The sequence below is a fragment of the Anolis sagrei genome, chromosome 4, assembly GCF_037176765.1.
Source record: "Anolis sagrei isolate rAnoSag1 chromosome 4, rAnoSag1.mat, whole genome shotgun sequence".
NCBI lineage: Eukaryota > Metazoa > Chordata > Lepidosauria > Squamata > Dactyloidae > Anolis > Anolis sagrei.
In genome coordinates, this window is record NC_090024.1 from 69,038,349 (window position 1) to 69,110,437 (window position 72,089).

Below are 72,089 nucleotides of genomic sequence, written 5' to 3' on the forward strand. Positions count from 1 at the left end.
TAAAGTTGGGGGTTTCTTTTCTGCTGCATAGTGGGTAAATTTTCATTGTTTTCTGGTTGCATTTATCATCTAAAAACAATTGGAAATGTCTATGGTTTGCTTTTATGATTATTTTCAGTATGCGGTGCTATGAGTGCTCTATTTCCTTTGCCTGAAGTTTGTTCTGAACTCCTTGAGTCGGTCCCTTTCCCAAAGTTTGTTATATAGAGACATCTAGTGGCTTACAGGATCATGTTCTGTAATTCTTGTATTCTTTTTCCCTGCCTTTCTTCCAAATGTCATGTTTCATTTATGAGGCTCACAAGTAGTGTAGCAGTGCAGAGTGATAGGGAAATTCTACAGCCTTTCAGTGATTCTAAAATGGCCTGGAAATGAAATATGCTGCTATCTGCAAATACCGCACCACTGAACTACCCTCAGCAGGTAGGAAACATGAAAGAGCTGTTAAACCGCCTATTTGTGGGAGAGTTTCTTTCAAATCTATGTGAAGGAAAATATGTATGGTGGCAAAAGAGATAGGCTATCTTCCTCCTCCAGCTGTAATATAGTTTCATACACTGATGGAGATAAATATGCTGAAGATGCATTTTCCTTTCCCTGATTATGTTACACCAAGACCAAAATCATGTAGGACCAATGCTCTGTACATCAGATAGGGATGTGTATTCCAAACTCACAAAGAAAAAGGTTTGTACAGAAAATACATCAATTGTTATTTTTTGTACTAATTTAGAACTAATATTAATTGAAAACAGTTCTTCATAAGTGGAAATGTCCTTCCCTTTTTTCTTTTAGTTTTTTTGCAAGTTAATTGATTATTTTCTCTTTGTTTGTAGCCTGCAATTAAGAGTCTTGGGTTTATTGAGACTAGAGTTAGAGCAAGTTATTATTTGGACAACAAGTACAGGAAGCTCCTATTTGGCATTTCAGAATAAACAGAAATCAACCAACCTCCCTGCCTGTTTGCCTTCCTCTTATTCCTACCCACCTTGTTTTTTTGTACCTTTGCTACTTTTTTCACAAGTTCTAACTCACACAATGTCATCAACTTAAAATAAGAACACTAGAAAGAAATTTGTGTGAATCTTGTTGAGTGGATGAATCCTTTGTAGCGTGGGTGCACCAAGCGACTTAGTTTACTTTGGTATTGGCACATCAATTAATGTTTGATTCAAAGGGTCTGTTCAGTTCAGGAACAATAGGATATGTGTCATAGTGTGCTATAACTTCTTCCAATGTTTTGTGTCACCAACTATAACCAAATTCACCATCATTTTGGCCGTCATGATTGTCTGTGGTTTGCTTGAATCTTCAGATGCTATAAGAATTTGGCCCAAAAGTTTGAGAAAACCATATTCTCTCACATAAACCTTCTCCACAATTTAAATCATCCCTCACTTACTTAAATGTACACTTCTGTGGGCATGGAAGCTCCCTGGACTTGTGACCAACATCTAGTCTAGGGAACCATTTCAGAGGGTCAGCCTGAAGTGTTCTAGAGCCTGTTGTATCTCTGGCCTAGAACCCCTAAGATCACAGAACCACAAAAGAGTCCAGAGTATAAGCAAACAGTTTATTGTAAAATACATCAAAAGTATAGAAAAATGCCCAAATAGAGAAAGAAAAGGTATATGCAGAAAGGTTTAGCAACCAGCAATAATCCAATAGGAATCCAAAAGTCTCAAACAGATTCAAAGATAATATAGTCCAGGAATAGCCAAAAATCACAGGAAACAGCTAAAGCCCACAAGCAAAAAAGTATCTGTAGTAAAACTTGATCAGAAATATAAAACAGGAACACAGAAACTTCCAAAAAGCTTGACTTGAAACATGGATCAGGAACTCAGGCCTTGCGTTTTTCTCCATAAGCTACATTGCCTGAACTAAATGGAAGAGTAAACACCTTGCTAATTAAAGCTGGTCATGAAAGCAATCCGCTCTCCTTGAAATCTCTCCTTCACTTTTCCACACAGCCATTCCACCCAACTTTGTCTATTGTCTGTTCTGATTTGCAAACTGAGGTCTGTGTTGATTTCTGTATCTCCTGATGCGTTTTCCTAGGAACCATTTGTATAACTTAATTTCTCACTTGCCTGCTCCTTATCTAATGTCTCTGGTTGCTCTGCCTGACCTTGGAAGCTTGCACTTTCATTTCCCCAGTCAACTTTCTCACTCACAGAAACATCATTCCCTGGAAATCTGCATCACCTTGTGCCACAGGCAGAGGCGGCCCTAGGTAATTTTCAATGGCAAGCAAACAGTATTTGGGTGCCCCCCCCCCAACCAATCATATATATATATATATATATATATATATATATATATATACACACACACACACACACACACACACACACACACACACACACACCGCAGATCATTTCATGCAGTTTCAAAGTGGTTTCGCTGTGTGTGCGGATGGAAAATCAGCTTGAAGCTGGAATGGGGTTTACACAAACAGCAGAGCACTGATGCTCACGGAGGAGTTGACTTTGTGGAAATTTTGTTGCCTGGCTTTGAAGTCCATATAACGCTCAGTGTGGATTGAGGGCCCTTCTACCACACTGCCATATCAAATACTGATGGTCTGATTATATGGCAGTCTAGACTAACATAATCAGGTTCAAATGAGATAATGTGGCTTATCTGATTTAATAATCTGGATAATGTGGCAGTGTAGAAGGGACGTGGGAGACCTGGGACCTCAGTGACATTACCATATAAAATCTGGATTTATCTGCTTTGAACTGGATTATATGTATCTACACTGTCACAAATTCCAGCTCAAAGCAATTTTTTGGATTTTATATGGCAGTATATAGATGGGGACTAAAGCCCCTTCCACACAGCCATATAACTCAGAATATCAAGGCAGATCATACACAATACCTGCTTTGAACTGGATTATATGTGTCTACTGTCTACACTGTCACAAATTCCAGCTCAAAGTAAATTGTTTGGATTTTATATGGCAGCATATACCTGCTTTGAACTGGATTTTTTTTTGTCGAGTCAGGAGTGACTTAAGAATCTGCAAGTCGCTTCTGGTGTGAGAGAATTGGCCGTCTGCAAGGACATTGCCCAGGGAACGCCCGGATGATTTGATGTTTTTATCATCCTTGTGGGAGGCTTCTCTCATGTCCCCACATGAGGAGCTGGAGCTGATAGAGGGAGCTCATCCGCCTCTCCCCGGATTCGAACCTGCTCCCTGTCAGTCTTCAATCTTGCCAGCACAGGGGTTTAACCCACTGCACCACTGGGATCTCCTTTGAACTGGATTATGTGTGTCTACACTGTCAAAAATTCCAGCTCAAAGCAAATCATTTGGATTTTATATGGCAATATATAGATGGGGATTAAGGCCCCTTCCACACAGCCATATAACCCAGAATATCAAGGCAGATCATGCAAAATACCTGCTTTGAACTGGATTATATGTGTCTATACTGTCACAAATTCCAGCTCAAAGCAAATTTTTTGGATTTTATATGGCAGTATACAGATGGGGACTAAGGCCCTTTCCACACAGCCATATAACCCAGAATAGACATTAAATTTGCCAACCTGCTCTTCTTCCTCCTGGCAAACTTCATCTCTCAGCACATGCAGCTTCATGCTCTCTCACTGAGAGCTGCATGTGCAGGCGCAATATTTCCCAGGCAACTTCGGCTGCCATGCCGGCTCCCCAGGGTCTCTGCGCCCTATGCATTTGCATAAACCGCTTACCGGGTTGGGCCGCCTCTGGCCACAGGCAATCCCACAATCCTCTCTAAAATGTCAGTGAACCCATCAGTTTCAGGCTGAGCTACAACAGAGCCTGAGCATCCTTGAGGAGATACACTAGTAGATGTTTGTGAGATTTTTCATCTTCTGAAGAACACTAAAATGCCAGGACCACCCTTAAAATATTCAAACTCTATATGTCTTAGACTCAGGCTTTCTGGAAGTCCACGCTTCCTCATATGAGTCTACCTCCATTTCAAATCTCTGGAGGCAGCTATGTTGTCAATCCCACCATCTCCATAGGCATGTTTGATGAGTTGCTAAAGGATGTTTCTCCTGGTGGATGTACTTAGGCTATGCAATTCTCTAGAAAGAGAGGCCAGACTGTTTCTATTCCAGCAAAACCTCTTTCTTTCAGATAGATCTATTGAAATTAAGCTATTCTATTTTCTTTCTTTTACTGATGCCCTTTTATTATTGTGTTGTACTGTCTTTTTTCTTAATTTTTCAAAAGTTGGACTTTACTTAGCCATCTGAGTTTCTTTCTTGGCTATAAGAATGATAAAATAAAATAATGCCTTGGTAAGTTTGAGGGAGTAATATTCATTTTATAGATACAAAAGTCTTGTCTTACTATGTTTGTTTTGCAACCTTGACTGCTAAGTTGCTAATGCAATATTTGCTTATGATAAAGAGATTCATATTCAATTTTACCTGTTTAATGTTCCGTTATCTAATCATCCTTCTTTCTCACTCGTAAGTCAATTGTGTTGTCTTTTGCGCTTATGAGATATTCACAGATGCAGAAGGTAGTTGTGATCTTGCCATGCAACCAAACAGCTATTTGTGTGATCTGAAATTTGATACAATCATAGAATAAAATAAGCACATAGTAAAACTATGACATGAAACTCTATTTGATCTGAAATTCAATACGATGGTAGAATAAAATGAGCATATTGTAAACCTAAGATACTTGCCTAAATATCCTGAAGACACCAAATCTGTCTGGTCTAGGAAGTTAAAGGGGGTTAGCTTTGGTTAGTATTTCTATGGGAAACCATCAGCAAATACCAGATTCTGTAGGCATTTTTTTTAAAAAAAATTAACAACTTCTGAGAATTGCCTATGACAATCAAGGGGTTACCATAAATTACAGACAACTTCAAGTCGTACAAACACATACATAAAATAAGACTGTCTACTATGAAAATCCACTCTTTGTATGCTCTAATGCAGTGGTTCTCAACCTGGGGTCCCCAGATGTTTTTGGCCTACAACTCCCAGAAATCCCAGCCAGTTTACCAGCTATTAGGATTTCTGGGAGTTGAAGGCCAAAAACATCTGGGGACCCCAGGCTGAGAACCACTGCTCTAATGGATTTTATGCAGTGGAGTAGGTCAAATCATATTGATAGAGTTTATATGAAAATTTCCATCTTGTTTGCCCACTCTTTCTGTGAGCTATACAATAATAAGAACATTTGTTTGGTAGACATTATGAATTGAAAAAAACCTATTTAGACCTGACACAAACCAGACTCACAATGCTGTTGGGGAAACAAGGCCACAATTTGTTTATTGGTTACAACTCAAAACAGGGTTGGCAGCCATACATGGGTCCTGGATCACAAATTCGACAGCCTACCTTTTGATCTGATGAACCGCAAGGTGGAAAATCCAGACAGACTGAAAGGTTAAGCTTGGACATACTGACCTCTGGTCAATGGGGTATGTGGGGGCACAGTGCAGGTTCCTGTCTAATGCCGCTCTGGGTTACCTGCCCCACCATGCCCCTTGCAGGAAAATAAGATAACCCTTTGCAAAGAGGGAGAACAATTCCAAACCAGATCTAGGGCCAATGCCAACTGTCTTCAAGTCATGACAGAGAAACAAAACACACACACACACACACACACACACACAAAACATAATAGCCGATGGTGGGAGAGTGGGAAGAGCTCAAAGGCAACTGAACTGGAGGAGCCTGCATGCTGACTTAAATAGTCAGCAGGTGGACCAGAGGGTATTTGTCTTCCCTCTGGTTCCTTCCACTCCAGCCAATCACAGAGAGGTGAAATTCTTGCTGCTGCTTGACTGGCTCAAAAACAGTGAGTAGGGCATGTGAGGGACACAGGGTTCCCTCAGAAGAGGGAGCTCTGGAAAATGGCAGGTGGAGGGAGTGCTCCCCCCCACTGCAACTTCTTTGACCAGTAAATGGGGCATGATATTTATTATGATCTTTGTTGCCACACTGGCAACAAAGATCCGCCTAGTCAAAGCCATGGTATTCCCTGTGGTAACCTACGGATGTGAGAGCTGGACCTTAGGAAAGGCTGAGCGAAGGAAGATCGATGCTTTTGAACTGTAGTGTTGGAGGAAAGTTCTGAGAGTGCCTTGGACTGCGAGAAGATCCAACCAGTCCATCCTCCAGGAAACAAAGCCCGACTGCTCATTGGAGGGAAGGATACTAGAGACAAAGTTGAAGTACTTTGGCCACATCATGAGGAGACAGGAAAGCCTAGAGAAGACAATTATGCTGGGGAAAGTGAAAGGTAAAAGGAAGAGGGGCCGACCAAGGGCAAGATGGATGGATGGCATCCTTGAAGTGACTGGACTGACCTTGAAGGAGCTGGAGGTGGTGACGGCCGACAGGGAGCTCTGGCGTGGGCTGGTCCATGAGGTCATGAAGAGCCGGAGACAACTGAACGAATGAACAACAACATGTATTATGAGTTGTCTGTAAAGACAGAAGGAAAACAGGGTCATTTCCTTAACTGCTGAAAGACAGGCTCCATTTAATATTCTGTTATTTTCTCAGGCTCTCTGTCTCTCCTCACAATTTTTGCCTTTTGTTCATTGCCTTTTAGAGTCTAAGCCTGACAGCATTGTATCTTAGAATTGATTTTCTATAACTTGCTCTGTTGAAGGTGTTCCAATGAGACATTATGATAAAAGGTTATTCATAGTAGAGGTGAAATAATAATAATAATTTGAATTCTATATGATGTGTTACATTGAGTAACTTATACTTACCTATGTAAGAGAGGAACTTTACTGAATTGTGAAAATGTGTAATGGGGCACCATAAAGAGTGCCCAATGCAAACAGAAATCAATGTGTATCAGTACACAATACACTGCAGTATACAATACACATTGTTGTATGATATTCGTTAGTGTCCATTGTGCACTGTGAAGTGCCTTGGATACCAATGTGCACTGTATATGATGCCAGCCCTGCTATGTACTAATGTAACAAAAGTCCCTATTAGATTTGGACATTACACAATGCAAAACTCTAATTCCCACTGGTGAAAGTGTACTTATGACCCCAACAGGATTCCAGTGAATAATCATAATCTAGATCTAACATCTTCTAGATTCTGCCATGTTTATAAGTGTAGCCATAGATTAACCAAGTAATCTCCATTGTCTAGATCAGTGGTTTTCAACCTGGGGTCCCCAGATGTTTTTGGCCTACAACTCCCAGAAATCCCAGCCAGTTTACTAGCTGTTAGGATTTCTGGGAGTTGAATGCCAAAAACACCTGGGGACCCCAGGTTGAGAACCACTGGTCTAGATAGTATGATCGGAAATGTGAGGGTTCACAGTACAGTTTTACTTAACTTGAAATAAACCAGAATTTCACAATTTTCGTCAGCAAAAAAAATGCATTGTATCAGTGCTCTCTGTTTTGAAAAAGTTGTCTTATTATTAAAAATATTCGCTTAATATAAGAAGTTTCATAAGTTTCTATGCAATTTTGATATATTTAAAAGTAACATAAGTATAAATAATAAGGATTAATTTTAATAACTGAAACTAATATTTATAGTTTAAAATATTTTGTATTATTTTTATACCTAGAACAGAGGTTTGTTATCTCACTTGACTTTTATGATATAAAGTACTGTGGCACCTCCTTTCCATGCTTTCTAGTTCATTCACCATGCTGATCGCAACTTTACTCTGATGAAAGTCTCCACTAATCGCATGGAGTAGAATTAGAATAAAAATGTCAAGATGTAATTTCAATGATGATCAAAAAGTTAATATTAATGCAGAATCTTGAAAACACCATTTGGATTTTGAAAAATTGTCAGAAGAAAAAGGAGAGGCATGGTTTCTTTCATCTATAATGAGCTTGAGAAGAAGAGCTTCAATACACACAGAGAAATAGTTCAAGTTCAAAGAAATTAAACCCTAAACCTTTGTAGGACTGGGGGTTAATGAGAGTGAGTAAGAAAGCTCTTTTAACATTCAAAATTATGCTAAACCAACATACATTTTCTTGTCTTTTTCCAGTACTATCTTATTGCCATTGTACTTCCAATTTAGAGAACCATTAACAAATGCCATACATAATATGAACTGTTTCAATTGGCAAATATATATACTGATAGATCTAAAAGGTGGCTTGAAATTTATGGCTACTTTGTTTTAAATTAAGGTTTTTTAAAGTTTCACATTGAGGAATTTGAATTTCTCCCAGTAACTTTCTCATTCTATCGTCATTAAATGTAGAAACACTATCTTCCCATTCATTTGCTAGATACCATATTTTTCTTATCCACTTTTCTACTCCTATTTTGGGACAGGAACAGGAATTCAAATTCATCTAGTGAAGTTTTGGAAGAGATTCTATCTCACAGAACTGGGAGGAAACATAGTTATTGCTGGTTATTTTTCATTATTTGAAAAGCTACCCTGTGAAATTTGAGCAGCAAAAATGGAATGTTCTTCTCATGCCAGAGGATGGAAGAAAATGCAGCAACAGAATTAGAAATAGAAAGAGGCTGACAATATATGGACACTGTAAATACAGAAAGTGGATATGGGAGACCAGAGTTGAAGAATATTTTACAGATTACAACACCCAGATTTTCTTAACTAGCATGATGATTTTGGAAGTTGTAGTAGCCCCAAAAGCTAACTTCCATGCTCTGCATTTTTGGTGGATGGTATCTTTTAACCTTGAAACCCTGCTCATGCCAACCTCTGTTTGTCCGCCTTGAAAGTGTCCCAGAATGTTTGTTACTGGATTGAGACACCTGACTATGTGCTTACATACATATGCCAGGGAACTAGAAAATAACAAAGAGAAGTTATGGGTTAGGAAACATGAAAGGTTATTTTCAAAGCTCATAAAATGTCTGAATTTTCACTGCTGTCTTTTCTATCTAAGACGGAATGTGAGGAAAGAATCAAAATATCGGACTTAACTTATGCTGCTATCATAGGACCCTTCCACACAGCCCTGTATCCCAGAATATGAAGGCAGGAAATCCCACAATATCTACTTTGAACTGGATTATCTGAGTCCACACTCAGATGATGTCGGATTTTCTGCCTTGATATTCTGGGATCTAGGGTTGTGTGGGTGGGCCCATAGATTCTCTCCTCCATGTATGTGTGACTTGTATATGTGACTGTCTCTGTATAAGTGTGTAAAGTGTTTGAAATTAATGCTTACATCTTTGAACCACAGACACCGCCCCCCCCCCCCCGAGACTTAAAAATAAATTGACATTAAGTCTCATGCCTATTTTTAAAATACTGCCAACTTAGTTGATGCTACATATTTATTTAGGCTTGGTCTAATCAAGGCCAGCATAACCTGTGGTCCTCCAGGTGTTTGGGACTCCAACTCCCTAGCCAGCTTGTTCAGTGGTTGGGATTTCTGGTAGATAAAGGCCAAATACACCTGAAGGGCCACAAGTTGTGAAGCCTGGTTTCATATAAGGCATGTTCAACATTTTTACTATTATGCTAGCAGTTTGCTATAGGCATGTGGGAGAAAAAAAACACCCCTCCATTTGAGGAAACAAAACTTTTTCTAAAATCACACTCCTATCCCACTGCATTGTGCATATACAAATGACATGGCATGACCTCCCATATCATGATTCAGGTGAATGAGAGGAATGTTTCAGAATTTCCTTATCTTTATCTTCTTAATCTTACAATCTATTTAGATTTTGCATGTGATGGTAAAGAGCATGTAGTTGGGTTTTTTTAAAAAAAAATTACAAGCAATCCCCAAGTTACAAGCAAGTTAGGTTCTGTAGGATTGTTCTTAAGTTGAATTTCTTTATAAGTCGGAACAGGTACATTTTAAAGTGTAATTCCAGCTGTATGTGTGTGTGTGTTATGTATATGTATGTGATAGATGATAGATAGATAGATAGATAGATAGATAGATAGATAGATAGAAGGCCTGGGTAACAACGGAAAAATTTGTTTCTAAAATCGATTTGTATTTGGGGTTTTCTTTTGTTTCGATATTTAAAATAATTACAAAATTTTCCCTTAAAAAAGTTCGGTATTTACGAAATTTCATAAATGTGAAAAAAATTACAAAACATTAACGAATCGATTTCCGAAACAATAACGAATCGATTCGTTAATGGCGGACGCGACCGCCAAATACGCTAAAAAACCTCCAGAAACTTCTGAAGCTTCCCTCTCCCTCTGTTGTTGAGTGTTGGTGTGATATTATAATTTTTTTTCACTAATTAAACAAAAAACTTGCCCCAGACATGCGGAAATAATAGCGAAACGACCTCAGAACAATAACAAAACGAATACAATAACGAAATACGAAGCATTTACAAAACGTGTTTAAAAAATCGTTTTTTTAAAAAATTGCTCCAGAATGGTTCGTTATCGTTTTGTAATTGAAAAAAATAACGAATTATTAACGAATTACGAATTTATGAAATGAAACCACCCAGCCCTAATAGATAGATAGATAGATAGATAGATAGATAGATAGATAGCATAGGGAAGGGTTACCACCCCTATGGAGGGTTTTTTTTTTGCTGTCTGTGCCCGTTCCAAAGATTTCATCTCACTTTCTGTCCCTGTAATTAAAAAATGGCTTGTTATGAGAACAAGGTTTGATACACTTTCTCCCCATGACAACTCTTTCAGGAGTGGTTTTCTTTTGAAGGTGTAGATTTATCTCACTTCCTGTTCTCTCACCTCCTGTTCTTAACTATAAGCCATTTGTAAGTTGGATATTTATAACTCGGGGAGTGCCTGTATATGTCACCACAAGGTATATGCCACCACAAGGTGGCATATACAGGTGCTGGATCCTATGTCTGTGGGGTGGTGAATATTGTCTGGATTTTGATCCAAATACTTATCCAAGGAGCTAAAACTCTTTACCTCATTGAAAATTTAACCCCAGAGTTGATTAATCAGTAGAAGGCTCAATTAAACGCAAAGGGGAAAAAAAAAACAAAGTCTAAATTTTGTTGAAACATGGGAGTGGGGAAAAAGCCTGAGGAAGAGTTGAGAAATGTCTCTCCATGCAGTTTTCCCAGCTAGGAAGAGTCTGGATGGGCTTTTGGATGCACTTCACCTTCTGAATTCATACTTATGACCTTATCAGATCGGATGAATTTAGCATCCTAGGACACTTTTACCCCAACTAATGGATGAAGCCCATGATGTACATCACACAACATCATGTGACTTCCAGTGGAAGCCCCACCTGCAACTGGGGTGAAAGTATTGCAGGATGCTTTCCTCCCAACATGGGAGGCTTCCCATGTTGAGCTGGCTCTAATGGAGTCAGCATGGAGCCTCACTGTGAGGGTGAGGGCAACGCTTTGCCCATGTGATGGACCAAGCTTGGCAGAGAGGGAACTGCGCATGGGGTGACAGATTTGCCTTATTGCCCCTTTCTTTTCTCCCAGATGCCAGGTGAAGCAGGATGCTTCCCCTGACCTTTATTATTATGTCCTTAGGGTTACATAGCCTCAAGGCTGAAAGTTTTAGTATTCCATCTCAGCTCAAATACTGGCATCATACATAAAGGTAATTTATAAAGATAAATAATCATTGATATATCAAGCTGGGAGAGAAAACAAAGATAGTGAAAAGCAACAAATTCTATATGAATTTTAACTTTTAGATATAGATCTGAGCATACCAGCTAATGAAAAAGCCAGATTGAAGTTAATGGAGCAAAGAGAAAAGGTCAATTTGTTCTATCCAACTGATATTGCCTCGATAACCATCAAAGAGTAACATATCTAATCAGGAAAATATAACAATTTTGGAGTTCATTTGTTAGCCTTGGCTCAATATTGACTACCTAGAAAGTGCACACATTCTCATATTTACCACATTTTAAAACTTCTTTTTGAGTCATCATTTTACATGGGAACTATTTTACAACAGAAACTATTTAACTTCCATCCCTTATCTAATGCCATTCCAGTTCCCTCCTAAGTATTTAGCTGACTCTCTGCAAAAGAGAGTTGACCTTTTCTGTGGAGACTCTCCCCCAAATGTTAGCGGGTTCTCATGGACAAAGGAAACTGGGATAACAATCAAGGAAAGAGCTAGCACACTAATCAATATTCTTCCCATATAGTGCCTCTCATTTCCCATATAGTGACAATCATTTCATGTGCTCAAAGAAGCCCATCATGCATTCAGTGAAACCACAGAGGGAATCCATCTACCAGCTACACTAATTCATGAGAATGTTACCACTAGTCTGTTAGCCACATCTTCATAAGAAGTATTGTGTACTCAGCACTACTGTGAACAAGATCTATAAAAATACATGTACTGTACTGACCTTGAGGGAGCTGGGGGTGGTAACGGCCGACAGGGAGCTCTGGCGTGGGCTGGTCCATGAGGTCACGAAGAGTCGGAGACGACTGAACGAATGAACAACAACAACTGGGACCAGAGTCTGTCCCACATATATAGAAATGGGATTTGGCCAGTTTTGTAAAACTTTTATATGTATCTCTGCTTGAACAAGTCATTACATATATAGCTAATAATGACTGCTCAAATGATAAAAAGTGTCATATTCAAAGTTGATTTCAAAAGTTCAGAAATCTTTGTCACAAGAAAGGGAGATGAAAGGGAAGAGAGAGACAAAATAAGAAATTTGGAATCAAGTGGAATTTGTTGTCCAAAGCAACTGCAAGCCATTACTTCATCCAGTAGAATTTTGTCCAGTCTATTAAGCTTAGAACACATGCATTCTTTATACTTAGCCTCTGGAATGTGATGATAATTACACTGTTGGGTATTAATATTATTCCCTGCATTAAAAAAATGCAATAATGGGACATTTCCCTTTTCTTCAAAACACACTTGTCAACCCTCAAATATTATTATTTGCACCAGCAAGCCTACTATCTACTCTCAAAGTACAAGAAATTCTGAGTAGCAAATATGTATAGTTTATAGGACATCAAAATTAATGAGGTGATGTTGAAACTTTAAGATCCAAGCATTTTAATGTTTATTCATACCTTTATACTATCATTAATGCAGTATAGCACAATCAGAGGGAAGCAAAGCTTCAAAGATTGAAGTCATGCACAAAGATTAAGAAAGCTGGACTTATTCTCACTGGAAAAGATGAAACTTCACAGTGTCCTAATTAAAGCTTTTAAGATTTCAAAAATGATGAACAACATTCTGATCCAGGCAAAGTTTCTCTCTTGAAACACACACACACAGACACACACAGTCCAATTGAAAAGTGGAAGCTTGGGGAAAAACAAACTTCTTTGCAGTCCCATATGTTTCCAAATAAAAAGAAGCATGTAAATATCATTGTTCCTGAAAGCAAGGTATAAAAAAAAGATCAGAGAAGCATTTTCAGGGAGAAATGGAACAGAAAGATTTTATAATAAAGACATGGAGGAATAAAGTAGAAGAAACTTAAAGTCCATGGACAATAACTACAGTTATTGTCAAAAGATGTGGCAGTTAGGCAGTTACTGGTGTCTAAAGAAGATGTGACATGTACATTCAAACTGTTGTCCATAGAAATTTGAATGTGGGCCCACAATGTGGTCCCATGGAACAATTGTGGGTAAATAATAAGCGGATCATGTTCAATGGCAAGTAGCAACAGGCAATAAATTTAGATAAAGCTTCAATTATGAATTGAAGCAGGTTGCTTTGAGGTGGTTTGATGTGTCTCAGGGCCTGTCCAGACAGCTCCTTTATTGCGGAAACTTACACAATAAAAAGAGGGCTGTCCAGACGATGTTCTAGCCAGTCCCGCATTAATTTGGCACAAACCAGGAAAACCCTGGTTTGTGCCAAATTTATTTGTTAGTGGAATTATTCCACAATACTTGGAAGGCGTGGGATAAATCCAGTACTTTTGGGTCTGGACTGCAGAATACTGCAGTCCAGACACCATTCCCAGAGTTTACTGGGCTAAATAAGCCCAATAAACTGTGGGAATACCTACCCCCTACCCCCCCCCCAGCCCCCAGACCTCTTAGAAAAGTAGTAAAATCTTACCTTTCATCCATTAGAAGCCTTGGAAATCTCTCTCAGCATGTAGAAATGGTGTGCCAGGAGAGCGGGGGGTGGAATCGCCCCCCCCCCCACTCTCTTGATGCATCATTTCTATGCGCCAAGACAGCCATCTGAGGCTTTTAATGGACAATAGGTAAGATTTTACTACTTTTCTAAGGGGTCTGGGGGTTTGTGGGGAGGAGGTAGGTTCTCCAGATGTTCTCTCAGGCTAGTCTGCTTTCTGGCATGGGTGTGGACAGGCCTCTGGGAAAATCCATGTTTTTCAGATGTGGGTTCTCCTGGGATTAGGGCCTGTCTGGATCCAGCCTCAGAGTGAAGTGGAGTTCCCATCAAAGCGAACTTAAATTTACCTCCATCAAGTTTCATTTGGATTGTGAACTTGGGATTTGGTGGCATAAGGGAAGTAACAGATGAAAATATACATAAATAGAAGAATAGCACTTTGGTGAGTTTCATGGAAGGAGGAAAAATGGACCTGGATGAAGACTAGGATCAAGTGTATGGAGATACACCTGCACATTTTACAAAGAGATAATATGTACCAGACTCACTAATGAAGGACAAGGAGTTTTGCAGAAGAAACAAACTGAACTAGAAAAGTCACTAGATGCAGGAAGAAAGAAGGATGCATCATTAAAGAAAAGAGGGGAAGAAGGCAAAGGGACAGGGGCTAGAGATGAAGGGAAAAAAGAAAAGTAAAAAAAATGGATAGTGAAAGTTTTTGGAATGAGGGATATGGATAAATTGGCTATCATGAGAAATAGAGAAGAATTTTGATACGGAATGGGAATTATCTCTGAATTTTGTGGGAAGAAGAGAAAGCACTTTAGAATAGGCTCCATAATTTCGGCTTTGTTAGAATTTTGCTGGTAATTTTTAGGTGATGTTTCTTGAGCTAGAGGGAGGAATGGGTGAATGTTCTACTGGGAAGGAAAGGTAAGGTTGTATATATGAATGTCTTCAACCTAAAGGACAGAACATTATTCCAACAGAAGGGAGGATATAGTGTAATGGGGAAAAATTATTATAGGCACAGTTTTGAAGTATATGTGTTTTATGTATACGCATGGGCATTTGGGATTGGGAGGCAGGTGAAGCAATCATACCAATGATTTGTATTGGATTTTGATTAAATAGATAATTTCCGGAGTGTGAGTGTTAAAAATAAAAACAAATGGTATGTTATATTTTGAACTTTGGAAACACAGAAATATTCTACACCATATTTTAGACCATATTTCTGTGAAAATGTCAAAATAGTAAGATAAAGGGAGGACAGGAATTAGTGAGGGACTCAGGACCTGTCTACACTGACCATATAATTCCGTTCAAAATCAACCTGAGGGCTTGGTGGCTACAAAAGTCACACTGACAATGTGCATTGTAGCGTGCATCTAAGAGTATAAGATACATTTTAGAAAGTCTGAGTTCATAAAAATTCACTGCAGCAGATGTCAATGTATCTCAGATCTAGGCTGAAATTGGTTCTGTAAAATGTGAGCACATTGTTGACACTTATCTCTGTAGACACCCATGTCTGCTGAAGCACCCATGTCTCTGAAGCACCCATGTCTCTGTTGACACCCATGTCTGCTGAAGAATGGGGATAACCAAAAAGTGCCCCTAGGAAATAGCTGGGAAGCATGGGGCTAATTGATCCCCTGGGAAGGACAATTGATTATCTCCACTATTAACTGGCACTTTCTCTTTGCTGTTGTAACTTTTCCTTTTTTCCCCACCCTGAATGCTTCCAGTACACTGATGTGCATCTCTCTGCGAAATGGGGAAAAAACATGCAAAGTGGTTTGAAGTGGGTTCTGTGGTAAATGTCATCATCTTCCTCATCTCATACTGGTCCAAGGCATGGCAATATGATCACTCATACAGTGAAAATGGTTCCTCCTAAAATGGTTCCAAGCTGGATTATCATGCCAGTGTAAAAGCACCCTCAGAGTTCCACCTATTAATTGTGGGCTTTGTTTGATTATGGCTTTGATACATCGCATTAGTTCAAAGTCCTTCTAATTTCAATTTTCTCTCTAGTGAAAAAAATACTGGGAAGAGAGAAAAAGAGAATGAAAGAAAGACAGAACTTTAATTTTCTTTAAGATAAAATGGTGTGGATCAAGAAAAGGCCATGGTGTTACTACTGAATACTACCATAATTGTTATTACAAAACCCGTAGCTGGTTTTCAAACATGATAGCTCCCTAACTAGAATTCTCAGGTCCCAGAAATCGTCAAAATTCCAGAAGGGTAGTAGCAGGGTTCTGCTGCCTGACTAGAAAAGGACAATTACTCCTTTGGTCTCTATGAACCAATTTTTCATTACCTGTTGAAGATTATATCAGATTTTCTGGAATTTGGCTTGAGACAATAAAGGCATATTGTCTTTGTACCTGCTGTATTTTACCTTGTTTTTGATTTCCTGGTTTACATTATATTATTTTGCTCTGTCACTTTCTCTTATGTTTCTGTTAACTAATTGTAAGTTTTTCAGAAATGTATGTGTGTATTCATTTTTCCTATAAATATTGATTGGTCAATATCATATCAAATTAATGAAAGCATCACTTTGAATCTGTCTATCAATAGGGGAGAATCTGATTGAAGAATAATTTCAAATCTTGATGTGTCAGATATTATAAACAGAGCTCTATTGCTAGACTCTGAGAATGACTGATAAGGGAGCAGAAGACTGTATGATAAAAGAGATAACTGCTTTGTATGAAACTGAGCATAATTGTTTCATCAATAACTTCTTTTAAAGATTTAGATCAGATTTCATTACCCACAGATATCTAGTGATATCCCGATGGAAAACAAAGCAAAGCTGTGATAGATCGGGAAGGAAGAAGATATTATTTTCCCTCTCTCCCTGTAATATCAATATATTTTTGGATTACTAAAATTCTATCCTTGATCCTTGCAATGTTGACAGAGGAATTACACTTTGTACTTGCTAATATTGATGTTAAATAAACTTTGGATATTGAAAATCTCTACATTTGACATGATGATTATGGGACCAGGATGGAATCCCCGCTCAACCATGGAAACCCATTTAGTGACCTTTAGCATACCACACTCTTTCAGCCTTAGTGAAGGAAAAGGCATATCTTCTTGGAAGTAATGTTGCCATGAAAACCCCATGATAGTTCCACTTGAGTATCACCATAAGTCAGAAATAGCTTGAAAGCACATGACAACAAATAGTTGACACTAGTTGATATTTCATTTCAGTGGATGAAATAATGCCGTCCTAACACAGGAAGGCATTATACCAGTATATGACCGTTACAGAAAAAGATATCCAGTAACCTTCATGCAACAACCCCACCCCCCTAAAAAATCCAAGATATCTTGCAAAATAAGCTCTACACTATTATAAGTGATCACTCATAGCCAAGAATGATTGTCTTCCAAGGATCGAGGTTTGGTGGTAACTGTGGAGACCTATTCTGAATCTGGATGGTCTGTCACAATGTGGACAGAGATTTCCAGGTGAAAGGCAATCCTGACAAGAGTTTGCTTGACGTGACTTCCTCTTGGTAAATTTATCCCTTTATTTGTGCCTCTTCAAAATCCATAGCACCACTGGTAACAGCCGATCTCCAATTAGAACACTCCAATACCAAGTCTTCCCAATTCTCAATGTTTGTTCCACATTTGTAAAGTTAACTTTAAACACATCTTTAAATCTATTTTGCTATCCATTGACATTCTATTTTCTGTTCTTGAGCAGAGAATAAAATAGCTACTTTGGAAGACAGTGATCAGGCATTCAAATAATGCAGCCAGTCCAGCAAAGTTTTTGGCAGAGAATAATTGCTTCAGTGCTGGTGGTCTTTCCTTTTTTCCAAAGCACTGATTTTTGTCCACCTGTCTTCCCAGGAGATTTGATTTGACAGCTCTCACAGTCTATCTATCATTTTCCAGAATAGTATAGATGCTGCTATCTTTAGGCATCCAGCTATTCTCAAACAGATGTTACCTGGCCAGATTCATACTTCCCTGGTCATTACATTATTAGGATGGTAGACTAGCAGCTCCCAAATAGATTGCACATATGTGGAAAAGAAAGATTTTTATGTCCCACCCAACTGACTTAGGGTCTCAGCCAATTATTTGATTTCTCGCTGTGGAGCTGTGTAATGTTTTTAGGTGCTTGTCACTGTTCCTGTGGCACATACAAAACTATCTAGAATTGACAGTTGATGGATAGTGAGGAATCATGATTTTCAAACATTTGAAAACTGTACATTTCTCACATCAGCATTGGTCACAGAACATTTATACATCCTCTAGGCATTGTGAGTTATTGCAGGGAATTTTTGGTTTCAAACTCACTCACTGTAATCTAAAAATACCTCATAGAAATGGTCTCACATTCCTCATAGATGCACATTATGAACAAAGAGTTTCCATGGCAGGAAGGAAAAAAAGTATTATTTGTAATGTGGTGCTGAAAAAGAAATCCACAGATACCATGGACAGATAAAAAAGAAAAATGAATGAGTCTCAGAGCAAATTAAGTTTAAACTCTTATTAAAAGAAACAATGATTGAGGCTGTCATACTTCAGATATATAATGAGATGATCTAACTCCCTATCTGCTTGAGTAACAGTCATGAAGCAAGGCAGTGATATATAGATGGACTCATTCAAAAAATCTCTAATGCTTGACAAAACAAAAGGCAGTAAGTATATTGAGAGATTTTACTACAGGTAAATGTATTCAAATCAGCATCTGAGTTTGCAAGACCTCATTTTTTTTAAAATAGCAAGGTTTGTTCAACACCATGATGTGTGTGTGTGTGCAAATAATACATTTTTGCTCAGAAAACACATGTTTCTGAAAAGTAGAATTTGGTTTGGGTACAAAACACTTTTTGGGGGGAAATGTGTGTGTATTTACAAAATGTCCAAAAATGCAAAACAACAAAAAACATGCATTAAAAATTGCAATATCACTTTGAATCTGTCTATCATTTGTCCATGAAGACATATCACCCACTTATATATATGAAAAATGCAAGACATCTCAAAACACATCAATCACTGCTTATCATACTAAACTAACACAAAGTGATAATCAACAGTTATGGGGAAAGATCAAAAAGTTTGTGGGAGGGATAATGAAATCTAAGGTGTGCGGATTTGTTTTGGACATTTGTCTTTGGCTTGTTTGGACATCAGTAATGGCAAGAGCTCTGCTGCCATTTTTTAACCAAAACAGACCACATGGCTGCTTGTCATAGCTACCTTCTGTTCTATCCGGGATCATGTGGCATATGGAGAGGTTACCATGTGCTCTCACAGGGTTTCCCTCTGAGCCCTGTATTTTGGGCCAATCAGAAAAGAAGAAAGATATGACATGTCTTACACAGCTATGTCTATTTAATGGGGTTAGTGCCTCCATTGCTTAGTTGTGTCCTGACTCTTGAGAGACGTGTTTCAGTCGCTGCAGCCAGTAAGATTGCCTTGCCGCTCACTCGCAGCTTTAACTTTTGGCTTGGCTCATTGAATCTAATCTAATTTTTTGATTTTCCAAGATTTTCCTGGATTATTTTCTTGATCTTTTTATTTAGGGACTGGGAGTTGGGAAATATGGGTGGGTGGGTGTGTGGCATTTGGGGACTTGTGGGTGGGTGTGCTTTTCTTTTAGGATGGCTCTGAGCTTTCAGTCACCCTTTAGCCTTTACTAAAGCCTTTCAGCTTCTTCTCTTCTCTTTCCTCCCTCTTCTCTTTCAGAAAGTACTTTTATAACAATACCAGCAGACTGCAAAGCTTCCTTCTCAGAAAAACCTACCAACCTAAACCTGCCACCAATACCTAATAATTTCTTTCCTTTGCAATCTCATCACAAGTTCTCTCTGATGTTTTATTATATTTCTCCCTGTGCTCTCTGCCTTCTTAATTGCATTTAATAATAATAATTTGGCTGTTGCCTATAATAATAAAACTATTGGGCTTCTGTAGAAGCTTTGCCAAACAAACAGAACCTATACTCTCTAATGGAGGACATAATATTTTATGTCCTCCATCAGGACATAAAATATTATTGTTATTATTATTTGTACTATTCATAAGAATACCAGCAAAACACCACCAATTGCAGTTACGAACGGAGTTGCTCCTGGACTATAATTTGGATTGTGTGGTTATAATAATTGGTTTTAATGTTTAGATGTGCTTAACTTTATGGCTTTCAATGCATTTGTTTATTTTATTTGTATATCTGTTTTATGTGATACTGAATTTTTGCCTACTGTAAGCTGCTCTGAGTCCCCTTTGGAGTGAGAAGGGTGGGGTATAAATATAGCAAATAAATAAATAAACCCAAATTAGTGGGCTAACAGTGGTAGATGCATCTTCCAAGTGTGGCAATTTTCATCCGGATAGCCCTAAAAATGATGGGAAGGGCAGCTTGAAGGCGAGATGTTATTGCTGTGGACAGAAAGTGACTTATCGGTTGGCCACCCATTTTTGGGAGATGTGCAAAAATGGATCTACAAATCCTCCAAAATTCAGATAGCAGAAATAGATCACAGTTCAGATGAAATGCACAAACCTAGTTGCCACAGGGATTTTGTTGAAAATAAAAGTTTGATGGTAAGTCATTTTTACTACAGCCCCATTTACATTGTTATACAATGCACTTTGAAACTGCATTACATGTCAGTGTAGTCTCATATAATGCAGTTCAATGCAGTAAATCTGCATTATATGAGTCTACCCTGATGATATAATGCAGTTTTGAACTGCATTATATTGCAGTGTAAATGGGGCAATGAATTTGAGGTCCACCCGTTTTGTTTAGTCTTTTCCATATACACATGCACTTCACATATCTGGCACTCATAGAAATGGACATTAGGATGTCCATATAAATAATACACTGTCAATTATGACATTTTGGGGGTAAATTCAATGGGGAAGTTAAAGATTTGTAGTTATCATAAAATGCAAATATGCATTTCAAGATGAATAGCCAAACTTCCCTTTCCTTTCACCTTTAATAGCCTAATAGCATCCTTTCCCTGGTTCAACTTTCCTTCCCATCCCTGCCCCCTTTCTCATTCTTCCTTTTTTCCATGTTTCAGAGTAATGGTACCAGTGTTTTCCTAAGAATAGTGATGGGTAGTGAACAGAATTTTCCTTTCCACAAAACTTTTCATGTCATCAAGAGCTAGAAGCTGGATAAGAATTTAGGGCCACATAATACTCATATGTAAAGAATCATGGGTATGGATATGGATATTCTCATGTATACAGATTAAACTCAGAACCTTTGTACAGTGGTAATCTCAACTTCTTCTCTAACATGGCAGCTGAGGTACATAGTACAGCACTACAGAGAACATCATAGATCTCTCAGAGAATATTTTTCCAATCATCTTCTGAAAAATGCCTTGGCCTTTTCAAACTATCTTCCTATAGCAACAGCATTGGAATGAGATTATTGGTAGTGATGTGTGTGTGTAAGAGAGAGAGAGAGAGAGAGAGGAAGAAGAAGAAGAAAAAGAAAGTTGATAATTGGTGATGGAGACCAGAAGGACTGGAATGAATGGTGTCAAAAAAAGCCATAGTATACTTTATGATAGGCTGTGTATCCCATCCTAGAGTGGATGCTGGAAGTAGTGGCCTTAGGAAATCTGACTTGAAGTGTGTAGCTTGAACTTGAAGTGGTGACGCCAACAGGGAGCTCTGGCGTGGGCTGGTCCAGGACGTCATGAAGAGGCTGAAGTGATTGAATAATTGAATGACACAAAGTTGAACCTAGCAACAAAGTAAGAACTCTATTTGGTCGAATGTTGCTGGCAACACTTGGAGAAATATCTTGCATATGACATATGCAGATACAAACTAATTAAAGAGTTGGATATAACTGCCTTTAAATGGTCAGATTTTAAAAGTGACTGCAGAAAAATGAGGGAAATATTCTCTGTGAGTGTGTTCATCTCTTTGAGCTAACTGAAATACAGCCCAAACACACACACGCAGGTCTACCAAAACATGAGGAAAGAAGAATTTTTAAAACATATATGGGTTGGAAAGAAGAAAAAGATCTTTGTTAAGTTGAAGATTGTCTGGACATTTACTATTTGACTAGAATACAGATTAGTTGAAAAGGAGAATATTGAGCTCAGGTCAAATTCTGAAACCCTCCATTAAAAAAGTGCTAACTAAGGAAAGTGACTTTTATGTTAAAATTAGAAGAGATAATCCTGTTTGAGGTTGATAAGAGGCCAAATCCTTATCAACTGATAGAGGCACTGCAGTTGAGAGCTTTATGGCTGAGAGGATTAGCACAACAGCTTCACTTCATCCTAAACTTGCAAAGCATCCAGCAAAAAAAAAAAAATCTTCTTTCTAAAAGTTCTTGGTACATTTGTTTTTAGGAGCTGGACACAATATTAAGTGAGGACTTACACAGTTAAAAAGAAATGTGACAAACTGGCTAATTATATTCAGCTCTGGACAAGAGAATTCTCCACCAGCTTTCGAGGGATTTCTAGAGTTGAGAAGAGAAAGCCAATCATGAATACTTGCGCCAGTTTCATCAAATGAACCATGTCCCACTCTGCACTATCACGATGACTATTACTATTAGTAATAGTTCTCCTCCTCCTCAGGATGTAATTTTCTTCTAAAGTAGTTCACAAAGGAAGAAACCTTAGCATTTTTTTCATGTTCCAAGAGAACTGTGCAACTTTCAAAGACTATTTGTATAGAATAAAACTTATTCGCTGTGGGTCATGAGTCTAAATGGGATCACAAAAAGCAAAGGTGGGAGGTCAGGAAAAAACTGGCCACATGGTGGAGAAGTCACTGGAGGAATTCTAGTTCTCCACATCCTACGCAGCAGTGGGGACAGGCAATCAGCATAGCTCTTTCTCCAGTAAGAAAGGCAAGTGAGATATGTAAGGGTGAAGGAGGCAATGGAGGAGAGTAGAAGGGGGGGTGTGAATCAAGGAAAGGCAGGGGAGGTACATAACGGTGAAGGAAGTGGAGGAGGGAATCCCTGTGAACCACTCCAGACATTTAGTGCCCTTTCTTGTCCCCAACCATACCCCTTGCTTGAAGGAAATCTGATATGGGGAGGGGGCTATTTTAAGTACTACACATTAATCTTCCTGCAGAGCTTGACTTTAAATAGGGTGGGCCTCCATATCCACAGATTCAGCCACCCATAGTTTGGAAATGTTAACACATTCACACATACATATTTCCAAAAAGCAAACCTTGATTTTGCCATTTTATAAAAGGAACACCATAGGGCTCAATCACCCATGGTTTTGGTATCCAATAGTGTCCTAGATCTAAACCCCAGTGGACATCAAGGGCCCACTGTATTTTACTCAAAGGGTTTTGTTTTTATGTACTTGCTTAGACACGCAGTATTTTTTTTGTTTATTTATTTATTTCATATCAAAAGCATTGCATAAATTATTATAAAACTGATAAAAATAGAAAAGTGTGCAGGCAGTTAAATATCTTTTGACCAAAAAACGGGCAACAGCAACGGCATTGTCTGTAGCCTCCAACAATTCCTCCTCTATACATGAGGCAGGGTATAGTGGACAAGTATACAGATGCGGAGTTGTCTGTTATGCTCCACAGTCACACAAGGTTTGGGATTCTTTTAGGTAGTGTCATTTTGCCAGGTTGTCTTTTGATCTGCCCACTCCGCTTCTGAGTCTATTCAGGGACTTCCAAGTTGCCAATTCTTGGTTTGCCCCTAGAGGAAGATCCAGTTGGGATTTCCTGGTTCAGCTGCCAAGAGGGATACCCTTACTGTTGCTGGGGGGACGCTAAGAGAAATGGTAGTTCTCATAAAGCTTTTCCTTGAGTCTGCTGGGAGGAGGCTGGTAGCCATGTAGTGGGTGACTTTCACTGTGTTCAACCTTATTTCTCTCACATTTAGCAGCAACTTCTCATCGCACATCGGAGGGGGGGGGCAATGCCAACTAGCTTGTAGAGTTTATCATCAGGTGTAGGTTTAAGACAACCTGTGATTATTCTGCATGTTTCCTTCAACCTTTTAAAAAATCTATTTTGTATACTTATATACCTGGGGCTGCAAAAATATTTCTCAGACAAAAAGGGATAATGAATGGAAAAAGTGTAAGCAGCCCTGGCATAGAAGACAGGTTTTTTTTTTTTTTTGCCAATAAAACAGCATTTTCTGGACAAAAAAAAAATCCCTATACACACATTTTGGGCAAAAAAAAGTCTCCAGCTATATTATTCCTGTGCAGGAAACAAAAAAAATGCTTCTATTCAGAAATATTATTTTCTGTACAAAAGCAAGTCGCTCTGAACAAATCTTACCAAGAAAAGACAAAGGTTAATGCCTTCTGAGCAAATCTTGCTGTGATAACTTGCCTTAGGGTTATCAAAAGTCAGAAATGATTTGACGGCATGCAAAAAAGACAGCATACACTGTCTCATTTAGTATAAAATGCCTGTTGCTATTCACTTTTCAATAAAATGGAGTTTATTTCAAGGGAACAGCTAATAAATTGCAATATGAATGATATTTTCAGAGATTTCACTCTTTCTTAGGGGATTAGGTCATCCATGTGTTAGAATAGGAGCAGAGTGCTTTATAGACAAGCAGTTGTTGCAATTTGGAGCTGGGGCCTAGAAGGAGAAATTCCCATCTCCATAGGGTTGTTTGTTTTATGGACAAATGCTATGAACATATCTAGGGCATAAATTTACAAAAAAAACCTGTTAAATTTTAAAAATAATAATACCATTGGAACTTATGGGTTATGCCAACTATAGGTTTTCATTTAGGCCTAAGTTCAACAATTCATTAAATGTTGGATTTAATTTGAATTTATGCACAGGCTGACTCATTTAAGATAAAATGCCTGTTGCTATTCACTTTTCAATTTAATGGTGTTTATTTCAAGGGAACAGCTAATGAATTGCAAAAGGAATTATATTTTCAGAGATTTCACTCTATGAACATATCTAGGGTATAAATTTACCGGGAAACTGTTACATTTTAAAAGGGGAGGTATAAGGCTTTTTAAAGCAGGAAAAGTCAAAATAGTGTGAGCTATATTTGCTTTGCTTGATCACTCTTCACTCACATTGTGTTAGATTTTTTTAAAGATATATTTTAATAGAAATGCCATTGCAACAAATCTGCAGAATGTGAGAAGGGTAGGTGTCTTAGGATAGATAAAAATACAAGGTCCAGTCTTTATTTGGGATGTCACTCTGGCTAGCATTAAAAGAGAACCTTACAGCAGGGGTGGGATATTGTGTCAATTTCATACATAGTTTGAACTCTTGTAGAGGACACACATCCCTTCACAGACCATTGAGCATTTGAGATGCATCAGTGGAAGAATTAAGTCAATTTCAGTTAAAACAATGTACATGGGGAGCATTTCGATTGTTTTAAAGCAGAAGTGGACTTTCAGAAGGCTTCCTGGGGCACTGTACTATTTAAAACAAGAGGGCGTACTCCCCATAGACCTTGTTTTCAAAGAAAATTATAGCTGGTGGTGTGCCACATACATTTGCTGGAGTGCTGCAAAGTTATGATGATAGGAGTGATGCTACAGATAGCAGATTGGGAAGCTCTGATTTAAATAAATGTTGATAACTGAAAGAATTTGAAGAATGTTCAAAACATTTACAGAATATACAATTTTCAAAACTGGAGACATATTGTGTCTATTGGATGTTAATTTAATTTCTTTGGAATGGATAATCTTGAACTTAATATTTACTAGAAAATGGTTATTCACTAGACATCTATCCCCTGCTTTTTGTTGACTCACTCTTTCTACAGTAACCAGAATTACTTCTTTCCTCCGTGCCATCTATTTCATGCCTCTCAAAATCTCTCCCATTCAGAAATGCTTACAGAAAAGGGAGTGAATCATTGTTGTGAGCTTTGAATAGGTGTAATTACCCAATTGTATCCTTTGACTCCTCACCCATTCCTTTCTTCTGCTCTGCTCCCATACCATATCATCTAACCACGAGGTTCTTAAGCTCATAGCAGCCTTGCCATTGCCTTGAGAAGCCAGATCTGGCCACAGTGGAACATGGCTTAGTTACATCCCATCTGGATTAATGTAGCATGCTCTTTGTGGGGCTGCCTTTGAAGAGTACTTGGAAACTTCAGCTGGTTGAAAGAGCTACAGCCAGGTTGCTAACTGGGACTAGCTACAGGGAGTAGACAATACCCCTGTTGCAGCAGCTCCACTGTCTGCCACTTTGTTACCAGACACAATTCAAAGTACTGGTTATGACCACAAAAATCCTAGATGGCTAACATTCAGGCTATTTGGCCAACCACATCCCTTTGTATGAACCTGCCCAAGCCCTGAGATCTTCAGGAGGGGTCCTTCTCTTCGTCTCACCTTCATCTCAAGTTCATTTGGTAGGAATAAGAAAGCAAGCCTTCTCAGTGGCTGCTCCTCAACTCTGGAACTCCTGAGTTAGCCGGAATCGCCCCCCTCCCTGTTGTCCTTCAGGTGGCAGGATCAAAGCTTTTTATTCAGACAGGCTTCAAAAAAAAATCCCTATACACACATTTTGGGCAAAAAAAAAAGTCTCCAGCTATATTATTCCTGTGCAGGAAACAAAAAAACCGCTTCTATTCAGAAATATTATTTTCTGTACAAAAGCAAGATTTAATATGGAAAGGTCTCTCTCATGTTTTGTCATACATGAGCCTTAACATGTTTGTAATTTTCATCAGAAGCAAATATATAATCCTGAAATACTCTACAAATCTCTTTCATTGTTTACCTTCATTTTGGAGGTGTTGGTCTAGTTATGAAGATAATAGTTCTGATTTAGACAAATCCTTACTTATTAATCTTCTCTTAATGCAAGTTTTGTATCACCCACCAGATGGCAATCTTGGACTACTTTAGAAATAATCCAGCCTGAGATAAACTTCTGTTATACCACTTATATTGTTGAGAGATTTGATTTAAATTAGCAAGAGTGCAACCTTGGGATCTGTTAAAAGTTAAGGCATAAGCAATCTTTGTTATATAATTTTGACTATGCTGTTTTGATTCAGAACAATAAAAAGTTCTTGCCCAATATCTACGTAGTCTAGAATTCTGTGCAAGAATCTTTTTTTAAAATTCTAATAATTAGGAAACTACTGGACTAACTGAAATTAATACTTCGACTATTATGTCATATAAATGCCAAGAAAAAAAGATTTGTGCATGGAAAAAATATAGAGTTCCAACTTCCTTGATGTTGGGGTTTGATCCTTAGTTTCAGGGCCTGGCTTCTCTCTCCAGACACTGGCTGATGAGGAATCTCAAAATAAGATTACTCCCTTGAAAAGAAATACTTTTGAAAATTCATGCTGCTGGCTAGCAAACTGTTTTGAAATGTTTGCAATCGACTCTCAAAGAGATCTTCAGTTTTTCAGACTGGAGATAGCACTCGGACTCAGAAGAAAGTTAGTGTGGAAAAATACTTGCTGAAAATGGTAATACAGGATTGCCACTTTGTGGTTTTTTTTATCTTATTACTAACCTAGCTGCCTCTGTTCCCAGATTTCTCACTCTACCCTAATTGGCTGAATCTATGTTTCCATTTTTAATGTGTGGTTCATGTGTATTGTATTCCTGTTAGCAAAAACCTTTGTATAAATTATTTTCTTCATCAGCTCTGCTTAAGCAATTTATTAATTCCCCCTTTATTCTTTATTTCATTTTTACTCTCTTTTTCTTCCTGATTTTTTCTTCTTCTTTCCCACAAATTGTACTGAAAATATTTTCTCCTTTCTCCTTATTACCAGGCCACAATTTTTGTATACACATATCTTCTTCCTCATTTCTAAGTCCCCCTTTCTCGTTTCTTCTTGTTGTTGCTAATATTGTTGTTCTGTGCCTTCAAGTCATTTCTGACCTATGGTAACCCTCATTGGCAAGATATGTTTAGAGCATGTGTTCCTTTTCCAAGACTGAGAGAGTGTGCATTGCCCAAGGTCATCTCAAAGCTTCTTTGATAAATCAAAGATTTAACCTCTAGTTTCCCAGTTTCTTAATCTAGTGCTCAAAATGATACATCATGCCTGCTCTCTCTTGTCATTTCTTTTTCTCCCCAAACGTTTAGCATTCTATTTATCTCCTCTATCATTCTTTTCCTCTCCTCTTCTCTCTCACACTGTTTTTTTAATTTTCCCTTCATTCAAAACTTAGCAATAAATTTCCCCGCCCTCTCCTTCCTTTCCTGTCCTCATACTTTCATCTATATTTTCCTACCCTCATATCAAAGTTAGCTCCCCACCCAGCTTTTTCTTCTTCTCTTTTCCTCCTTGTCTTCCTGACAGGCATGCCCCCCCCCTCCCGAAATTCTCATGGTGGTTTGCAAAAAGGCCTTGCTGGTGCATTATTTAAACTTATGTTTATTCATATCATGATCTGATCACCATATTCAATATATCCCATATGCATGGCGGTATTGGGGTAACGATACAAAAGGTTTGCTAGGGTAGACCCTCTTTCACTCAGACTCAGCCCCCCCCAAAAAAAACTCAGCCCCCCGAACCCCCCTGAAAAAAACTCAGCCCCCCCCCCCCCGAATCGAAATCCTGGCTACAGGCCTGCTTCCTGACTATGCCTTTCTTCCTATTTCTTATATTTTCATTTCTATTTCATTCTTTTTTTCTTCTGTTGTATTTGGTAACAATTACACATATAATTTACTTTTCCTTTTTTGTCCTCTTTGTTTCTCAAACTCTTTTCCTTTGCTCCTCTAAAAACATTGAAATTCCTAATAACTGTATGTAACACATTATAAATTCCATTAAATTCAAATTAGATTTTGGTTGATCTACAATAGCCATACATTATAATCCATGCTTACAAAAATATTAAAAAGAAGAACTAGAACAGGTTTGGGAGATGAATATTACAAGTGCTCATTTGTTGGAGTCATGTTTTTGAAGCAGTTTTTATATGAGTTAAGACACACAGAGAGATTTTCCCCTGTTCAGTACAGAGCTTGAAAAATGCAATATCCAATTAGAGAAATGTGTTTTCATGTTAGATTGTGTGTGTGTTTATTTGAATTGCATCCTTAGAGTGATTGTATCTTATGTTTAGTACATCCTGGATAATAGCATCATGAAGGCTGCTCCTTTTGCCACCAACCAAGAGCAAACCAAGTGCTAACCTCAGGTCAAGAGCATCCTAATGCCAGTGGATAGAATGTTCTTGACCCACAACCCTAACATAACATTTGAACTATTGAACTAAGAATAGAATAACATTAACAAAAAAAGGAAGTGGGTGGAAATTTGCACAAAAAATACATTAAAAGCAAGATACAAAAGGGAAGCTCTCAAGCTGTAGCAATTTAAGATCCTTTTCTAGTTGATTACTGGATAGTCTACTTGACTCATATACTGCTAATCCCATCTCCCCATTCCACAGGAAAATTCTGTGATTGAATATATGTGTGTATGTGTACCAGTTGTGTGCACAGATGGGCATTTCTTTTGCTTGTTTTTACCTCTAACCTTACTTTTTGAAAAGGTCTTGTAGCACTTTCTGCTGCATTTCAGCTTCACTTCTCCTGCTCATACAAGTTTGTAATGACATTAGTTAATATGCCTTTTCATGAACATTGTTTTTCCATTTCTTTTTTTGAATTATTAACAATATGCAACAATAAATTTAAATAGTTTATTGTACAAGCCAAAGGCCATGACAAAATGGTACAGGTACAGGGTGAACAGAATATTCCCTCAGAATAAACAGGAAACAAAAGAAGCAAAGGCCACCAGCATGCTCACACAAAGAGCAAAACCAATGTAAATTATCGATAGTTGCAGATACATTATGGGGGAGGGTCAAATTAACCCTTCGAGTCTCCATGGCAATTGATGGCAATTTTATCTACCCCACTCTTTCTGATCTTTCTTTCAGACAAAGCAAAGAGGGCATTTTATATGTTACATAGCCATTTGAATTTCTCAGCAAAAACTGAACCATTTTTACAAGAAAGTTACCGTTTTTCTTTTATCAGTATGGGTTTCAAATATCTTTCTCTTGGGTCATTATACAAAGGGCAGTTAAACGTGTAGTGCACAATGTCTTCCCCCTGACATTGGCTACAGATACAAAGTCTGTTTTCTGGTTAGAGCATTAAGATCCTCTGGGGAGGCCCTGTTCTCTGTCCCACCTCCTTCGCAGGCATGACTGACTGGTGGAGACGAGAGACAGGGCATTCTCAGTAGTGCCCCTTCGGCTGTGGAACTCTCTCCCTAGTGAGATCAGATTGGCACCCTTCCTCCTGGTGTTTAGAAAAAAGGTGAAAACTTGGCTATGCAATCAGGCATTTGGGTAGTGCAATTTGGATTTGGCTTTATGTAGCAACACAAATGACAGCTACAGGACTAGGTATCATGTTTTAATTTTTTTGATATTTATATGTTTTAACTGTTTTATTGTTTATTAATGTATTGTTTTCTATATCACAGAATTGTTACATTGAATTGTGCCAAATTATGTAAGCCACTCTGAGTCCCCTTCAGGGTGAGAAGGGTGGGATACAAATGTAGTAAATAAATAAATGTTACATTATGGTAATGACTATCCAACACTGTGGTGGGTGTTATTTGGAATCCCAGTTCAGTGAAGGCAATTCTTAAGGAGGATAGCTTAAGCTTAATCTGATATCTGGCTCTAAAATATTCAGTTTTCAACAAGGGGAACCATGGCGAGAATTTGAGTTCCTGGTTGATTGCAGAGACCTTCTTGAATCTATCCAAACTACCCTGTGCCTTAATTGCCTCTTATCCATGTCCAAGGCAGAATTCTGATAGTTAATGGAGAATCAGAGTTGTGTAGAGTGAAAGGACCCCTGGGATGTGATGATTAACCTCCCTCTCTTTTTGATTTGCAGGTAAGCATTTGATTCTTATGCATCAATTTATCATATCAGAAAGGAAGGGATATTTTCCCCATATCTATGTCCCTCAATTTGTCCCTTCCCTATAAAATTTTGGAACCTCTGTGTGATTTAGTACTTAGGAGACCATCTTCTTGCCTGTATTACATACTATGTATACTAAGATCTCATTCACATCATGTCTAGGAACTTCAATTAACTCAATGTTGACTGTGAATTTATATCCATTAGTGTTCTTCTGTTTTTAAATGACATAGCTGATCATGCAAAATGGAACATCTGATTTTCAGTTCCTTTTGGTACCTAAAATTCAGTATCTGATACATTGCAGTAGGTAGTGTCAGTTTGGGAAAAAATCAAGGACCTTTCACACTACACAGTTATAGCGTTATGATTCCACAGTGGCATCCTAAGAAATTCTATGCTTCCAAAGTTTATAGACACTGGTTTTCTGTTTTTCCCAATAGCAAAAGTCAATGAAAACAGCTTTTCATTAGACTGAATGTCAGAACACCACAGCAAAACGCCACATGCAAACAATCTATTCATGCAGTTGTGGTTTAAAGAAGAACAATCTTAGCATTCTGAAAGGAGTGAATATTATTATAGCTGCAGGTATAAGCCTCTGATGTCAGTAGAATGGCAAAGAGCAATACAACTGAAGGCATATAGCCTACAGGGGAATCTACAGAGCTGTTTACTGCTGGCTGTGATAGCTAAGCAGAAGAATAAAGCAAGTATTCAAAGCCTTGAAGTTAGTGACTCAGGAGATGATGTGGTCAGCCACTGGGAACAAAATCAATAAAAAATTAATTACAGAGAGAGAAGAGAGAAAATTGATGGCAAAGATAACATTATTTCTTTTTAGCTGGGGACTATACCTTTTAAAGGATTAGACTATTAATGCTGCTGAAGACCTGTTGGTATAAACAATATTTCTTCATCTGCTATATCAATGTATACATACGATGAATTACATGTTATTAATGGATTATTTGCTCACATTTATGCTGTGTTATCCACTTCTTCTTTTTTATTTATATTTCTGTTGTTGTATCCTCTGCCAAAACTGTGAATCTAAACTACTCAAGGATTTTTTAAACAAAGTTTAGTAAAAATTCTTAAAGTGGAGGCCAGCAATGCAGACATATAATTAACACAGATTTTAAGTCTTCTGATAATAAGAAAGTTCAATAATTTCCATCTAGCATCAGCATGGAAATGACACCCACTATGTTATTCCTTTCCACTTTGATCCAAAGAAGCTGTTTCAGTACCAAACTGGTACCTGTCATCAATAATGACCTGAATGAGGGTGAACACATTAAAATTAAAGATCGAGATACTCTTGACCATCAAAAGGCAGATTAAAGAATAGGGATTCTCCCTGTGTTGTATAGGGTTACACTCCTTCTGAAGACATAGATCTGCAGGTGGATGTACTTCTGTATTCAACCCAGAACCTGAAAGGCCATGTCTTAGTGTCCAGGAGTGTCTTTGTCCTGTGCACTAGCTGTGCCTGTTCCTTGCAATGTCAGTCTTGGCCGGTGACACATCTTAGTTATATACTGTTTGGAATGCTGAAAGACACTATATGGCACTGCCTTTGATGAAGAGTTGCTGTCCAGAGTTGCAGCCATGTTGCTAATTTGGGATTGCCAAAGGGAGCACATACAAGTAATTTATTGCAACAGTTTCCTTGGTTGCCCATTTATTTCCAGGCAAAATTCAAAGTGCTTGTGTTAACCTACAAAGTTCTATATGGCCCAAAGTTATTTGAAGGACTTCTTTGTCTTACATGAACCTGCCTATGGTTTGAGATCCTTCTTTTTGTCCCACTGCTCTCACAGGTACATTTGCTAGGAATATGGGAAAAGGCCTACTCAGCAGCTGCTCTCCTTCATGGCTCTGGAACTCCTTTCCTAGAGAGGTAAACTGCCACCCTCCATACTATCTGCCCACAGGCAAGTAAAATCCTTTTGATTCTGACAGGGTGTTAGAGAATTCAGAAATAGGTCTTGAATAATATGCTTGTGTTTCCATTACTTCCAGTAATTATTTAATATCATCATTCTGGATGATCATTGTGCTTCACATACTGCAGATGGATGACCACTGTACTTCCTTACTTAGGTGACCCCTCGTAGTCCGAGGATGATAGTCCTCCAAGAGTGGTATCCTGGGGGTGGATCCATAGGTGGCTGTGGAGCCCTATTCTTGATCTGCATCTTCTCCTGCAGTGAGGGCATCAGTTTCCAGGTGGAAGGCGATCCCGGTCGGGGTTGGCTTGACATGCCTACCTCTCGGCATGTTTCTCTCTTTCACCCTCCATTTGTGCCTCTTCAAATTCTGCAGCACTGCTGGTCACAACTGACCACCAACTGGAGCGCTCAAGGACCAAGGCTTCCCAGTTCTCAGTGTCTATGCAAGAGTTTTTAAGGTTGGCTTTGAACCCATCTTTAAATCTCTTTTCCTGTCCTCCAACATTCCGTTTTCCGTTCTTGAGTTCGGAATAGAGCAATTGCTTTGGGAGACGATGGTCGGGCATCCGGACAACATGGACTGTCCAGCGGAGTTGATGGCAGAGGACCATCACTTCAGTGCTGGTGGTCTTTGCTTCTTCCAGCACGCTGATGTTTGTCCACCTGTCTTCCCAAGAGATTTGCAGGATTTTTCGAAGGCAGCAATGATGAAATCGTTCCAGGAGTTGCATGTGACCTCTGTAGACTGTCCATGTCTCGCAGGCATATAGCAGGGTTGGGAGGAGAATAGCTTTATAAACAAGCACCTTGGTATCTCTCCGGATGTCCCGGTCCTCAAACACTCTGTGCTTCATTTGGAAAAATGCTGCACTCGCAGAGCTCAGGGGATGCTGAATTTCGGTGTCAATGTTGACTTTTGTGGAGAGATGGCTGCCAAGGTAGTGGAAATGGTCAACATTTTCTAATGTTACACCATTAAGCTGTATTTCTGGCATTGGAGAGGGATTGGCTGGTGACTGCTGGAACAGCACTTTGGTTTTCTCGATGTTTAATGACAGGCCAAGATTCTCGTATGCTTCTGCAAAGGTGTTTAGAGTGGCTTGTAGGTCTTCTGAATGCACACAGATGATGTTGTCATCAGCATACTGGAGTTCTATAACAGATGTTGTTGTAACCTTGGTTTTGGCTTTCAGTCTGCTGAGGTTGAATAGCTTGCCATCTGTCTGATAGATGATTTCCACTCCGGTGGGAAGCTTTCCGTCATCAAGATGAAGTATCATAGCGATGAAGATTGAAAATAAAGTTGGGGCAATAACACATCCCTGTTTGACACCTGGTTCCATCTTAAATGGGTAACTTTGGGAGCCATTGCTGTCCAAGACTGTTGCCATCATGTCATCATGGAGGAGCTGCAGGATGTTCACAAATTTGTTTGGGCACCCAATTTTTTGGAGGATGGTCCAGAGAGCGCTGCGATTCACTGTGTCGAACGCCTTTGCAAGGTCAATGAATGCCATGTACAGAGGGTGATTTTATTCCCTGCATTTTTGTTGGAGCTGTTGTGCAGTGAAGATCATGTCCACAGTTCCTCTGGAGGGTCAAAAGCCATTCTGGAATTCTGGGAGGGTGTCTTCTGAGAGGGGTAGAAGGCGGTTTGCAAGGATTCTTGTGAGGATTTTCCCAGTGGAGGTTAGGAGAGAGATACCTTGATAGTTTCCCCAGTCTGTTCTTTCCCCTTTTTGAAAAGGGTGATGATGGTGGCGTCCTTGAAATCTGCTGGGATTTTCTTGATCACCCACACTTTTTCTATTAGCTGGTGGAATTGTTGTGTCAGCTCGGGTCCACCCTCTAAAGATTTCAGCAGGGATCCCATCAGGTCCACTGGCTTTGTTATTTTTTTGTTGGCTGATGGCATTGCTGATTTCTTCGAAACTAGGCAGTGCTGCAAGCTCATCCCTGGTTTGTTGTTGCGGGATTTGTGAGAGAATCTCTTCAGCCACATTGGAACTGCAATTCAGGAGGCTTTGGTAGTGTTCTTTTCTATGTAGTGCTATTGATTTTTTTGTCCTTCAGAAGTTTGGTTCCATCTGATGAGCGTAGAGGCTGTATGCCATGGTTTCTTGATCCATAGATGACATTTGTGGCTTTGAAAAATCCCTGCGGGCACAACAACTGGAGTCATGCACTCCCAGGAGTGGCCGCAGGGGAGGTTCCAAACCAAGCACAGTCTGAAGACCCAAAGACCTCAACGGCAGAACAGGCGGAGGATAACCTGGTACATGTTACAATGGCTGTGAAGGCAGAAGAAGGCTGCAACAGATTGAGAAGCCGTGGTCATCTTGGTAAACTATGCCACCTGAGGAACCTCACTCTGTGAAGACTGTGTGTTGATCAGTGTGCACAAACCTCCACACATTAAAAAAAAATTCACGCACAGGAGTCTTCCAAGGGGAAAAAACCCAATAAAAGTCCCATGGTGATTGGCGAGTGGTGATGGGGGCAGGACTGTGAAATCTGGAAGCCCCTAGTCACAGACTGGCACATGGGCAGTGGATATGGACTCAGTCATTCTACCTGAAGGTCCGAGGCATTTGAGTAGTTTGGCAGCTGTATCCATGACTGAGCAGCCCTTTTTAGGACCCACTCTGCTCACCCCACACGGAGAAGGGGCTAGAAAAGGTCCCTTAAACATAGTCTGCCTCTCTTATCCCTGACAGGACTGCCGTGTCCAGTGGGGTCACCACCCTGTGGCCAAAAAAAAGAAAAATGAACTTCAGTACATGGAACGTACTAACACTGATGGACAATACTGACAGTGAATGCCCCAAACGCAGAACTGACATCATTGCAAGGGAGTTGGGACATTTTAACATTGACATAGCAGCCCTTCAGGAGACCCAGAGAGCAGGAGACGGAGAGCTGAAGGAAGAAAAAGGAGGCTACACCTTCTTCTAGAAGGGACTGCCCGAAGAAGACCAAAGAATGCACGGAGTTGGTTTTGCTATCAGAAATGATCTGGTGAAACATCTGACCAAAGCACCCACTGGCATCAATGAACGACGCTCAACCCTCCGAATGGATCTTGCCAAAAACCAACAGGCAATCATCATAAGTGCCTATGCACCAACACTAGATGCTGATGAAGACATCAAGGAAAAATTTTACTGTCAGCTGGACACCGTCCTATCAGAGATATCTAAGGAGGACAAAATTATCCTCCTGGGGGACTTTAATACAAGAGTTGGACGAGACTTCGATCTGTGGCTAGGGACCATAGGAAAAGATAGGGTTGGAAACAGCAACTCAAATGTTATCCTGCTTCTCACCAAATGTGCAGAACACAACCTTGTCATCACCAACACGCTCTTCCGCCAGAAAAACAAGTTCAAGACATCATGCAAGCACCCCCGGTCAAAGCATTGGCACCTCTTAGATTACGTAATCACACGTGCCAGAGACTGCCGTGATGTGCTCCTCACAAGAGCCATGACAGGTGCTGACGACTGCTGGACAGACCACAGGCTAATTTGATCCACGATGGCTATCAAGATTGCCCCCAAGTGCAGACTCCAAGGAAGAAAGACAAGGCATAAAATGAACACCCAAGCACTTCAGGAGCCCTCCAGACAAGCCCTTCTCCAAACAGCATCCAAGGACCATCTACCCAGAGAACACCCCGAAAATGTTGAGGAACAATGGAACAAACTGAAGACCTCCATCATCAAAGCCTGCAAAGAAACTATTGGATATCAAACTAAGAAACATCAAGATTGGTTTGACGAAAATGACAACGAGATCCAACAGCTAATTGACAAGAAAAGGAAAGCCTTCCAAACATGTCAGAGAGACATCAACTGTGCTGCTAAGAAAAAGATCTAAGCCAGTGCAAAAGCTGGGGTCCAAAGAAGGACAAGAGAACTCAAGAACATCTGGTGGACAAAGAAGGCTGAAGAAATTCAACACCTGGCAGATACCCATGATGCTCAGGCGTCCACTGTACAACATACAATAGTAGTTAGAATAATAATAACTTTATTTTTATACTCCCACCTCTATTTCCCCAAAGGGACTCAAGGCGGCTTACAAAGGGACAAGCCCAGAGAGCACAGAGTTAAATACACAACATAATAAGATAAAATCAAAACAAAACCAAATAAAACATATCACAATAAAACATAACATCATAAAAACAGTACCATGCAGAGCAATAAAAGTGCTGAGTTCAGAGGGCTCTGAATTTGTTCAAATTCCTAGATATTCCTAGGTATTTATGTACATTTAATTATTTAATGTATACACAAACGTGTGCGCGTACACACACACAAATATATAATTTTGAACTATATTAAGAGAAAATATCATACAAGGGAGAACCATTCAACTAAGTGTTGTATGGTAAGTCAGCCTGTATGGCAATCTAATTGATTCAATGTCTCTGCTGTATTTGAGATTAAAAATCAGATTTGTGCCAATGTTCATGAAATAAGTCAAATTATCTAACATGTTACATATATGTTTTTATTATCAGACTTATGAAGCTCTCATTGTGAAAAATATATATTCTGGTAGGAAATTTTGCTCTCTGCAAAATTTTGTATTTGATTGTTTTGCTTGACACATTATATACATATATGCACAGAGAGACCTGACTCCGATTCATCAGTAAAATGGAAGAGATTAAATTGATATTTCTTCTGCGGCAAGTATGACATGCCACTTTCTTTTTATCTGAAAACTAAGAAATACAAATTGGAGGCTTGTGACAAAGAATCAACATACTACATTATTTAGAGTTATAGGGACTGCCAGTTTCTGTGTGAGAAAGATTTCATCTTGAATAAAATGGAGCCTGTTTTTGGCAGACATCTGTAACTTCTGTATTCATGCTCATATCTTGGAATATGCAAGTGCACTTAGTTCAAAAAGATATGTGTTACTTTTCTGGGAAAAGTGATTATTTTTCCCCTTGTATTACCTGAAAAATGTATCTTGATGAACTGATAAAACTGGCTTTGCATTGTGAAAAATCTCATTTCAATCAAGAAGTATTTGAAGTATTTCCCCTGCCCTCTATAGAATTATGGGAAGAAGCAGAGAGAAGAAAATTCAAATTTTATTTCACTGCTGGTTATACAGGTTTGTTTGGTTTTTTAAAAAAATAAAAAATAGCTAATCAAGAAACATGTTGGCTCAGAAACTCTTTAGAAATATTCAGAATTGTGAATCTTAATCATGACATTCAAAAAAAAAAGTTGAAAGAAGAGCTATTATTTCAGGATAGTCAGGAAAAGCCTAAAAGGAACATGCTGCAGGGTATAGACACACTAAGAAATTCATGAGAACAGAATGAGCAATCAACCTTAATTTTATCAAGATGTGAGTTGTGTATGTGTGTGTATGAAGAATACACTATTCTTTCTAAAAAGAGATACATATTGATATTTCAGATAAGGCCAGCCATAGTTTGATATATAATTTCATCACACTTACATTTCAATATGACTAACAGATTTAATTTAGTCACAATTATCATAACTTTTGAAATCTGCATTTCCATGACCACATACTTCACAATAATTCTGATTGAACTAAATGAGGCTTAATTCTTAAAGGATATGTATTTATTTACTACATTTATATACCGCTTTTCTCCCCTTAAGGAAACTCAAAGCGGTTTCCAACGTTATAAAGGCAAAATTCAATGCTACACATACATGTGAAAACCAAAAGATAATAGCAAGACAGTAATATATAACTATAAATTAACCTAACCAAATTGAAACATAAACATAAATTAACATAAAATAACATTTAGACATAAAGCATAAACATTGATAATACAATAACATTTATATTAAAATCCACCGATAACACAATTTAAAAACAGGTATTAAAATCATGTCATCCAAAATCAAGACCATAGTCATTCCATTGGTCCGTTCACTATTCCTTATATATCATATTGATATGACTATGATTACTATGAAAACTAATTTAAAACAAGCTATTTTGTAATTCTAAGATTTCCTTGACAGCAAAATCAAATAGTGGCTTAGCATAGAATCATAGAATCACAGAGTTGGAAGAGACCTCATGGGCCATCTGGTCCAACCCCCTGCCAAGAAGCAGGAACATTTTATCCAAAGCACCCCCGACAGATGGCCATCCAGCCCCTGTTTAAAAGCTTCCAAAGAAGGAGCCTCCACCACACTCTGGGGCAGAGAGTTCCATTGCCGAACAGCTCTCACAGTCAGGAATCTCCTTTCTTGTAGTTTGAAGCCATTGTTCCGCATCCTAGTCACCAGGGCAGCAGAAAACAAGCTTGCTCCCTCCCCCCCCCCCCCCCCTATGACTTCACATATTTATACATGGCTATCATGTCTCCTCTCAGCCTTCTCTTCTTCAGGTTAAACATGCCTAGCTCTTTAAGCTGCTCCTCATAGGGCTTGTTCTCCAGAGCCTTCATCATTTTAGTCGCCCTTCTCTGGATACATTCCAGCTTGTCAATATCTCTCTTCAATTGTGGTGTCCAGAATTGGACACAATATTCCAAGTGTGGTCTAACCAAGGCAGAATAGAGTGCTAGCATGATTTCCCTGGATCTAGACACGATACTCCTATGCAGGCCAAAATCCCATAGGCTTTTTTTGCCGCCACATCACATTGTTGGCTCATGTTTAACTTGTCCACGAGGACCCCAAGATCTTTTTCACACGTACTGCTCTTGAGCCATGTGTCACCCATTCTGTATCTTTGCATTTCATTTTTTCTGCCTATGTGGAGTATCTTGCATTTATCACTGTTGAACTTCATTTTGTTAGTTTTGGCCCATCTCTGTAATCTGTTAAGATCATTTTGAATTCTACTCCTGTCCTCTGGAGTATTGGCTATCCCTCCCAATTTGGTGTCATCTGCAAACTTGATGATCATGCCTTCTAACCCTTTGTCTAAGCAATTAATAAAGATGTGAACAGAACTGGGCCCAGGACAGAATCCTGCGGCACTCCGCTCATCACTTCTTACCAGGATGAAGAGGATAAAGAGGAAGCATTGGTGAGCACCCTCTGCATTCATCTGCTTAACCAATTACAGATCCACCTAACCATAGTTTTGACCAGCCCACATTGGACTAGTTTGTTTGCCAGAAGGTTATGGGGGACCTTATTGAAGGCCTTACTGAAATCCAGGTACGCTACATCCACGGCATTCCCCGCATCTCTATCAAACTCTATCAAAAAAAGAGATCAGATTAGTCTGGCATGACTTGTTTTTGATAAATTCGTGTTGACTATTAGTGATGACTGCATTTGTTTCTAAGCTTTTGCAGACCACTTCCTTAACAATCCTTTCCAAAATCTTGTCTGGTATCGATGTGAGGCTGACTGGATGGTAATTGTTTGGGTCATCCTTTTTTCCCTTCTTGAAGATTGGAACCACATTGGCCCTCCTCCAAATGAAATGCTTTTTTGACTTAACTCTGGCAGCCAAAGCCTCCTGGTTGTCAGAATTCTCTTGAAAACCAGGAATTACACTATAGATATGTTGGTTCATTGTGGCTCAATCCCCTATCCAGATTGACAGTGCCACCATCACCCTTTCTCTGTTGATTAGCACAGGAAAAGGTGGTGGCTCATGGTGAAGGAGCTCTCCCATCTGCACTGCCTTATAATGCAGTTTCATAATGCAGTTAAACTTCACTATGACGCTGCATTGTATAGGAGTGTAGATGGGGTCTGTGAATGCCTGGCTGTCACAGTTACATATGTGGAGGACAGAATAGGTCACTTGCATGACCAGTAAGAAGAAAAGGGTCAGTCTACTGTTTCCTTGCTGGTCACACAGGCACCCAGTTCCGATGTCAGGAGAAACAACAGGCAATGGTCAGGACCTTTCAGAGAGCTCTGTGACCAATGGGGAGAGGCAGTCTTGCCGTGAGGTGAAAGCATAATGAGGCCCATGAAATACTGACCTGTCTAGACATTGGCCCCAAATGTAGTACATATACGCTGCAGCTGAGGCTGTTCCAGGCCAGATTTACACCAGAGTAACCTTCATCCAATGTAAGTCAAATGAGAATTGCCATCTAAATGGAACTAATGCATTTTGCATATATTATTTTTTATCTTTCATAATTTTTAAACCTGTTCAAAAATAGTTTGGTTCTACAAACTGGAGCATACAAGGAAAGCATGCAAAGCTAATAATGAATATAAGGATGTGTTGCATCCTGATTCTGTTACATAATGATCTTTATTATAGATCATAGCTTCCACCACTACAAAATAAATAAGTATAAAAAGAACAAATTAGAAGTCTAGAGAGATTCCTCTGTATGTACATGCAATGGCATAAAATAAGGAGCTTTAGTAACAGACCTAGTAGGATCTCATGGATGATAAAGCTATCAATGATTTTACTCTGCTTATACTTTGTAGAAGATAGAACACAAAATGTTTCTGCTTTATGGCTAATTTTATGAAACAAAAAAAATACAATAATCTGGCAGGATCCAGTGTTATGTAGTAATTTGAGTGTTAGTCTATGATTCTCTAGATCAGCGATGGAATCCTCTTTCAGCCCATGAAAACTCATTAGGTAATGTTGGGCTCCTCCAGCCTCAACAATGGCAAACTCTCTCTGAACAAATATTGCCAAAATACTATTATTAGATTACTTTAAGACAGAGATAACTTGAAGTCACACAACAACAGCAGCAACAACAACAAATTTGACCAGAAAGGCATGTGAAATTAGGATAGTGCATAAAAAGTAAAAGTTTTTGTAGTATAGGAAGTAAATAAACATGTGGTCAACTTTTTCAAGAATGTCTGAATAGATCTGTTGTATTTAGAATATAGCAAAGTTGGACAATTAAGACTGTTCCATGAGTTGCACTTGGTGTCAAAAATTTCCTGCAAAGGAGGAAGTATCTAGACATCTACTGTTGGAGGCTTTCAGAAAAGGGCATTTATATTTTTAAATTTAATCTAATTTTTATTTTATTTTGGCTCCATAAAAATGGCAGTTTAGGGAGCCTGTAATTGAAGTTCACCTTAGCAGCTTTGCAGCATTGATCCCATGCTCCCTGCTCTTATAACCCTTTCATACCACACAATTTTAAAACTAAAATTCCACTTTAACTTCCGTGTCTACCTATTAGGAAATTCTGGTATTTGTAGTTTAGAGAGCAGTATTTAGAATATTCAGCCATAGAATGCTGTTATCTCACCAAAGAGCATAACTCTGGATTCCATAGGTTGTTGCACATCAGTTAAAATAAAATCAAAGTAGAATGCCTAGTATAAGAAAGTTACCAAAGGTCCTCAGTAATGGACAAAAAGAAATGTCAAACACAATTCTAAAGTACTTTACCAGTTGAAGTGACAGAAGACCAGCTGAATTAATGAGACTTACATGAGTGCTGAATTCAGTAATTCACTGATTCAATGACTCTACTTTAGTGGTAATAGCTATTAGATTTAGGCCAGAAGTCAGAACTTTTAAAATCCACACACACACACACACACACACACACACACACATTTATAGAATTAATTATATCTTGCAGATAACTTAATTGTTAATCTGAAATGACCCCTGAAGTAAAACAACTGAAATTAAAGAGATGAAGATAGTCATAACAAAATTACTTCCCACTGGTTTATTCTATGTATGTCTAAGTTCGGGTGATATCCATTAATATTTTCTTTCTTTGTTAATGATCTTTAGTTTTATTTAAAGATGAATCTGCATATTTACATTGTGAGTATTCTCCCAGTTCAAGGTCTAAATGTTCTTTCTCCTCCCTCATCTAGAGTAAATATAGGTAGAGAGAATAGTGTAGTATGTTCAAACTTCTATCACTGAAGCTTCTTTGTACCACTGAATATGGGAGTAGATGAGCCCCATTTTCTTCCATTAACTTCCTGAAGATGAGAACTGTTGCAGGTAGATCAAACTGGGCACAAATGAGAATGTTTGTTCAAAAGACATTGGTTTCACGTTTATCTTTGAGGTTCATGTGCAAAGGTGAACTATGATTGAGCAATTTAAATTCCTAGGAAATAGCTCAATCTGTTTTTAAACCAAAATTGAAGATAAAAAGGGCAAATTTCAGACATAAAACATCCCAAATAATAATTAAAAATGTAGGGAAACATCAAGTGTTAGCTACCAATCAAGGTTTCCCAAATAATGTGAATAAAGCTATATTGGATGCCATCTCTGGAGTACATCCATTGGTTATAAGTACTGTAATCATACAAATAACGAGATAGCCCTCAAAGAGATTTTGCGAACAAACATAAAACAGCAGTCTTAGCTTTGAACAGCCTTTTTATGATTCTGACTGTCGGTTTCTGTGTACCTTAAATATAGCTATACATAGATTTCTTAAAAATTAAATCATTCTTCTTAATTAATTAAGATCATTATTATTCTCTTGGAAAAATATGCTAACTGCCTCAGGTGTAAAGCTTCTCTTTACTGAAGTGCCATTATTTATCACTGTGATCTAATTCACAAGGAAAAATGAGATATTTTTTGGAAAAAATAGTATACAAATAGCTATTTTCTGTGCAATGTGGTTAGGGCTGGGGTGCTATTGTGCCTGGTTATTGGGGTTTCTTTTATTTTTCATTAAACGTCTTTTTAAATATCAAGGGGTTATTTTGTCTAAGAAAAGAAGAAATTTGTAAAAGTTGTGTTTTAAAAGAGCTCTACTGTCCAATTACATCAGCTGAATGAAACAATTATCAAGCAAGGATAAGACCCATGTTGAGAGGATATATTATCCAGCGTAGAGTTGGCTATATTATACTTGCCTGCAACAATGGCATTAAAGTGCAGAGGAGACTCCTAGTAGAAAACAGTTTTACCTCCAAGTAAGCATTAAAGGAATTTAACCTCAGACAGAATGTGAAGCACTCAGTTCCGGGCAAGGTGCCTGCCTTAGAACGTGGAGATCTGCTACAGTCAGGATGTACAATTATGAGCTATCTATTTGACCTGTATTCTGACTTTCTTCCATAATTGAAAATGAACTCCCATGTGGTAGCTCACAAGAAGATTAAGAATGGTACAATTAAAAACAGATTAAAACAAGTACAGATAAAAACAGACAGTTACAATGTTACAGCACCATTAAACAAGTTACATTATTAACACACGGTTGAATTAAAGAGCAATTTAAAAACACTTCAATAAAAAGTACAGCACCAATCCATCAAAAGCCCCCTCTTCTCAGAAACCAAATACTATTGCCAAATACGTACTTTATTTAAAATGCATTTGTTTATTGCAGATACACAAGGAACCTGTCTAGCATCCTTGAGGAAGAATTTGATAGAGTTTGGATTGACCACCAAGAAGGCACTCTTTTATGTTCTCATTAGATGGGGACATGAGGGTGGCAAGACAAAGGCCTTTTCCACACAGTTGTATAAAATTCACATTGAATTGGATTATATGGCAGTGTGGGCTCAGATATTACAGTTCAAAGAAGATATTGTGGATTGTCTGCCTTGATATTCTGGGTTATATGGCTGTGTGGAAGGGCTCAAAGATAATAACCTCAATTGATGATCCTGGATGCATCATTTATCTATATGTGTACAATGCAATAGACAGCTGGGAATTAATGTAACTGTAACTGGAATGGCTCATGGACTCTGATTATGGACTATGTGGTTGTTATAATTACTGTTTTAAATCCAGCTTCAACTTTATTTGTTTTTTTTTTGTGTTTAATGATTTAATGTTTAATGTATTTATAATCTGTCATGTTTATATTTTGATGTGGCATCAACTTGTGCCAAGCCATAAGCCACTCTGAGTCTCCCTTGTGGTGAGATAGGATGGGATAGAAATACTGTAAATAAAAATAAAATAAATATCTGCTGGACTTTGGTTTCAGGAATCCCCATGGATGCTAAAATCTATGCTTGCCTTTACGGTTTTTAAAATGCATGGTTAATAAGGGGGAGGAGGAGGAGATGCGGGAAAGGGAGACCTTTAATTCGGCCTAGGGAACGAGAGAATGTATTAGTAAAACTGAAGCGGTTTCCTGATAAGGTAAGTTTGGGTACCAAGGATGGCGTTTCCTCCAGGTTAATGGTGGTGCTGTTGAATGCCAGGTCTGTAAATGGTAAAACAACTTTCATCCAGGACTTAATCTTGGAGGAGCAGGCAGACCTGGCGTGCATTACGGAGACCTGGTTGGATGATACTGGAGGAGTGAATCTAACCCAGCTGTGCCCACCAGGTTTTTCCGTACAGCACCAGCCGAGACCTGGAGGACGGGGAGGCGGGGTTGCAGTGGTCTATAGGGATTCCATCTCCCTGACCAGGTGCCCCATCCCGCAGTCAACAATTTGTGAATGTGTCTACCTGAGGGTAGGTGACCGGGACAGAATAGGGATTCTGTTAGCATACCGTCCACCTTGCTGCGCTACAGACTCCTTATCTGAGCTAGCTGGGTTGGTCTCGAGCCTGGCGTTGGAGTCTCAACGGCTTATTGTGCTGGGGGACTTCAACGCCCACGCCGAGGCCACCCTATCAGGAGCGGCTCAGGACTTCATGTCTTCCATGGCAACCATGGGGCTGTCCCAAATGGTATCTGGCCCTACTCACAGTGCAGGACACACCTTGGACTTGGTTTTCTGCCAGGGATGGGAGAACAGTGGCGGTATTGAGGAGTTATCTATTACTCCGTTGCCATGGACCGACCATCACCTGATCAGGTTTAGACTCACTGCACCCCATAACCTCTGCAGGGGTGGAGGACCCATTAAGAAGGTCTGCCCTAGGAGACTTATGGATCCGGATAGATTCCTGACGGCTCTTGGGGATTTTCCCGCCACCTCGGTTGGTAATCCTGTTGATGCCCTGGTGTCCCTCTGGAATGGGGAGATGACTAGGGCAATAGACACGATTGCTCCGGAACGTCCCCTCTCAAGTAGCCGAGCTAAACCAGTTCCTTGGTTCAACGAGGAGCTGGCAGCGATGAAGCGAAGGAAGAGGAGACTAGAGCGCGTGTGGCGTTCGGACCCGAGTGAGTCAAATCGAACATGGTTTGTTGCCCTTCTAAGGGCATATGCTGCGGCAATAAAGGCGGCAAAGAAATCTTTCTTTGCGGCCAATATTGCGTCCGCAAAGAACCGTCTGGCTGAGTTGTTTCGAGTTGTCAGAGGTCTATTAAATCCCACCATTCCGGATGGGAACCCTGACAACTCGATGGCCCGCTGTGAAGCATTTGCTCGGTTCTTTGCGGACAAAGTCGCTTTGATCCGTTCTGGCCTGGATACCATGTTAACGGTCTCTGAGGATGTAACACGAGCACCTGCTTGTCCGATTTTGATGGATTCATTTCAATTGGTGAAACCCGAGGATGTGGACAAGATACTTGGAGGAATGAGGGCAACCACATGCATCCTAGACCCCTGCCCATCCTGGCTTCTAAAGGAGGCCAGAGGGGGATTGGCCGAGTGGGTGAAGGTGGTAGTTAATGCCTCCCTTCGGGAAGGCAAAATTCCAGCGAGCTTAAAACAAGCTGTAATAAAACCGCTGTTGAAAAAACCATCACTGGCCCCCACTCAATTCGTCAACTATCGGCCTGTTTCCAATCTCCCCTTTTTGGGCAAAGTCCTGGAACGTGTAGTGGCCTCACAACTCCAGGTATTCTTGGTAGACATGGATTATCTGGATCCGGCACAGTCTGGCTTTAGGCCGGGACATGGTACCGAGACAGCCTTGGTCGCCTTAGTGGATGATCTGTGCCGGGAGCTAGACAGGGGGAGTGTGTCCCTGTTGGTTCTGCTGGATCTCTCAGCGGCCTTCGATACCGTCAACCACGGTATCCTTCTGGGACGCCTTGCGGGAATGGGCCTTGGGGGCACTGTTTTGCAGTGGCTCAGGTCCTTCCTAGAGGATCGTACCCAGAAGGTGTTGCTGGGGGACAACTGCTCGACCTCACAACTATTGTCTTGTGGGGTCCCGCAGGGTTCTATACTGTCCCATGTTGTTTAACATCTACATGAAGCCGCTGGGGGAGATCATCCGGAGTTTCGGGGTGCGGTGTTATCTGTACGCAGATGATGTCCAACTCTGTCACTCCTTCCCACCTGCTACTAAGGAGGCTGTTCAGGTCCTGAACCGGTGCTTGGCCGCTGTATCGGACTGGATGAGGGCTAACAAATTGAAACTGAATCCAGACAAGACAGAGGCACTCCTGGTCAGTCGAAAGGCCGAACAGGGCATAGGGTTACAGCCTGTGTTGGACGGGGTTACACTCCCCCTGAAGACGCAGGTTCGCAGCTTGGGTGTGATCCTGGATTCATCGCTGAGCCTGGAACCCCAGGTCTCGGCAGTGACCAGGGGAGCATTTGCACAACTAAAACTTGTGCGCCAGCTGCGCCCGTACCTTGGGAAGTCTGACTTGGCCACGGTAGTCCACGCTCTGGTTACATCCCGCATAGATTACTGCAACGCGCTCTACGTGGGGTTGCCTTTGAAGACGGCCCGGAAGCTTCAAATGGTCCAGCGTGCAGCAGCCAGGTTGCTAGCAGGAGCGGCGCTCAGGGAGCACACAACTCCTCTGCTGCGCCAGCTCCACTGGCTGCCAGTTTGCTACCGGGCTCAATTCAAAGTGCTGGCTTTAGCCTATAAAGCCCTAAACGATTCTGGCCCAGCCTACCTATCCGAACGCATCTCTTCCTACGAACCCTCCAGGAAGTTAAGATCATCTGAGGAGGCCCTGCTCTCGATCCCGTCTGCTTCGCAAGCACGTTTGGTGGGGATGAGAGACAGGGCCTTCTCTGTGGTGGCCCCTCGGCTGTGGAACTCCTTGCCTAGGGATATTAGATCAGCCCCCTCCCTCCTGACCTTTCGTAAGAGAGTAAAAACCTGGCTCTTCGAGCAGGCATTCGGAACCCGGAATAGATAGTTAAGCTTGAGATGGAGAATGACCCAGGAACGGCCAAGATGATGAAATGGACGAGGATTGGAATGAGAGGATATAGCTCTTTTTAAATTGTCATTGCACTGTCTTTTTTGTATAATTGCACTTAACTGTTTTTGCTTTTGTATTGTATTGATGGCATCGAATTGTGCCGATATGTAGACCGCCCTGAGTCGCCTGCGGGCTGATATGGGTGGGATATAAGTGATGTAAATAAATAAATAATAAATAATAAATGGTTGAACCGATGAATGCAGAATCTGTGGATATGGAGGGCTAACTATCAGTATGCGTGGGTTTGATACCTTTCGTATTACTTTACATACCGGCTCACAGAGAACTAGCATAATCAATGCACACACATTTTGAGACCAGGCCAACATTGTGTCCAAACCCAAGGTGAGGCTCTGCTTGTAGTAAATGTGTGGTGATGCCAAACTTTGTGCAATATCTGTTTTAAGATACTATACTAAGTTATTTCATTCCAATCTTAATCATGCCCACTTAGGGCTTGTTTACATTGGTAAAAAACCATAGACTTACCTCAAATAAAAAGCTATCTGTCTCTATGTATAGCTAGTTAGCTACCTCAAGTTAGTATCCTGTTTTTTGTTTGTTTCTTTGTTTATGAAACCAACCCCATATAAAGTCAGGGGATACTCCAGAGTTTGCTGAAAACTCTTGGGTGGACCTTCTTAACGTTTTCCACTCACAGCCCTTTCCACCTGATGCATTGTTACATGATCCTGGTGCTCATCAGCAGAAGGAAACTGAACAGATTGTAGCTGTGTTTGTATTGCTGTTACTCCTAGTAGGCCCATGAAAGCTCCTGACCATTGCAGTTGCCTCTGTTGACAGCAGAACATGGCACCTGCACAACCAGGCAATCTCCCCTCCTTTTTCTTAGTCATGCAGGTGCCTCTGCTAATGTCAGAATGTGCCATGTTTGTGACCAGGAAGAAACTGGGGTGTGTTCTGATATCAGCAGAGGCAATGGCCAGGAGTCCACACTGAGCCCACGCTAGAAGTAGTAGTGATGCCGAGGATTTAAAATACTGTATGTGCTTTTACAGTGAAGCAGCTATGCTTGCCAGCCATGTGAACAACTGCCCTAAATGGCACAAACATGCTGGATCCAGCACTGTTATGGGGCACATTTATACAAAGCTAAACTGCCCTCTGTAGAAGAACCCTATTAGTGCCGAACCATTCATATTTAAAACGGGAGAATTGAGCTTCATAAAACACTACACCTCTCTTTCATTTTATGAGGACCTTAGGGGAAAAAATCACTAAGCAGTCATAACATATCAAATGTCTTTTGCAGTAGCCCAGAGTCAGTTGTGGTTATTTGTGGTGCAGTTTCTCATTTTCAAGCAAAAACATGTACACAGTTGAACAATTATGAAGACAGATCCACTATGGCAGCTCCTGTAATTCTCTGAGGATAAGAGCTACAGCGTTCTTGGTGTTTTTTTTTTTTTTTAGTAATGCATTATGCTGTACTCTTTAATGTACTCTGAAGAAAGATATTTCCCAATTGCCCTCTTTTGACCTCTCACTGTTTTCGCTTTTATATCATCGACCAACACAGACATGGTGCTGGAGCAGCCTGACATTAACAGCCATTAATCCAGCAATGTTTAATGTCTTGAATGGATTATAATACTTTGGAGGGCAAGAATTAGGAGAGGATTTTCTCATTTAATTATCTGACCTTGGCAATTCAGAAGGGGAATCTTCCTAGTATGAATACGCTCTTTAAAATTCAGCCAACTATTACCTAGAGCTTAGTATATTTTTAAAAGTGTTCAGTATTTGTTATCTCTTGGTTCTTTATGTTCCAAACTTTCATACATGTTTATATTTCTTTTTCTTTGGAAGAAAAGTTAACAAGAGCTTGTGTAAGTGCTTGGCATGGGTGATGGGTGGCAATAATATTCATTTTAAAAATAGCTAAAACAAGTAAAGACCAAAAGAATTCCCAGAACTCTACCCTGAATTATATTGTCAAAGTCCTTTCTCCTTCTCTTCCTGGTTATGACTTACTGCTTTATCAGTTAGGTGTGGCTTTTGCTATATTCTAGATATATGTCTTTTAACATATGTGTTATAATAGCATTATGCTTTTATCTGTGTTTTTTAACTGTTTTACCACATCTTGACCCTTGAGAAGGGTGTAACAAATAAAAATATTGATGATTATTATGATGATTATATCTGTTTACATCAGTTCACACACACAGAGAGACTGAACATTCAAATATAATATTAATATTTACAGTTTTTCTTATCCTCCATGGGAAAGAATGCACTGACTCATGGAGATAACCTGTAGAAATAATTGTCATCCATGAGACTCATCCCTTGGTGAAAAAGTCTGATGAGTTTTAAAATCATCAACAAGAAAAGCAGAATTTCTTGTATTTTGAGAAAAACAACTGCAACCACCACCACATTTTGCGATATACTTTCTCAATGTTTGATGCAAAACATTGGCAGGTATCCTGTTAATTAGTTCCAACTACAGCAAACCCATCCAATCAGCACAGAAGTAAATCTCATTGATTGAATGGGTCTGCTTTAATCAGGACTCACAACAGAAATTATGCCAATGCAGTTTATGTACACAAAAAAACTAACTTTCATTTGTTTTATTAAAAATGGAAGAAAATGACGATAAAAATATGAAAATAAACACAAACTGTTGCAATCACACACAGCAAGGAGATTTTATTTTTACATTTTTAACAAATATCAGAATTAAGTCAATAAAAATATGCTTTCCCTACTTTGCATGTTAGGGAAATACAGTACTTGGGGTCTAATTATCTGAAGAAACATCTTTTTTATATATGAGCTTGCCCATATCTTCTGATGAAGTCCTTCTCTATTACAGGAACATAGAAGAAGGCCTTCTTAATGAGTGCACCCAGATTTTCAGTATCTTCCTAGAGGGGCTAGCTGTCCTTCCACAGGCACAGGAAAGGAATCAATATTTATATGTTGCAATATTATTTTCTATGAATTATTATTATTATTATTATTATTATTATTATTCTGCTTTTTCTCTCCCCAAGGAAATTCAAAGCAGCTTACATTAAAAGCATTTCAATACAATTTAAAATATACAAATATTAAAACAGAATTTAATATTAGGAATGTGCTAAATTTTTTGAAGTTTTGTAAGTTGTAAGAAAATTCATTAAATCTGTACATTCAAAGCAATATCCGACATGTGGGCATGGCCCACACACAAAATTTTTTAATCAAAACGTACTCAATGTATTTTTGTTTGTATTTTGTAAATCTCAGAAGGCTCCCTCTCCAAGTCAGCTTCATTTTCATGGCAAGCAAGCAAAGTCAAGCCAAAAAGGCTCCCATTCCTCTGTAAATTAATGGCCTTTCACCATTAGGAGAGGGAAAGGAGGGAGAAAGCAGAGTTCCCTAGGAAGAAGCACGGAATTTGGGGAAATCTAGACAACACTGGACAACACTGGACAAGCAGGAGCCAGAGTTACATCCATTGGGACTGTATCAATAATAGTTGGAATAGATCTGACTGACTTTATTTGCAAAGTTCCCAATTGACTGTTAAATATTTTTTTTCCCTTGAGAACCAATATGTAATAGCCCTCTGACCACTCAAAACAGCTCAGCTGGGTGGTTCCTTACAGATGCAATGTTGGCAGCAATAAGTGATTTCTCATCTGCCTCCATTGCCATGGAGTAGGCTTTCAAATACTCTCTAGCCCATGCTTGGTCATATTAGAAGAAGATGCAGGTTCCTTCAAAGAAAATGCTATTTTCTGCACAAATGTGTGAATATAACAACAACAACAACAACAACAACAACAACAACAACAACATTATTTGTATTCCACCCTATCTCCCTGAAGGGACTCAGAGTAGATTCCAACATAACAATGGCAAACATTCAATGCCTATATAAAAAACACAATACTGACATAAAATCTCAGAAAACCCCTATATATACAGTAAAAGTAACATTAAAGCCTAATATCAAATTAAGACCGAACATCAATATATTAAACTGGTCCCAATAACTTGAAAGTTTATATTGAAATTTTATATTGCACTAATGCTTATTTTAATCTGCAATGAAACACTAAATCTCTATCAGGTCAGTATTTTGTTTGTATGTCTTATATGAATTAAACACAATTTAACTATAGCCTACAGCACTGTTTAGTCTTTTTGCAACAAACTTGAAAATTAACATCTTTTATCTGTGTTGCAAGCAGGCAATAGATTTAAAAGAAAATAAAATGCCTTTTCAAAGGTTAAGACTGTACATGTTTTTTCCTTTTTTTGGCTTTTAGATCTCTGATTATTTATTTTCTTTTTCATCCAGGCTAAAGGTTTATTGTATTTTGAATATGGATTTATGATCAAGTGACCTAAAATCAAAAAAGGAAAAAATGATCTTGCTAAAAACAATAATTACAACAATGCACTATTCTATTCTAAGGAAGCCATTAAAGATCAAAGTGGAATGAATAGAGATATACATGTTGAGAGTATACTACATGTTGGTTAAAGAATTCTGAGTAATTGCTAGGTATGCCCATGCAAAAATAAGAACTGAAATCTGAGGGGATCAAATCAGATATACTGTAACAAATAAGATTACACATAACTGCCAACAATGCACTACAGTATTATTTATTTATTTATTTATTTATTTATTTATTTATTTATGATATTTCTATCCCATCTTTCTCAAGCCCGAAGGTGACTCAAGGCGGCCTTACCACACAGGAAGCTATTCAATGCCATAACCATTAGGCTTGGGTGATTAAAAAAAAAAAAGGTTCAAAACTCATTTCGGATGTAGGGGGCACTGGCGATTCAATTTTGAAATGATTTCCAAAATTTTAATGAAAAAAAGATCAGAAATATCAGAAAATCCGAATCGCTTCGTTTGCTTCATTAATGGAAGGTGCCCCTCTCTCCCTCCAGAACCATTAAGCAATTTTGGCAAAGCCTAACAAATGGTTTTAAAATCTCGCAGTTTCCCTTCCTTCCTTGGGGGCGAGCTGTGATGCAGAGGGACGAGGTGGGCATGACTAAGCACAGCTCTTCTTGAAAGCCATGCCCCCAGTGAAGAAAGGGAAACCGCGAGATTTTAAAATCATTTGTTAGGCTTTGCCAAAATTGCTTAATGGTCTTAAAATCAAAATAACTGTGGGAGACATCCGAAAATAATTCTGAACAATGGGTAAGTGGTTTCAATCTGGAATTGCTCCTCCTACTATTCCTGCATGGCTCAAAATTGATTCAAAAGTGAATTTAATCCAAATTAATTACAATTTTAGAAGCTTCCGAATGAACTTGACCAAGCCTAATAACCATATACAGTATAAAATATAAAACATTTAAACCATTAATAAAAACATACATTAAAACAATTGAAACATATAAAATGCCTTCACTGTTCATCTTGTTGTCCATAAAACATCATCTGGGCCATTCCAATTCAGTTCCATATAAATCCATGATTGTGTATAGCACTGGGTTCCAAAATGCTTGTTCAAAAATCCATGTTTTTTAATTTCCTCCAGAAGGTTAGGAGGGAGAGGGGCCATCTAATATCCCTTGGGAGAGAGTTCCACAGCTGAGGTGTCACCACTGAGAAGGTCCTGTCCTCATCCAGACTAAGCGCACCTGCGAAGAAGGCGGGAATGAGAGCAGGGCCTCCCCAGCCTATTTTAACTCCTAGAAGGTTCATTAGGAGACAGACGTTTGGACAGGTAAGCTGGGCCAGAACCATTTAGAGCTTTATAGGCCAGATCTTTGAATAAGACAATAGTATCTTATTAGGTTAAGATAGCATTAGAATACCAATTACCTTTCAGGTTCAAAAAGAACTGCAAGAAATTCTAAAAATCAACATACCATGGAAGGCAGAATTATTTTTACTGGGTATACATGAGTTAAAAATAGAGAAAAACACTGACAAAATCCTATTTCTGATGACAACTGCTGCAAGAATTTGTTACGCCAGGAGGTGGAAACAAAGTGAGATACCGAATGAGAATGAAAGATTAACAAAAATCCTGGAAATAAAAAACATGGATAGACTCACTTTCCTAATAGCAAGAAGCAAAGGGATCAATATGAAAGAAACACATTGGGAAGAAGTGACGGATTACTTCAGACAAAAAAACAAGAAGATTCTGAACTAGAAGAATGAAAGGGAAATAAAGAAGGAAAAGAAAGATAAAAGAAGTTGGGGAGAAGAGAATATGAAATAAAAGCAAGAAGGAAGACGGACTAGACCTTAAGAAGACCCTGGGAAGTCAACAATACTTTCTACTCTATATTTTAAACTGTGGTGGGTTCTTTGCTTATCCTCTGTACTTCCACCTATCCCCTCGGTCTCCCTTGACCGTTTCTTATTCCCCTTCCCAGCTTTATCACCCATCACACTCTGTCGGGAACCTTTGTATTCTATCAAATACTAAACTCACTTGTTTTATACTTTACACTCTGTTTTTATATGCAAATTGAAATTTAATAAAGATTATTATTAAAAAAAATAGAATACCAATTACCACTTGTATCTCCAAAGACCATTTGAATTAAAAAGCATTTGTTGAAATCAGAGAAGGTTATGGAATGCAATGTGGGCTCTCATAGCTGTACCATGTACACCTGTGCTGTGTACAGTCATACTGCAGTCATCTAACAAGCATCCATTAGAAAACACGATTTGTATAAACAGCCTTGCAATCAGGGATGGCCCGAGGTATTTTTCTACCTGAGCATGATACTCCATTTCATGTACAAGGTTCAACTTGAGTGAAGTGGAATCTTTCAACTTTTAATATTGATGAGGGGTCAACTTTATTGATGAGGGGTCAACTTTCTCCTCAACAGCAGAAAGCAGCAAGTTAGCTTAGTTTAGAGCAATGGTTCTCAACCTGTGAGTACCTAGATCAGTGGTTCTTAACCTATGGGTCCCCAGGCGTTTTGGCCTACAACTCCCCGAAATCCCAGCCAAGTTGCCAGCTGGTAGTTGAAGGCCAAAACATTTGGGGATCCACAGGTTGAGAAACACTCATTTAGAAGGACAATGCAGACCACCGTGCACAGCTCTAACCTCCTACATATTGCTATTGCTTCCAAGTATCTGCTTACTTACTTACTTACTTAGGCGATCCCTCGTTGGACGAGTAAGATGGTCTTCCATTATGGATTTCCTTGTGGGTCCGTAGGTGGCTGTGGAGCCCTATTCTTGCTCTGCATCTTCTTCTGCAGTGGGGGCATTGGTTTCCAGGTGGAAGGCGGTCCCGGTCGGGGTTGGCTTGACGCGCCTTCCTCCTGGCACGTTTCTCTCTTTCACCCTCCACTCGTGCCTCCTCAAATTCTGCAGCACTGCTGGTCACAGCTGTCCTCCAGCTGGAGCGCTCAAGGGCCAGGGCTTCCCAGTTCTCAGTGTCTATGCCAGAGTTTTTAAGGTTGGCTTTGAGCCCATCTTTAAATCTCTTTTCCTGTCCACCAACATTCCGTTTTCCGTTCTTGAGTTCGGAGTAGAGCAACTGCTTTGGGAGACGGTGGTCAGGCATCCGGACAACGTGGCCGGCCCAGCGGAGTTGATGTTGGAGGACCTTTGCTTCAATGCTGGTGGTCTTTGCTTCTTCCAGCACACTGACGTTTGTCCGCTTGTCTTCCCAGGAGATTTGCAGGATTTTCCGGAGGCAGCGCTGATAGAAACGTTCCAGGAGCTGCATGTGACGTCTGTAGACAGTCCACGTCTCACAGGCATATAGCAGGGTTGGGAGGACAATAGCTTTATAAACAAGCACCTTGGTATCCCTACGGATGTCCCGGTCCTCAAACACTCTCTGCTTCATTCTGGAAAATGCTGCACTTGCAGAGCTCAGGCGGTGTTGTATTTCGGCGTCGATGTTGACTTTGGTGGAGAGGTGGCTGCCAAGGTAGCAGAAATGGTCCACATTTTCTAATGTGACACCATTAAGCTGTATTACTGGCATTGGAGAGGGATTGGCTGGCGACTGCTGGAACAGCACCTTGGTTTTCTCAATGTTCAGTGACAGGCCGAGCTTCTCATATGCTTCTGCGAAGGTGTTTAGAGTGGCTTGTAGATCTTCTTCTGAATGCGCACAGATGACATTGTCATCAGCATACTGGAGTTCTATAACAGCTGTTGTTGTAACCTTGGTTTTGGCTTTCAGTCTGCTGAGGTTGAATAGCTTGCCATCTGTCCGATAGATTATTTCCACTCCGGTGGGAAGCTTCCCATCAACAAGGTGAAGTATCATAGCGATGAAGATGGAGAATAGAGTTGGGGCAATAACACATCCCTGTTTGACACCGGATTCCACCTTAAATGGGTCACTTTGGGAGCCACTGCTGTCCAAGACTGTTGCCATCATGTCATCGTGGAGGAGCCGCAGGATGTTCACAAATTTGTTTGGGCACCCGATTTTGTGGAGGATGGTCCAGAGAGCGCTGCGATTCACTGTGTCGAATGCCTTTGCAAGGTCAATGAATGCCATGTACAGAGGTTGGTTTTGTTCTCTGCATTTTTCTTGGAGCTGTCGTGCAGTGAAGATCATGTCCACTGTTCCTCTGGAGGGGCGGAAGCCATTCTGGGATTCTGGGAGGGTGTCTTCTGAGAGGGGCAGAAGGCGGTTTGCAAGGATTCTTGCGAGGATTTTTCCAGCGGAGGTTAGAAGGGAGATACCTCGATAGTTTCCGCAGTCTGTTCTTTCCCCTTTTTTGAAGAGGGTGATGATGGTGGCGTCCTTGAAATCTGCTGGGATTTTCTCGGTCACCCACACTTTTTCTATGAGCTGGTGGAGTTGGTGTGTCAGCTCAGGTCCTCCCTCTTTAAAGATTTCAGCAGGGATCCCATCTGGTCCACTGGCTTTGTTATTCTTCTGTTGGCTGATGGCATTGCTGACTTCTTCCAAACTAGGCAGTGCTGCAAGCTCGTCCCTGGTTTGTTGTTGCGGGATTTGTGAGAGGACCTCTTCGGCCACATTGGAGCTGCGGTTCAGGAGGCTTTGGTAGTGTTCTTTCCAACGTAGTGCAATTGAGTTTTGGTCCTTCAGGAGTTTGGTTCCATCTGATGAGCGTAGAGGCGGTATGCCATGGTTTCTTGGTCCATAGATGACCTTTGTGGCTTTGAAAAATCCCTGAGCATTATGGGTATCTGCCAGGTGTTGGATTTCTTCAGCCTTCTTTGTCCACCAGATGTTCTTGAGTTCTCTTGTCCTTCTTTGGACCTCAGCTTTTGCACTGGCATAGATCTTTTTCTTAGCAACACAGTTGATGTCTCTCTGCCATGCTTGGAAGGCTTTCCTTTTCTTGTCAATTAGCTGTTGGATCTCGATGTCATTTTCATCAAACCAGTCTTGATGTTTCTTGGCTTGGTATCCAATAGTTTATTCGCAGGCTTGGATGATGGAGGTCTTCAGTTTGTTCCAATGTTCCTCAACATTTTCGGGGTGTACTGTAGGTAGATGGTCCTTGAGTGGTGTTTGGAGATGGGCTCGTCTGGAGGGCTCCTGAAGGGCTTGGGTGTTCATTTTGTGCCTTGTCTTCCTTCCTTGGAGTCTGCGCTTGGGAGCGATCTTGATAGCCATCGAGGATCGAATTAGCCTGTGGTCAGTCCAGCAGTCGTCAGCACCTGTCATGGCTCTTGTGAGGAGCACATCACGGCGGTCTCTGGCGCGTGTGATTACATAGTCTAAGAGGTGCCAATGCTTTGACCGGGGGTGCTTCCATGATGTCTTGAACTTGTTTTTCTGGCGGAAGAGCGTGTTGGTGAAGACAAGGTTGTGCTCCGCACATTTGGTGAGAAGCAGGATGCCATTTGAGTTGCTGTTTCCAACCCCGTCTTTTCCGATGGTCCCTGGCCACAGGTCGAAGTCTCGCCCGACTCTTGCATTGAAGTCCCCCAGGAGGATGATTTTGTCCTCCTTAGGTATCCCCAATAGGACGGTATCCAGCTGACAGTAGAATTTCTCCTTGATGTCTTCGTCAGCATCTAGTGTTGGTGCATAGGCACTTATGATGGTTGCCCGTTGGTTTTTGGCAAGATCGATTCGGAGGGTTGAGAGTCGTTCGTTGATGCCAGTGGGTGCTTCGGACAGATGTTTCACCAGATCATTCCTGATGGCAAAGCCAACTCCGTGCATTCTTTGGTCTTTTTTGGGCAGTCCCTTCCAGAAGAAGGTGTATCCTCCTTTTTCTTCCTTCAGCTGTCCCTCTCCTGCTCTCCGGGTCTCCTGAAGGGCTGCTATGTCGATGTTGAAGCGTCCCAGCTCCCTTGCAATGATGGCAGTTCTGCGTTCGGGGCGTTCACTGCCACTGTTGTCCATCAGAGTCCGTACGTTTCACGTACCGAAGTTCATTTTCCTTTTTTGGCCGCAGGGTGGTGACCCCACTGGACGCGGCAGTCCAGTCAGGGATAAGTGAGGCAGACTATGTTTAGGGCACCTTTTCTAGCCCCCTCCCCATGTGGGGTGAGCAGAATGGGTCCTCAATAGGGCTGCTCAGTCGCGGATACAGCTGCCGAACTACTCAACTGCCTCGGACCTTGAGGTAGAACGACTGAGTCCGTACCCACCGCCCATGTGCCAGTCTGTGACTAGGGGATTCCAGATTTCACAGTCCTGCCCCCGTCGCCACTCGCTGATCGCCATGGGACTTTGGTTGGTTTGTTTTTATTTTCTTTGGAAGACGCCTGTGCGTGGGTTTTTTTAATGTGTGGAGGTCAGTGCACAACTGATCAACACACAGACTTCACAGAGTGAGGTTCCACTGGTGATGTAGTTTAACACAATGACCGTGGCTTCTCAGTCTGTTGCAGCCTTCTTCCGCCTTCGCAGCCGTTGTAACATGTGCCATTGAGGTCTTTGGGTCTTCGGACTGTGCTTGGTCTGGAACCCCCCCCCCCCCCCGCGGCACTCCTGGGAGTGCACGACTCCAGTTGTTGTGCCTACAGGTTCATTGGAACGCGCAAGCCCCCTCACCACCACAAGGTGACAGTCCATCGAGGGGGAAGTATCTGCTACCCAGATACTGAAGGCAATTGCTCTAAGTAATGTGACCCTTTGGCACCAAAGCCAAAGTTTAATAGCTGTCCAGTGGAATTAAAAATGTCATTTTATTTTTAGTAGACTCTGATAAATATTGTAATGTATGCTTTTGTTTGGTAATTTAATAGTATAGATCTTGTTGGGACCTAACAACATATCTGTACTGATCTTATCTATATAAATAAAAAAAGTAATGTTCGTTTGTGGGATTAACAGAACTCAAAAACCACTGGATGAATTGACACCAAATTTGGCCACAAGACACCTACTAACCCAAGGAGTGACCATCACTCAAAAAAATGATTTTGTTTTTTGGGAGTTGAAGTTGCTGGGATTTATAGTTCACTTAAAATAAAAGAGCATTCTGAACTCCACCAATGATGGAATTAAACCAAATGTGACACACAGGACTTCCATGACCAACAGAAAACACTAGAATCCCTGACCGACTGCACTTTTAAACAGAATAGTGGAGGTAAGGAGGAGAGGAGAAAAGGAAAGAACAATTTCTGGAGGAAAGAGGGGTCGGAAGGAGGTCATTGTGTTCTTTTCAAAGAAGGAGAGCCGTGAAGGGCGGAAGAAGAAAGGAAAGAAAAATTAGAAGCGGAGGAGGAACTAAATAGAAACTAAATGAGGAAACAGTCATTGGAATGTGAGAAGTTATAGGTCTATGAATTTAGGAATACAATTGGCAATTGGATAAAGTACGGAAGAAGGAGAGAAGGAGAGAAAGAAAGAAAGGATATTTAAAGATATTCAAAGCACTCAAAGTGCTCGGACGAAGTCTGAACTAATTAACTAACTAATAAGTGAAATTGCTAATTGCTAATTGGAATCAATTTGAATACAAATATATTTAAGGATAATCATTAGAGCCGGCTCGACAAGAAGGAAAAAAAAAAGGAGGAGGAGGGGAGAACAGGAGAGAAGAAAGGCAAGATAAGATAACAGAAAGGTAAACTGACCTTGAGTCGGCGTTGCTTGGACTCCAGGGTGGAGAGTGTGGTGTGAGGACGGAGGTAGCAAGGAAGGACGAGAGGCGGAGACACGCGTGAGGGAGGGAAGGCAAAAGACAGGAAGTGACGCCAAGCGGAGAATCGGGAAGTAGAAGACAAATATCGCTGGAAACAACGCGAGAAGGACAGTAGGAGACTCTCGGGAGAAATCTCGCGGGAGCGGGAGGAAAAGAAGGAAGTAATATCGCGAGGAAAAAAGAGAGTTACGAAAGGAGAGAGAAAGTAATCTCGCGAGAAGTGGTTAACAATACAGGAAGAAGGGCAAAATAACCAGTAGGAAGAAGGGCAATACAGCGGAAATACAGACGAAGGAAGACAGAGAGGTTAAAGGAGCCAAACGGAGCCAAACGGAGGTGGAAGATTCAGAATAAAAGAAGTAGCGTCTAAAGAAATAGACGTAAGTATAAGGCACAAAGTAAGTACAAAGTACGAAGTGGAGTGAGAAGGAAAATAGACAAAGAAAAATAGACAAAGAAAATAATAATAAATAAATAATATATAATAATAAGATAATAACCATATATATATAAGGAAAAAAAAACCTCAAAGAACTATAGGAAGAAAGGATTGATCAATCAAAGAAGAAAGACTATATGAAAGAGTGGATTGGCAGAAAGTGGTGGAAGGAAAACAAATTTCAGAAAATGGCAGCAAATAAGCTTAAAGGGGAGAAGGAGGGGAAGGAGACAAAAGGGACACCAAGAAAGCTGTCAATAACAGAAGAGTTAAATTAAAAGGATATGATGAAAGAAATGATGACGGAAGTACTGACAGAAATTCAAATGATGAAGACAGAGGTACAGACAATAAAAGAAAGACAAGATATATACCAAAAAATTGCACAAGAACAGATGTCAGATCTGAAAAAGGACATAAGAGAGGAAATGGGAAAATTGAAAATGGAGATGTCAACAATACAGCAAGAAGTGAAAGAGCTAAAGAGAGAGGAAAAAGGAATGAAGAAGGAACAGGAAGAAACACAAACGAAAGTGAAGAATTTAGAAATCAAAAGTGTACGAATAGAGACTAAACAGGAAGAGGTAGAGGCGAAGGAGATGGAATTTCAACTGCGACTAAGAAATATACAGGAGGAATCGGATGAAAATATAAGAGAAAAGGTAACAGAAATACTGGCAGAATTACTGGAGAGTACTGGACAAAGAATACAGGACTGGACAGATAGAATATACAGAATCAATACAAACTATGCAAGGAGAAATAAGACTCCACGAGACGTAATAGTGACTTTTGTGAAAAAGACAACGAGAGACGATGTGCTGAGACTAAACAACAGGAAAAAGATATACTATAAAGGAAAGAAAGTAGTCATACTAAAGGAATTTCCGGGAATAGTCCTGAAAAGAAGAAGAAAATATGCGCCACTGACAGAAGAACTAAAGAGACAGAGAATACGTTTCAGGTGGGAAAGAGAAGAAGGTCTGATGCTGACATACAGAGAACAAAGAATCTGGATTAAAAGTGAGGAAAGTGCAAAAGAATTCTTAAATAGACTGAGGACGGAGGGGGAGAGAGAAAAAGGGGAACATACAAAAGGAGGAACAAAGAAGAAGAAACGCACAGACTCGTTAGAGGAAGAAGATACGGAAAAAGAAGAAATGAGGAGATTCTCAGAAGAAGGCGCAGGAGTGCTGGACTTAAGTGACCCGGAGGAGGAGGAAGAAAGTGTAGAGGAAGAGGAAGAAACAAGAGAAGAAGAGGAAATAGAAGAAGGACAAGTAGAAGGGGAAGGAAGAGAACAGATAACAAGAGAAGGAGAAGAAGAAAAAGAGCGATGCTGAAGAACTTAAGAATCTACTCGAACAATGTGAATGGGATGAATTCCCCAAATAAAAGAAATAAAATATTTAATGGACTAAAGAAAAAGAATTATCATGTTATTGCGTTGCAAGAAACACACATCATGGGTAAACATACAAAACATTTAGAAAACAAAAAATTGGGGCAAACATTTCACGCATCGATACAAGAAAAAAAAAGAGGCTTAGTGATATATATAGATAAGAATATAACAGCCAAATTAGCATTTAAGGATGAGGAAGGTAGATTTCTAGGGGTATATATCTGGTTGCAAAACAAGAAAATACTTATCTGTAACATTTATGCGCCGAATCATGCAAAAACAAAATTTGTGGAAAGGTTGAAGAAAAATATAGAAGAACAAGAATTCGAGCAGATGATAATGCTAGGAGATTTCAATGGGGTACTAAATAGAGAATTGGATAGAAGTGGAACTAAAAAAAAGGTAGGAAAGATGGAAGAAGAGAAGGGAGATTTACCAAAATCAATGACAAAAATGATGCATGAATTGTGCTTGGTAGATATCTGGAGGGCGAGGAATGAAAAGAAAAGAGATTACACATATTATTCGGCAAGACACAAAAAATGGTCAATAATAGATATGATGTGGATAACATCATCTCTACAAATAAATGTATCAAAAGTACTAATATTGCCCAGGGTAAATTCGGACCATTGTGCAATAGAATTGGAAATAAGAATGATGGAAAAAATGAGAAAATGGAGACTGGACGAAAATCTACTGAAAAAGGAAGAGGACATAGAACGGAATAGGAAATTATTAAAGGAATATTTTGAAATGAATGAAGGTCCAGAAATACGAATATTCACATTATGGGAGGCAAGCAAAGCCGTTATGAGAGGCAATTTCATACAACAAAAGAGTAGAAAGAATAGAGAAAAAAGGGAAAAAATGAAGAAGATATGGAAAGGAATCGAAGAGGAGGAAGGAAGGTTAAAAATGAATCCACAAAATAAGGAAGCAAAGAAAAACCTGGAACACCTACATAAACAAAGAGAATTGCTGGAAACGGAAGAGAGGGAAAAGGAACTAAAATATATAAGACAGAACTTTTTTATGAATGCGAATAAACCGGGTCGCTGGTTGGCAAATAAAATAAGGAAGAGAAAGGAGGCAACAGTTATTACTAAATTAATGGACGAGGGAAAAAGCATAACTAAAGAAGAAGAGATTCGGAAACAATTTTATGAATTCTATAAGAAACTATATCAGGAAGAGAACATAGAAGAAGAGGAGATATATCAATATTTATCTAAACACAAAATTCAAAGAATATCGGATGGACAAAGAGAAAGGCTGAACAAAGAAATATCAGAGAAAGAAATTAAGGAAGCAATAAATAAACTGAAACCGAATAAAGCCCCAGGTCCCGATGGGATATCAGCAATATATTATAAAACTTTACAGCAGGAGCTGATACCATATTTAAAGGTAATGCTGAATAGAATAAGAATTTATAAAGAGATCCCAGAGTCTTGGAAGCAAGCACACATCTGCCTGATACATAAAGAAAATTCGGATAAGGAACAAGTTAAAAATTACAGGCCAATTTCGTTATTGAATGTTGATTACAAAATTTTTAGTTTAATAATGGCGGAAAGATTAAAACAACTGTTGGATGAATACATAAAGGAGGAACAGGCCGGCTTTTTGCCTAACAGATACCAAAGTGAAAATGTAAGGACGGTCATAGACTTAATAGAATATTACGAAAACAAACACCAAAACAAAGTAATGCTTTTAGCCCTGGATGCGGAAAAAGCATTCGATAATGTAAATTGGAAGTTCTTTAAAATTATAATGAGAGAGATGGATTTAGGATTTTATTTTCAAAATGCAATCGAGGCGATTTACGAAAAACAGGAGGCAAAAGTATTAGTAAATGGCAGAGAGACAGAAAACATTGAAATCGGAAAAGGAACAAGGCAGGGATGCCCTTTATCTCCACTGATTTTTATTCTAACATTAGAAATTTTACTAAACAAAATAAGAGAGGAGAAAAAACTGGTAGGCGCAAAGATACAAGGACAAGAATACAAAATTCGAGCATACGCAGATGACGTGATTTGTGTTATCGAAGACCCGAAAAACAATTTCGAGGAATGGATAAAAACAATAAAGGACTTTGGTAAGGTCTCAGGCTTTAAAATCAACATGGAAAAAACAAAGGCAATAACTAAAAACATCGAGAAAAAGGAACAAGAAGAGATAAAAAACAAGTGAAATATACAGATAGTTAAGAAGTTGAAATATTTAGGAATAATATTAACATCAAAAAATTTACAATTATTACAAAATAATTATATAGAGAAATGGAAAGAGATAAGAAAAGATCTGGAAAGATGGAAAAACTTAAACTTATCATTACTGGGGCGGATCGCAATAGTAAAGATGAATATTTTGCCAAAACTTCTATTTCTATTTCAGAACATACCAATTATTCGGAATAAAAAAATATTAAAAGATTGGAATAAGGACATCAAAAAATTCATTTGGAAAAATAAAAAACCGAGAATTAGTTATGACAACATGACAGAAAGAAAAGAAAAAGGTGGCTTCGCAGCCCCAGATTTTGAACTCTATCTAGAAACAATCGCACTACTCTGGGCGAAAGACTGGGCGAAATTGGAAAATAAAAAATTATTAATATTAGAAGGTGCAGATTTAAGAGAAGGCTGGCACACCTATATATGGTACAAAGGGAAAAAAAATGAGAAGAATTTCGGAAATCATTTCATAAGGTCAACGGTATTAAATGTATGGGAAAAATATAAGCATAAATTATATAATGCAACCCCTATGTGGGTATCCCCCTTGGAGGCAGGACAGAGGCGATGTACAGGATGGCATGAGTGGATCAAATATAAAGATCTATTAAAAAAAGAAGGAGAGGATATTATACTGAAATCTCAGGAAGAATTGAATACAGTGAATAAAAAAGTCTCATGGCTAGAATATTGGACTATAAAAGAGAAGTACAAAAAGGACAAAGAGATTGGCTTTAATCAGGAAAAAAACTTTTGGGACAACATAATGGATTCAAGAAAGAAATTAATAACAAAGGTGTACAAAAAATTATTGGAGTGGAAATTGGAAAATAAAGAAGATAAAAATTATAAAAAGAGATGGAACGAAAATATTAGAAGGAATATTAAACAAGAAGAATGGGAAAAAATCTGGAAAGAAAAGTTAAAATACTGCTACACTATTGACCTAAAAGAAAACTGGTTAAAGGTAGCCCATCGCTGGTACATGACCCCGAAAAAATTGGGGAAATGTAGCAGAAACTCCAACACGGCATGCTGGAAATGTAAGGAAGAAGAGGGGTCATATTTTCACCTTTGGTGGACATGCAAAAAGGCAAAACAATACTGGAGAGAGGTACAAAAAGAACTACAAGATATATTAAGAATCAAAATACCATGGAAAGCAGAATTTTTTCTATTGGGGATGCATGATCTAAAGATTGAAAAAAATATAGACAAGATCCTCTTTTTGATGACAACAGCAGCCAGGATTTGCTACGCCAGGAAATGGAAAAAGACAGAAATTCCAGATGAAGATGAAAGATTAAACAAAATTCTAGAAATTCAAAATATGGACAGACTTACCTTTTTAATATCAAGGAGTAAAGGAATAAATATGAAAGAGACGAACTGGCAAGTAGTGATGGACTTTTTCAGACACAAAAATAAGAAGATTCTAATATAATTGACAGAAAGAATGATATAAGGAGGAAAGAAAAAGAAGTTGAAGAAAAATAAGTGAGATAAGAAAAGGAAGAGAGAAAGTGGAGCAGACCTCGGGAGGACCTCAGGAAGTCGACAACATCTATCACTCTGACTTTTAATTAGGCTACGGGCTATCCTATACTCTTATTTTCTTTCTTTATACTATGATCTTACCTTTTTGGCTCGCTACTAGAGCTTTTCTACCTCTCATCTTTGGCATCTGACCAACACAATCTTTCATTTCGGGCTTTTCATTATATATTAGATCACATATATTTTAATATAGGAACTTAAACTCTTTATATTTTAAATGTTAACTGGAAAACTCAATAAAGATTTTAAAAAAAAGAAAACACTAGAAGGGTTTGGTGAGTATTGACCATGACTTTGGGAGTTGCAGTTCACCAACATCTAGAGGGCACTGTGGGCTCAAACAATGATGGATTTGGACCAAATTTGGCACAAATATTCTATATGCCCAGATATGAATACAGATGGAGTTTGGGGGAAATAGACCTTGACATTTGGGAGCTGTAGTTACTGGGATTTATAGTTCACCTATAATCAAAGTGCATTCTAAACCACATCAATGACAGAATTGGGGCAAACTTCCCACACAGAACCCCCGTGACCAACAGAAAATACTTAAGGCCATCTAGTCCAACTCTCTTCACCAGGTCAAGAAAACATAATTAAAGCCCTCATCACAAAGAGCCATCCAGCCACAGAGATATAGTATCATAGATAGCTGTGAAAGGGGCCCCTAAAGAAGGACAATTATATGTTTAATGTTCCAGAGTAGACAAACGAGACACTCTCCACATCAACACTGACAAAGAAACAGCAAGAGATACTGTTTTTCCACAAGCATAAAGAAATTACATATATTAGAAACCAACACTTTCCCATTACTTTATTTTCCAGATCACCAGACTTGGCCACAGCAACACGTGGCAGGGGACAGCTAGTACATGATAAAATGAGAGATAGGTCATAACTATGAAGTTCAATTTCTTTTCTATCTAATAACACTGCAGTAGACTGTTGGCATCAAAGCCCAGTCTTATTTGTTACTATCCTTTGCCCTATATAAGCCTTGTGTTCCATCCTTCTCAAGTATCACTGGGAAGAGTGGTTGTACAAAAGCCCAAGGGAGTTGGTTTCCAGCTGTAGGGAGTTGGCTGTATTGCAATATTGACTCTAGGAGGGTACAGGTAGAATTCGTTGCTTAGAATGTTGGAACCATCTGCTAAATGTCTGTGACAATTTCCCATGTTGCAGACCATCAATAAATCTTCTGCACCAGTAAAGTGTCGCATTTTTTTTTCTATTAAATGAAGTCTTGAGCAGGCCTACAATTACAGTTGTCCTTATTACAATCCCCTCATGTGTTCCCAAGGGTGTCAACTGGACAAAATTGTACCAATTAATCACAACGGCTCAGCACCTGCTCCAAATATGTGTCCTACTGCCAGAGGGACAGTGTTATGAACAACGCCAATCAAGTTTATAGTCTTGCTTTTGAAGTATTTTAGTGTAGCTACTGAATGCAATGGAAAGAGATAACAGAGTTTTTGAAAAATAATTTTAGCAGCTGTAACTTGCAATGAAAAGGTGAGAAGAAGCCCTCTACAATGGGCCTCTTCTATATCATTAGAAGTTCCTCTTCTACATAAGTGATAAGGGCACATCTTGAACCACTTATATTAATGACGTGACTTAAGAGATGAAGCAGGTCTGATCTTAGCATCATTAACTATGTACAAGTAAGTGAATGTACTTTACTACTCGTACCACTGTTTTACCCCATTCCAATTACTTAATGAGACTCAATCCATATGAATAAAAGCCATGCTCACACTAATGAATGTTAACAAGCTGTTAATGATCTTTAATTCTTGTTCTTTCAAGGAAGGAGGATGAATGCATTTTTTCTATCCTCATATGAGTTTAAATACTGGTATGTAGCGACTATAAGGCACTAGATGGCAGACGTGAGCTTTCTCTTAAGAAACTAGCACATTTGTCTGGATAGCTGTTTCAAGAAATAGCCACATTTTGACTGTATTAGCAATAGCATTATTTGTCTCCCTTAATTTATATGTAGTGACATATATATAGATGTTAAGAAGATGAAACTGCTTGACCTGTTGTTTCTGTGTATGTAGAAGATGGGAAAGACATGAAGCAGTTACAGTACAATTTTAAAAAGCAAATAACAGAAATTGAAAGGAAGCACAGGATAACTCTAATAAGAAAATGCTTGTCTGACTTGTTCAATATTGGGGCCAGAAAGTCAGCAAAAACCTTGAATTGGAAATATTTCTGAAGTCAAGAATTCCAATTCAGGAACCCAAAAGTTGTATCTACAAAATGTAAAAACATGAAGCATTTTACCATTGGTGACTTAAGATAATTTACAGAAGTTGAAAAACCAAATTACTGATGGCATGTGGAAAATCGCCTTGAGTCACCTGTGGGCTGAGAAGGGCGATATACAAATATAGTAAATAAATAAATAAATAAACTTTAAGATTTCCCCCTCCTCTAAAGCAAGTTTGGTGAAATTTTGTAGGATGTGTTTAGAAACATCCTGGCCCCTGACTGATGTATTCATTCTGGAACTCTGGAAAGGAATGTATATATCTAAAGGCTTCTAAAGGTTGAATATAGTTTGAGGGCAGAGGCAATTGTTGCTCACATATTGTGTTCATTGAAGTACTAGGGCTCCTGTGACTTCTGGCTTCATAGTTCTTATATTCGGTGGAAGGCTGGAAGTTCATAGCTGTGTTTAAAGGATGAACTCCTAAAGTTCTATGTCAAATCTCCTTATCTTCACAAGATCAAGTTTCTGAATCACGACATTTGTCCCTCTCCCGCATTGATAAAACCATTGTCCTGCCTGACTTATAGTTTTTCATCTCTCTAGTTGCCATAACCTGCCATCCATCATTGTGATTCTTTTTTTTAGTCAGTCCACTTTCCACAGTTTTTGACTCTTGGAAGTTTTTTTCCACTGAACTTTCATCTCTTCTCTTCTGTCCAAGCATTATATAACAAAGACTAACTGCTTTGTTCACATCAATGACCATATTAAATATTCCTGTTTCTTTATCCAGGGAAACCACCTTAAGTTGTCTTCCTCCCCATCTTATTGCCAACATTTCCTTTTGTTTATGATGATTCCTTATTTACCGCAGACAGCAGAATCATACATTACGATCTTGGAAAATGTCAGACGTAGACTGGGAAATAACTAGGAACACTCCCTGCCTTCTTCTCTGATAAAGAAAGAAAAAGAACGCCTTTAGAGTTCTATGGACCAAGATGCCAGGAAAGTTCTGTGTCCCCCCCCCCCCCCCGCCACTTTACTCATAACATTTCTTCAGAGGTGTGAGCTTCAGAAAGTTCTTCCCATTTTCAGTCTGATGAAAGCTTATTGTCCATTCTTGTTATATGTGTACCTGACAGGGATTTATTTATTTATTTACTTTACTTTACTTGTATACCGCAGTTTCTCAGCCCAACAGGCGACTCAACGCGGTTTACAACAAGGATAAAAAACAATCAACGATATACAATTTAAAACCATAAAGGCATAATATACAATATTGAACAGCCATAGACAACACAATACATCTCATAACTGGAGTCATGATCCAATCCGTCGTCCAAATTTCCATTCCTGTAATCATCACATTCATTGCACTGTTTAACCGAATGCCCGTTCAAACATCCAAGTTTTTAATCTTCTTCGGAACACCATTAGCGAGGGGGCTGATCTTACCTCCATAGGAAGGACGTTCCACAGCCGGGGGGCCACCACAGAAAAGGTTTGAATCAAAGAATCATAGTGTTGGAAGGGACTGCATGGATATCGTTAAAATGTTCATAAACTTGGTTAGAAGTAGTAGGAATAAATTGACTAGCGTCTCAAGCTGTTCTTTTCTTCCAAAATGGTATAGAATTGTGCACAGACTAAATATATGTGAATACACATATACAAGCTTGCATGCCCACGTACAGAGAAAAATAACTCTAGTAAGCGTTTGATAAATTTGTTTCCTTAATTCCTTCATTTTTTTAATATCTCACTCATTAATATGCAGGTGTACATAAACTAGAGAATGTTGTGTTAATTGGCCAATCAATCAAAGAGGTCTCATTTATTCTACATACTCAAAAGATATATGGAGGTCATTTTAATGTTCAGGAAATGTCCTTAAGCAAAATCCAGGAGACAGTTGATGCAAAGCAAACAATTCCTTGGAACTAACAGAAATGTTTTGCTGTTGCTAAGTATTTTGTCAGTAAATACCATTTGATGATTGTGTCAAACCTCATTAAAATGCAGACTGTAAATGACACATACACTGGCATATGGTTTCTACATATGGAGTTGATGCAATTAATGTTGGATACAGTAATTTCCCTTTTAGTTACATTACTTATGCACGCCATCTGGGTTAACACTGTCATTTGTATTGATGATCTATCATATCATTTTGGTGCATAAAAGGGCAGGTTATGCATATTAATGCCTTATATATGAATACTGAAGCAACAAAAAAAAGTTAAGAAAAGTTTGGAATCCAAATTTTTGATATGGTTCTTGTTTATATGACAAAAATGTTTGCAGTGTAAAAGTTCAAGATATAATAACCATTGTGTTTTGTACTTCCCTCTGGCAGAGCAATCATCGCAAAGGTAGTTTTTTTTTAAATATGTTTTATATTTAAGGTATGAGACTATTGCTAAGTAACAATTTATTTGGAAAGTATATTTTTATCAGCCTTCTAAACTTGTTCGATCCTGTGCTACAATGCATGATTGGTTTTTCTTCATTTCTTTTCTTCATTTTGTGAGTCTGTATTGATGGGGAAGCAATGCAGAAATATTTTAAATAGATAAAATAAAAGGTGAAGTACAAAATATCATGCAGTGGTCACATCCATGTCTGGTACTGTGCAGGTGCACACAATTACATTATTTTCATTTAACTGCTTCCATCACATGAAGAGAGAAGTTGACTATAAAGATGCAATTCATCATGTGTTTCCATCATGTATAACCTGGTTTTTTGTTTAGCTGTTGACTTGCCAGTTGATTACTCTGCTGTTAACATCAGTTTAAGATCTGTTTCCCCATGCAGATTAGGGAAAGTGGAAGCAGGGCAATACACACACACACACACACACACATGTTGTTTGTACATTTCTGGGGTTTTCAACCAGGATTTTTGGTTTAGTATCATATGAAAATTCAGTATTGGCTTGGTTTAGCATTATATGAAGACTCATAGCAGGATCACAGATATTTCATGCCTGTCCTCTAACTATTTAATCTGAACTCTATGAACTATTTGTGAGTGCAAAAGTACAGCACCTAAGGTTTGAAGAGCATCCTGCTGTAAAGATAGAAACACAAGATTATACTTGTGCTGTCAAAAGCTCCATCTCCTAACACCTGAAGGCCGAGTGACTATTCTCCTGGTTGGTGATACTAAAAAATCCTCCTGGTTGGCAGTGCTAAAAAATATTGCAGAATCCCAAGAATCTAATGTATCCTGTCACTCTAGGAGGTGTTTCAACAATGATGGGAAGAGGTGTTTGTAAAGTGGGTATGTTCAGAAGCTTGCTTGTCAATAATAAGCTGAAGTAATCATAGAATCATAGAGTTGGAAGACACCTAGAGGGCCATCCAATCCAACCTCCTGCCAAGAAACAGGAAAATTGCATTCAAAGCACCCCCGACAGATGGCCATCCAGCCTCTGTTTAAAAGCCTCCAAAGAAGGAGCCTTCACCATTTGCAGTTGAGTTGTAATCAAAAACTGAAAGGATGTTCTAGGAACAGGTGGTTTCCATGAATGTCTTCTTACAACTCTGCACCAGGAAATGTTGGGGAAAATATCAGAATTTAGTGCTTTTAACAGACAAATAGAGGCAGTACTGCACTCTGTAAGCTTCTGCCCCAGTTGCCTAACACAGGTTGACACTTCAATGACATTTGCTTCTGCTTGAAGTGGCAGCACAAGATCAGACTGTTAGATTGCAGTCAACTACTACAGTTATTGAGAATTTGATCAAGAGCAGATGAAAGCAAGATCCCAGGAAAGAACTGCTATGTTTTATTATGGAATGAAGAGACAAGTCAGTGTGCCAATGGCCAAGCTGTCTTGGAAATTCTGAGACTTGTATTCAAAGTAATATTTTCAAAACTTGTCTCTAACTAGGCAATGCACTTAAGCTCTGCCCATCAGCTGTGCCCAGACCTCTCACATGCATCGAGCTGTATTTCTAAGCATTGTTGGAGGGGGGCAGGCTAGAAGAAGAGGTTCTTCTTCTTCTTCTTCTTCTTTTTTCACCACTCTTCCTGAGGCCTTTTGGTTTCATTTGTGGTTAAGCCCTTGGAGAGTCTGGAGGCCAGAAAAATTGCCATGACACTTGCCTATCAAAATATTGGACTTGCCTGGCAAATACTGGTATAAGTCAACTTCCAAT